The 72,089-nt window shown below is 40.7% G+C and overlaps 1 protein-coding gene across 2 annotated transcripts; it reads right to left on the reverse strand.

The window, feature by feature from the left end:
* Positions 1-24,605: 24,605 nt before the first annotated feature.
* Positions 24,606-57,778, reverse strand: LOC121318628 (U2 snRNP-associated SURP motif-containing protein-like). Of its 2 annotated transcripts, none has more exons than XM_041255512.1 (24): positions 57,676-57,778; positions 56,615-56,699; positions 56,110-56,224; positions 55,883-55,995; positions 53,659-53,726; positions 53,467-53,564; positions 53,144-53,208; positions 52,736-52,901; positions 51,987-52,198; positions 51,535-51,578; positions 50,165-50,269; positions 49,778-49,844; positions 49,266-49,438; positions 45,388-45,550; positions 44,275-44,354; positions 44,072-44,159; positions 43,501-43,629; positions 40,462-40,639; positions 39,075-39,176; positions 38,385-38,451; positions 33,890-34,046; positions 33,456-33,566; positions 26,514-26,776; positions 24,606-25,396 (listed from the first exon to the last, which is right to left on the reverse strand). In XM_041255512.1, exons 2-24 carry the CDS (start codon positions 56,690-56,692, stop codon positions 25,270-25,272), a joined length of 2,769 nt encoding a protein of 922 aa, XP_041111446.1. In that variant the 5' UTR covers positions 56,693-56,699; positions 57,676-57,778; the 3' UTR covers positions 24,606-25,269. The 2 variants fall into 2 exon arrangements, with proteins under 2 accessions (XP_041111446.1, XP_041111447.1); XM_041255513.1 differs by lacking the exon at positions 57,676-57,778 and adding an exon at positions 57,525-57,658.
* Between the last annotated feature and the right edge of the window lie 14,311 nt (positions 57,779-72,089).

The raw sequence follows: 72,089 nt of genomic DNA on the forward strand, positions 1-72,089 counted from the left end.
GCAGTATTAGAATGCCAATATGCACTTTGTAGTCTCAGAGAAGGGAGCAACACACTAACAGAAACTAAACTGTGATCTGACAGGCTTGTGGGGCTGATAAAACAAGATTTAAAAATGTTTAAAATACGTTTAACAGTATAACACCGATCTAATCTAGCCATGGAAACATCAGTGCCATGTGTTTTGACCCACGTATATTACCTATCCTTTGCATTAATGTTTCTCCATACATCAACTAGTTCCATATAGTTTTCAATCCTAACCAGTTCCCTGGCAGACTGTGGCTCAATGTGATTCCGGTCTAATCTACTATCAGCTGTGCAATTAAAATCCCCACCTAAAACTAACGCCTCATCAGTTTTACATTCGACCAAAATACCCTCAAGCCTCTGGAGGAAGCTTACTCTCTCCCTACCATCAGTAGGTGCATAAACATTAACAAAAACAAAGACTCTGCCATCAACAACCGCTTGGACTCTGAGTAGGCGTCCTTGTATGACGTCTCAGACAATGACAGAGCTCGGTTTAAACCCCTCAGAAAACAAAATGGTAACCCCAACACTCACATTAGTTCCATTGCTGAAAAAAAACATCCCCTTTCCAATCCTTTTCCCAATCAACCTGATTTCCCCCATCTATGTGAGTCTCCTGCAAAAACGTAACATGCAGACTTTTCTGCGAGATAAATTCAAACAATGTGGCTCTTTTAAAAGCATTTCTACATCCATTAATATTAAGGCACCCAATATTAAAGCTAGTCATTGCAGAGTTTGAAAAGGAAACACACTGATATTCAGAAAAGAAAAACAAGCAGACAGTAAAGTGAAAGAATATTAGGATCGTACTGGCCATCAGGACTTACTGTGTTTAACATTGCTACCAAGTTTGCTCGACATGTATTTCAGGCACACTTGTTCCTGAGAACTAAACATTTCCTGAGCAGAAATGGTTTGTTTTAAACCTCATACTGAGCTCAGAAACAAATCAATATCAGGAAAAAAATCCTCAACATCAATTCCCCTTTGCCCTTTCGTCTGCTCCAGGAAATCTTTAATGCTCTGAATACTGCACCCTCCCCGGGGTTTATACGCACCCAGCGATTGCAATGCTTGAATCAGTGAGACAGCCTTCATCCCCACTGTCTACAGTGGGATTGTCTGTCACTGTGCTGACAGCCTGTGCGCTGCACGTCTCTGCAGAGCTCTCAGGCTCCATACTAACACTGCTGCCGTCAGAAGAAACATTGCGTTTTTTTGTGACAGCACTGCACTCTGTTTTACTCACCCTTTTTTTCCCTGGCAATCTAAAAACCTCACTATCCTCTGCGAACTTTACCCCTTCTACCTGTATCTGAACATCACCCCACTCACTAGCAACCGTCTTTGTGTCCATTTGCTCACTCTCTCCCTCAGTTCCGTGACTTTCTGCGCTCTCATTGTCTTTTGCTGTATCTTGTACTTTGATTTGGCTTTCCACCCCCAACACAGTGTCACTGCCTGCCTCCTGGGGCTCAGCTGCACCCCCGTCACTAGCCTGCTCGCTGGCACTGATCCTCCGGCAAGCCCAGCATCGGCCGGTCCTGGCTTCTGCTTATCAGCAGTCTCATCTCCCTTACTCCCATCCTGATCCCTAGTCTCTTTCTCGGGACAGTTTTTCACAAGGTGACCTTCAGTCCCACATCTGAAACACTTCATCGAGTCAGAGGTTGCATAAATGACATAATCACTACCATCCGCCTTAAACTTAAGCATAATGTTAAGATCTTCATCAGTGTTTTTTAAAATCATAAACAACTGCCTTCTGAATGACATAACATGTTTCAGATGTGGTGACTTGCAGCCTAAAGGGATTCTCTTCAGCCCAGACATGAGCTGCCCATATCTAGCCAGCTCCCTCTCTATCACTTAATTTTTCAGAAATGGGGGAACATTAGAGAGGGTGATTTTCCTAGCAGGGACAGCTAAAGGAATTACTGGGAGAAAAGTATTATTGATAACAATCCCCTTTTCTACAACCATAGATACTAGCTCCAAAGTACCTAAAAAAACAAAATCGATCCTCTCATGCGAGAAGCCGATTTTATGTTATCACAACAGATTACCTCCCCAATAGCGAGCACACATTCCTCCAAAGGAATAAAACCCTCGGCGGAAACTTTAACTCCATGTCGGCGGGTTAACCTTTCAAAAGAAAAGTTTGGCGGCGGCCTCCCTCCTGCGCCGAACACCCTGCCCGCTGTCACTGACAGAGTGTCAGCTCAGCACATAGAACTGTTCACCAGTACACTTTAAGCAATAAATGCAAAACAATATAAAAAGAGACCGACAAACCTGCCAGCAGCACTCATGCACACATCACCACTCCACCAGGCAAACATAAGTATATATATATATATATATATATATATATATATATATATATATATATATATTGCTGCCATCCTTTGTGCTGCCATCCTGTAGAATTATTTTATTACTGTGGATAAGAATGACTTTCATTGTGTTCCATGGTGTTTATCGCCCCATAGTGGAGCTTTCTGGTACTTAGAATAACTGCGCGAAAACAGGAAGTTAGAGTAGAGTAGTCATTCTGCACACTGCCAAGCAGCTAAATACAACGTTACGCTTCAGCCTCGGAAAATATTTGTTTGTTCAATTTAAGCATATGGCTAGTAATGATAATATTGTTATTGATAGAATTGCTTACTCATCAATGTTAGTTGGTGTAACAGTTCTGGTGATAAATCTTCCTCCCGACCTGTGAGGGCGCTAAAGAACGAGAGGAGAAGTATCTGGAAGGGCTGGCCTGACAGTTAGTTTCCGGGACAGGGAAGTGGGTCAGCCTGGAAAGAAACGAGACTGTTGTAAGACCGTATTGATTTGAAAGGTAAACGAGAGGCAGCTGCAAGTAATAAGGCAGCTGCAACCGTTTACCTAGATATCATGCAGGATTACATATAGGGGCTAGGGTAATGCTGATCTTTTCCTTTGTTTGGGTTAAACGCTTGGAGAGAGAAAGACTGAGAGAGGAGCTCTCAGAGTGGATTGTGTTTTTGTTTTGCATTGTTGTGTCTGTCCGTGTAACTGTCTGTTTTTGTATTCACCATTAGACAGTTAAGTACACCTTTGGAGCTGTCGTCAGGGTCAACACGATCCGGAGCACCACTACACTCCACACAAACCTGTGTCTGCACCTAACACCTGCACGTTTGCACGCACCCAGGACTGGTGACCGCGTCTTGTGTTTTTGTTCAGGGCTGTGCCCAGTTTTTGTTATCCCCGCACTTTACACATTGTTGTGTATAGCCAAGGATTTATTATTTAATGGTCACCAGACCTAGATTAAACAATTAAAGCACCTTGTTCACTGAAATACCATTGTCTGCCTGTCACTCCTGCACCACATCACTGCTACACCTGTTCCCCTTACCAGACACTTTGCCACACGTGGTGTCAGACCGGGATCATGGATTGCAACGCACTGGCGGAGCTGCTGCAGACGCTGGAGAGCAGATGCAACACAGAGGAGAGAAAGAGGGAGGAGCGCTACACGGCGCATATTGAACGGGTAGGGCTGGCCATGGCGGCAGTAACAACACCTACCGTAACATCGCCAATGTCTCCCTCGAAGGCTCGGCGAGGAAAATGACGGCGGAGGATGACCCGGAGGCATTCTTGGTGGCTTTTGAGTGACTGGCCACTGCGGCAGGATGGCCGCAGGAGTTCTGGGCGAGCCAGGTGGGACCCTGCCTGAATGGGAAGGCTCAGGCAACTTACCAAGCCCTGAGCGACCAGTACGCCACCGATTATGACCTGGTCAAGCAGGCTATCCTCCGCCGCCTCAACATTACAGCGGAGACTCATCGGACGCTGTTCTGGGAATTCCGGGAATTCCCAGGGTGGTAGCAGAGAGGTTGTGCGACCACATGGTCCATTGGCTGACCCCTGACAAAAAGGCCGCGCAGCAGATGGGGGAAGCCATTGTGGTAGAACAATTCTGCCATGTGGTTGGCGCCGAAACCCAGGCGTGAATACGGCGCCACAACCCCAACTCCCTGGAGGAGGCAATCGAACTGGCCGAAAACTTTGAGGACTCCCTGACGTCGGCCCGGGTCGGGATCTTTTCAGTCCCTGCCCTTCACAGTCACCAACCTCTCCCTCCCTCTCCTCCAACACCACCACCACCCTAGTTCCCGGCACCCAGACCTCCCAGACCGCCGACCCCGTTGGGCCCCCTTGCCTCCCCCCCATGGAGACCGAGGTTTGCCCCCAGTTGGGGTAGAGGTGTTGCCCCTGCCGCGTTGCCCTACCAGCAGCGGGACAGATATCTAACCTATGCGCCCTCTGTCCTCCCTCTCTGTTTCAGATGCAACCAGCTGGGACACCTGGCCAGGTCCGGCCCCGTTGCCATGGAGTGTGACGTGACAGCGTGCAATTGGGCATCTGAAACGGGTAAGCACGGAGAAAAAGGTCGTGAGGGGTCTGATTGACGTTGTTTTGGGAAATGTGAAAACCCATGCGTTAGTGGACACAGGGTGTGAGCAAACCTTGATTAGAACAGTTCTCTTTGGTGGTGTGTCGTGGTTGCCACAAGGTCAGGTGGCCATCTCCTGTATCCATGGAGACACTGCAACATACCCCACACTAAAGGTATATTTATCGGTAGGACCGATAAAACGTCACCTCGTAGTCGGGGTGGCGGAAAGGCTGCCACACCCAGTTATTCTGGGCCAAGACTTGCCAAACTTCAAACAATTGATGCAAATAATGGCAGTCTCAGCCACACACGTAAACGTGGCAGAAAAAAAAGGAGAATGAATTGGTGATGTGTTCCCTTTTCATCCTGAAATGTTTTCCCCTCTTTTCCATCCTAGAAAAACAAATAAGGAGAGACGGACCGCAAAATGGGGGGGAGCGTCTTTGAGACACGGCTGGGGTCTGGTGGGAAAGTGCTGCAATGGTAACAAACGCCAGTCAAAGGGAGTGGGAACGCAGTGTGACCGAGAGAGCGAGGTTACTGGACAGGCTAGGGCAGAGGCTAGTCCAGCCCCTCTCGATGTACCGGACCTGTGGTACTCAAGCACGGACATAGTGGGTCCTTTGTTACCTTCTGACTCCAGGTATACACATATATTAGTAGTGGTGGATTACGCAACGCGATACCCGGAGGCAGTTCCATTGAGGTCCACAAGTGCCGCTGCAATAGCCACCAAGTTAGCGCAGATTATGGCAAGATTTTGATCGATCACGGAACCAATTTTTTGTTCAATACGTTACAGCAAGTGTACAAAATATTGAAAATACGTTCCATCAGGACATTCGTTTATCATCCACAATCGGACGGTCTGGTGGAACACTTTAATCAGACCTTAAAGTCGATGCTGAGGCGATTCATAACACAAGAACAAAAACATTGGGCGTCACTTCTTCCCTACCTCCTTTTTGCGGTGAGAGAAGTGCCGTAGAGTTCAACGGGGTTCTCCCCCTTTGAGCTCCTGTATGGCCGGCAGCCTCGTGGAATTCTCGACCTGCTGAGAGAGAGGTGGGAGGAGCACAAAGGCTCGTCCAAAAATGTAGTGAAGTATGTGCTCCTACTACGAGATCGCCTGGATTTGGTCGGTCGTTTGGCCCAAGACAACCTCAGATTGGCTCAGCACCAACAGCAGCAGCATTACAACAAAAATGCATGGATTCAAACCTCTTGACCAGGGGACAAGGTAATGCTGCTACTTCCCTCATCAGAATCGAAACTGTGTGCTAAATGGCAGGGGCCGTATGAGGTGATTCGGGCTATAGGGAAAGTAAAATATGAAATTAGACAGCCCGATCGCCAGAATGAACGTGAAATTTACCATGTTAATTTGTTAAAGCTCTGGCTGGCAAGAAAAGGAGGTCTTATTTATTGCCCCAGACAAATGGAGGATGATTTAGGCCCCTGTCCAGAGACCACAAGCACCAGAGCGATTTCAATGGGGGGACAATTGGTTCCGGATCAGCAAAGAGAGCTGCGGAAACTTACTGAGGAGTTCAGCGATGTTTTTTCTGATGTGCCCGGCAGGACAAACTTAGTTGAATATGACATTATCTCTCCACCAGGTGTCACAGTGCGAGAGAAACCATACCGGATCCCAGAAAGTCGACAGAATGGCGTTTGCAAAGAGGTGTGGGATATGCTCGAGCTTGGGATGATTGAGCCTTCCAGGAGCGAGTGGTGCAGTCCAATTGTCATAGTGGCTAAGAAAGATGGCACCAACCGCTTCTGCGTGGATTTCAGAAAGGTGAACGCTATTGCTAAGTTCGATGCATATCCCATGCCTTGGGTCGAAGAACTTTTAGACAGACTGGGAAAAGATAGGTTCATTTCCACTCTGGACCTGACGAAGGGATACTGGCAAATCCCTTTAACCCGCAGCTCCAGAGAGAAAACCGCATTTTCAACACCAGAAGGGCTGTTCCACTTTAAAACCATGCCATTTGGGCTACAAGGTACACCCGCTGCCTTTCAGAGACTGATGGACCAGGTTTTACGCCCACATCATGAATATGCAGCAGCGTATATTGATGACGTGGTGATTTACAGCTCCACCTGGCGAGAGCATTTGGTTAGGGTTGCAGCCGTTCTTCAGTCTTTAAGGTCAGCCCGGCTGACAGCTAACTTGAGGAAATGTTCGTTTGCCAAAACAGAGACTCAATAATTGGGCTTTTTAATGGGGAATGGAAGGGTGAGACCTGTAGTCACCAAAATCTAGGCTTTGGTTGATGCAGCGATCCCCAAAACCAAGACTCAGGTGAGGTCACTACTGGGCTTAGCCGGTTATTACCACCGCTTTATCCCCGCGTACGCCACAGTGTTTAACCCGTTAGTTGACCTCACCAAAAAGAGTGCACCAAATTTAATTAAGTGGTCAGCTGAGTGACAGGGGGCATTTGATACTATTAAGCGTAGACTTTGCCAGTCCCCCACTTATTACGCCAGATTTTACCAAAAGATTTATCCTCCACACCGACGCCTCGGACATAGGTTTGGGTGCAGTCTTGTCCTAAAAAGTAGCTGGAGTAGAGCACCCGATATTGTACCTGTGCAAAGAAATGTTACCTCGGGAACGTAACTACGCCTTAGTCGAAAAAGAGTGTTTGGCTATTAAATGGGCTACTCACTCTTTACGATACTACCTGCTGGGACACTCATTTGATCTGGTCACAGACCAAGCCCCACTCATGTGGTTATGCACAATGAAGGACAGCAATGCCCGGATAACTCGGTGGTATCTGGCATTGCAGCCCTTCATGTAACATATAGTACACCATGCAGGGAAAGTCCACCAAAATGCAGATTATTTTTCCCAGGAGGGGGGAGTAATGGGAAAGGTAGATTTAGCCGAGTGTTCCTTCGGCTCCACTCTGAACGGTGGGATATGTGACAGAAATATGAGTTCTGGTGACAAATCTTCCTCCTGACCTGTGAGGGTGCTAAAGAATGAAGAAGAAGTATCCGGGACAGGGAAGTGGGTCAGCCTGGAAAGAAGCGAGACTCTGTTGTAAGACCGTATTGATTTGAAAGGTAGACAAGAGGCAGTTGCAAGTAATAAGGCAGCTGGAACCGTTTACCTAGATATCATGCGGGATTACATATAGGGGCCAGGGTAACGCTGATCTTTTCCTTCGTTTGGGTTAAACGCTTGGAGAGAGAAGGACTGAGAGAGGAGCTCTCAGAGTTGATTGTGTTCATATTTTGTATTGTTTTGTCTGTCTGTGTAACTGTCTGTTTTTGTATTCAGCATTAGACAGTTACGCACATCTCCGGAGCTATCACCAGGGTCAGCACGATCCAGAGCACCACTACACAACACACAAACCTGTGTCTGCACTGAGCACCTGCACATCTGCACACACCCGGGACTGGTGACCGCGTCTTGTGTTTTTGTTCGGGACTGTGCCCTGTTTTCGTTTGCACATTATTAGAGTAATGAAAGGAGTTGGCTAGTTGCTACTCATATGGTAATTATCTATATGGTTTGGCGTCATGCCAGACACATGGTACTTTGGCGCATGTTCTGTATCTATGCAACTTCAACTTGAAATGTATAATGTACAACCTACAGTTTGTTAATGTGAATTGAATACTAAAGTATATTCTTTTCTGTATTTTGCAGTTTCACAACATAAATGTTTTCAATATATTCGTTCAAGAAAAGTCATGCCTTGGGAGTTTTATTGAAGACTCATTTGTTAGCTATCTGTCTAGTTTTGCATGGGAACACAATGCAAGGGCAGAAAAGATATATCTATGTAGATCTATCTATCTATCTATATCTATATCTATATATATCTGTATATAGATATATATATATATACACACCCACACCCACACCCACACACACACACACCCCAACACATGCCACATATAAAACATATCTATATATATATATATATATATATATATATATATATATATATATATATATATATATATATATATAAACTTTGAATTATTGTCTGTTTGGCACCCCATACTATCTACCGCTTTTTATACAAAAGTATTGCAAAGCACTATAGAGTACATAACAGAAAAAAGAACAAACACAATATATTTGTATAGCATGTCACACATACAACTGCCACAATCAACCCATTTAAATAGCATATTTAATTAACAGTATACACATAATAATATAAAAGCAGCAATTTTAAAGTTACATTAACCCTTTGCGGACCAAGTCCAGTCCGATGTCACCCAGTCTGATGTCACATAGCCACTGCACCACATAAATAAGATGGACACAAACAAAGAAGACAGCTGCTTCTGCATCCAGCACTCAAAGAAAATCACAGACATTTGCAGAGATTTTTTTGGCTGTTATAGTAATAAAATAATTACTTGGATCGAATTATTGAGGAGTTTGCTGATAAAATGAATGATCAGGAGAGGATTTATCAGTATGCATGACTAAAAATACAGCGAACAAGGGGTGGGGCTTGGCTGGAGATGCAGTACTGATGTCCTTTTGCTATGCAGTGCCTTTTAAACATGTTTTACTCTGGAAAAAATATTTTAAACAGTGCATGTAAAATAAATTAATCAATTCTATACCGCAAAAGGAGCGGCAGTATTCTGAACAAGTTATACGCAGGATACTACCGTTTTGGGACACCAGAAAAAAGTTCATTATAATAGACAATTCTAGGTGAAACAAAGGCATGCATTGGTCTCTTGGCATCAGATATGGAAATAATTGCTCTATATTTGGCTATATTTCTCAATTGGTAAAAAGATACTTTAATAATTTCCTTAAAATCTCAAATGATAGATCAGAATCATTGATGACCCCCATACTTAATTTCTAGGTTAAGGTTTGATGAGACTGCAAGGGTCGGGCTCATGTAATCCACATTTGCTTTTAATTGGTTCTGTGAGCCCACTAGCATGACCTCTGTTTTATCTGAATTCAATATTAGAAAATTATGTGACGGCCAATGATTGATGTCTGTAAGGTAAGGAGAGAAATTCCTGGCTTTAGAGAAAAATATAGCTGGGTATCATCAGCATAGCAATGGAAGTTCACTCTGTGTCTGCAGATAATGTCATCTAACGGTAGCATATATAATGAAAATAACAAGGGATCTAGAATGGAGCCCTGTGGAACACCACAAACAGCTTCCAATAATGCTGATTTTACCTCCCCAGTAAAGACGAACTGAAACCGATCAGAAAGCTAAGATTTGAACCAGGAAAGGACAAGGCCAGACATTCCCACTGTGTGTCAAAGGCAACACTTAGATCTAGAAGAATTCAAATTGATGAAAAGAATGAGTCAGAGCATATCAGCACAAAAACCAGACTGAAACTTCTCAAATATACCATTAAGAGTTAAACATTTTTGTAATTGAAATGCAACAACTGTCTAGAACCTTATCTAAGAATGAATCTCGGTTTTACATCTTAACCAAAGGATGGTGCACAAGGAGGTGAAGTGACTTGCTCAGGGTCACACACAGTCAGTCAGTCACAGAGTCAGTGGCTGAGCCAAGATTTGAACTGGGAACCTCCTGTTGTCAAGTCATTTTCTTTAACCACTGGACCACCAAGCCTCCTTTATTGTGGGTCCATCTGCGTAAGGTAAATTAGGGCTGACCATGAAAAAAAACATGGTGTAAAGTGGTTGATTCATGATACAAATATCTGGCTACTCTTTCCGATTGTTTTACTGGATTTACCCGATTTAAAAACATAAGAACATAAGAAAGTTTACAAACGAGAGGAGGCCATTCGGCCCATCTTGCTCGTTTGGTTGTTAGTAGCTTATTGATCCCAAAATCTCATCAAGCAGCTTCTTGAAGGATCCCAGGGTGTCAGCTTCAACAACATTACTGTCAGCTTCAACAACAAGTAAACGCTGTTACTCATGTTTTTTTCCAATGCGAAACGCTGCACCATAAGAGGGGGAAGCAGCCCATGTGTTTGGATGAAAGACTAAAGTAATGCTCAACTCTTTTCTGTTTCAGGCTGGAATTTATTGGGTGAATTGTATTGATCTTTTCTTTGCGGGATGGGCCATTCTCATTGCTGCAGTACTCAAGCGGGTTCAGAAGCATTTAAATTAGAAAGGAAGGGGGGAGAAATCAACAAAAAAACTGAAGGTTGACCACATCAAAACAAGGGCAACAACAGGTAAAATAGCCATTAAATGTATTTATCTAAATGCTAGAAGTATCAGAAATAAAATGTTACAACTTAAAGCTACTGCACTAACACGTAACTATGATGTGATAGGTGTTATATAAACTTGGTTGTCTGAGAGTGATGGAGATGAATATAATATTAGTGTGTATACACTGTATATGAAATACAGAAGAGGCAGAGGGGCAGCTCTTTACATAAGAAACAGTCTAGAAGCCCAGGTGTTAAATCTGGATGAAGAAAACAACGGCGAATCAATGTGGGTCAGAATAATGGACAAAAATTCAAAGGGCATAATAATAGGAGCATGCTATAGACCGCCAGATTCAGACGGTGAGCAAAATAATCTGTTATACAATGACATTAGAAATGTGTGTAGCAAAGGAGAAGCCATATTAATGGGGGATTTCAACTTTCCCCCATATAAAATAGGAAAATCCGGTGGACAGCACGACGGACAAAATTGTAATGGTGGAAATGACAAATGACTGCTTCCTAACACAATTTGTCAAGGCACCGGCATGCCTTGATTTAGTCTTTTCAAATAATGAAGACAGAATGATTAAAACAGAGGTCAGAGAACCACTGGCAAACTCAGACCACAACATGGTCTCATTTTGAAGAGATTTTTAAAACCCCAAAAGTAATAACTTTTTTGAGGGTCTGGAACAAACACCTGGGATCTTTCAAGAAGCTGTTTGATGAGATTCTCGGATCAATAAGCTACTAACAACCAAACGAGCAAGATGGGCTGAATGGCCTCCTCTCAATTGTAAACTTTATGTTCTTATGGAACTCCTAGGAATCAGCAACCTCTATGGTGTCAGTCTCTTACTGTATACTGTAACTTCACAACATACTCAAGCCACTTAGAAAGCGATGTATCACATTTATACCTCTTCTATCCAGTACAAAGTTATTCTCTGATTCTTCTGGTCTGTTTTGATCCTGCAGTTGGTGGGTTTGATTAGTTCAAATGGGTGCCATACAGTTTCATGTCTTTGAAGTCTGGCAGTGAATGAGCTCCAGGTGTCACTGCATTAGCGCTTCCTTCCTGTTGCTCTGTCATATCTGCTCAAGAAACAGGAAAGGCCCGTTTATAGCTTTGCACCAGAGTAAACCACTGTTTTTTTCACTGGTGATTTTTTCAGGTGGAAACCGATTCATTAAAGACATTGAAATGATGATTGGAAAGAAACAGCACCCCTTCTGGTGGTTTTGGAAGGCTTGTTTTCTTGCCAGGTTTGCTTTGGTGAGTGGTGGGGTCAAGTTATTTTATACAGTTGTCTATCTTACTTTTATGAAGCACATCCCACCCTTTAGTCCACTCCCACAAGAGAAGAAAGAAGCACAATGGTGGACATAAAGAGGGGTGGTTGTGTTTTACAGTGGGGGAGGGGGGGGGTTAAAAAAAAAAGGGGAGGAAGGTGGCTTTGGAACGTCTGGGTGTGCTGTGCTCAAGGGGGATAATATGTGGCAGGGCAGAACACTGCCTGTAAATTTGGAACAGCCACAGAGAATAAAAAGAGCGTTTGCAGCTCCATTTGGAGACCACCAGATCTGGGAACAAATGAAAAGGCTGTGTGAATCCTGAGGAAAGGAACTGTGTGAACCTTTTTGAAGTAAATGTGTGTGACCGGTAAACAGTTTAGCTGTCCATTGGTGAACCCTGAACAAGATGGTTCACAAAAGTAAATCCTTTAATACAATTATGCTAATGCTGTTAAGAAGGGATTTTCCTGGCCCTTTATTATTTATATTATGATTTATATGTATATTGACAGTGAAAGCTAGTATTTGTTAATGTTTTATTTTAAAAACCTCATGAGGATGCGTGACTGATCAACTACTGATTGTTAACTAGCTGACAGTCACGCATCCTTATTTAACTCATGCAGAATGTGACTGAGGGATACCAAGATAATTGTTAGCCAGTTAACCCCTCAGTCACCATTATAAGAAGCTGTAGCTTGGGCTACACGGGGAGTAGAGTGTCAGAGTTTGTCAGTGTCACGAGTCTAAAACACCGAAATAACAATTGCTATTGTTAATGTTTTATTGTTTGTTTGTTTGTTTGGTCAACGTGCCCTTTTTGTTTTGTTTCTTTTGTTTGTTTAAAGATTTGGGTTTATAAACGCTGAGTGCCTGAGATGGATATCGAGGAGGCCCTCCCTTCTGTGATCAACCTGAAAAAGCTCCTCAGCAGCACCCAGATGATCAGCATCTCCAACCAGACAACGGGCAGTCTGTCTCAGAGCAAGTCATTCCCACAGCCAGCATTTCTAACCAGCCCCTCCAGCCAGTGAAATTCAGGAACAGCACTCCATGATATTTAACAAAATAAAATAATTTATGCAGCCTTTTGCCCACACACTATCTTCAGTTAGGACCAAACTGTCAGATTTGGATAAAAGGGTGTCTAATATGAAACAGGAGAAACAAAGTTCAGCGCTCTCACTAATTCCTGCAGCAAACACTATATCGGCAGCTACAGTTTCTACCGGTTCCACTCTAACCTCGGTCATTTTATCAGATCCTCCAATCTACATCCTTGCTACTGTATCTGCAACTTCAGCTCGCTGTCACTCATTATCTGTGCAGATCAGAGGTAACATAGTCAAAGGGAAGGATGTCAATCTCGTCTCACTGTTGACAGTGACATTAGAGTTTCTGGATCACAGAGTCATGGATTGTGGAGATTTATCAGTTGCTTTAAAATCCAGAGATCCCAGAGTACAGAAAATGTAACATTGGGGGAATTTGTCCTTGCCTTCTCTATATACAGAGACGTGCTATGCTCTGTATATCCTAATCGAAGAGCTGAACTAGACTCTACAAATATTACATAGTGAAACTGTCTCAGATATGGAGAGACCACATTTTTTGATTATCACAGAGCTTTTTCAGCAAAAGCGACAGCTATTCTGGCATCCGATAACCACATAATTAACTGGGCACAACCTGATTCAGATTTATTCAATAGAATTTTTGGCGGTCTCAGAGCCAATGCATGCAGGGTCTGTGCTTCTACAGCTCACTCAACATCTGCCCAAAGGCAGCAATAGCATCATCCTCCAAATCAGCACCTGGCACCTTAGTACCTCACTACTCAAACAAAGCTTCTTCCCTAATACAACGCATGCTTCAGCCCCTCCACATCCATCCTCAAGACTAGATAAATATGGGCGCAGAATTTGATTTTCCAGAGGGAAGCAAATCTGTAATAAATTTCAATACTGGTTTCTGCTCAAACATGCAATGTAACTTTATTCATATGCGCACTACTTGTGGGGATGCACATGCCAATACTATCCGCGCTCTAGCTCGCAAATGACTCTCTCCAATGCTCACAGTCTCCACTCCCATAAACATTCCAGCTTTATCCAAAAAACTCCATAATCACCTTGACATAATTTTCACCAGCTATTTAAATCGATGGACTAAAAAATGTTTTTTCAACCGGACTCAGTCAAATTCCGCTCTCCTCTTTTCAAAGCAAGATACTTCATTCCGGCATTCAAGAACCAGAGGTAGTTCATTCTCTCATCGAAAAAGAAGTTAAGAAAGGTTTTATAGTCGGTCCCTTTTTAGCTCCCCCCATTCCGTCTACATAATTAATCCCATCGGCATTGCCTCTCTGAAAATGTGTCCCGTCTCCTTTCCATGCTGAATGGCAAGGGGTCTCTGTCAATCATCTCAGTGGTCCATTAGTGACATTATAGTACTGTAGTTTCATTATCATTTCACCCTGTCCTGACAGATCTCTTGATAGAAGCAGCACTACAGTACTTTCATTCGCTTAAATGACTGTCAATTATTAAGACCTGCAGACTGCGCACTTTCATTTGCCAGCTACAGCGCCTGTCATTCAATGCACCTACTTTGAAATGAGCAGGTTAAGGTGTAGGTAAGCTTTTGCTAGAGGTATGCTGTGACAGTTACTAGTTTGATTTGAAAATGGGACTCAATTAGAAAACACTTAAATGAACACGTGCACAACACCCTGACCGATGGCTGAAGCCTCCGCAGCAGGACGAAGTGGTTGTGTCTGCCTTACCTTCCAGTGACTCCGAGTCCAGCTGTGCTGAGCCTGAAGCAGGAGAGAAGGAGATCAGACTGAGTAAGTGGAAGTTAGCTCTATTCAACTATCTGTTTTGTTCTGTGCATGTTATTTTTACTCAAATACATGCTACAAAAGTCTATATAATACACTTGTATACTGCGTAGGTATATCTCTGCTGTTATTTCAATTAGAAATGTTGGTAACCAGGTTTTTTTGCATGTTGATTATGATAAAGGGGTTTTGCTAAATGAAACGTTTCTCATTGGCATAAAAAGTCTGTTTTTCTCTGCTTCAATGGAAAAATAAAGATCAAAGAAAAAAAACTGTAAATTCTTTCTAAAATAAACGCGAATATTAAATCATCGATTTGGCAAAAAAAATTTAAAAATAAAATAAAAAATCGAACAGTAGCAAGCCTAAAAATAGCTAATACAGCATTTGTAAATAACAGAAAATGTTTTTGAAGTTCATACCATATCGGTATCAAAGTTTTTCTGTCTCCGTCTGGTTTGCTGATGGCTTTTTGCCACAGAATGTGCAGGGAGTTTTCTAGACATCAGCCCGTCAATCTTAAGGAAGTAACAGCTGGGAGAGCAACATCAAAAGAGATTTTTTTGTGAACTAGATGTATGTTATCTAATCAGTGTGGTGCAGGGTGCTGATTGTGGTGAACTAAGGAGGAACGTTTATTCAAAAAGGTCAAAAAATTACACGAAGCAACATTGGCTTTTACTGCCAACATCAAGTAATTATTTTTCATAACCAGTAAAAGTGATTATTAGAAGAGTAAGAAATCACTTATCAGAAGAAAAATCTATATATATATATATATATATATATATATATATATATATATATATATATATATATATATATATATATATATATATATTGTTTCACAGCTGCTTTTCTGTAGCATGACCTAATTTGCAGAATTTCCAGAATATTGTATTGCACATCCACCCATTGTCACTGAGCTAATCTGCCAAACTGCATCAATGAAACAGCTTCTCAAGAAGTCATGAGAAGGACCATAATGATAAGATATACAGAACAAACAAAATGTTTTAGTCTTACCATTATACTGCAGTTTCAATGCTTCTAAATTACAACAGGGTTTTATATACTTGTATGATGTTCAGTCTTTCCAGGTAGTTTATTGTGTTTGCCCGACAACTATAGCATTTAGTTGTTTTTATCACTATAAATGGCTGGTAAACATCATTACAAGTCAATACAAATTTTACAATGTAAGTAACATAATTTTAAAGCAGCAAACATTTAGAATCTGCAAATAGTTTTTCAGTTGTCTGTTTTAATGTAATATTGAAATTTATAGGGTTTGGGGGTTTTCTGCTTTGCTTCAATGGATGACATTGTAAATTCACCTTAATATTAATGCCATGCTCTGCAGTTGCAAACCTACCAAGCCTCTGTTAATCACTTCTCTCTAATAGAGCTACCAAACTCTTGATGCAACATGATGCAATTCATTCACACAGCGATATAATGATATAACACTGTGGCAGAGCAGAACTCTGCCCTTTATAAATTGGCAGTTATGGGGGTAAATTCCCCTACCTGCCTGGGTTTATTGTGTTCAGGTGGCTGGGGTTGATTATGGTAATTAATGATCAATCAGCACCCAGCCATCTGACATAAAGGGAGGCCTCAGCTTCCCATTAGGGAGAGGAGGGAGCTGAGGAAGCAAGCTGGTGTTTGTGCTTGCTGGTTTTTTTGGTTTGCTGTTTTGTGTTTTTTTTTTTTTTTTTTTTTTTTTTGTATTTTCTGATCCAGTGAAGGCATCGCCCAGCCTGGAAACCTTTATTTTGTAAGTCTTGTTCTGTGTCTTTCTATTTGTGCTTAAATACCTTTGTTGTGGCCCTTGTACCCTTTTATTTTGTGTTTATTTGTAATAAAAGTATTATTTTTTTGAGCAGCAGTCTGTCTCTGGGCCTCTATCCACTCGCCAGCCTCTCACAAACACATTCACACAATTCATATAATGATGTAACTCGTTCAAACAATTGAGTTAATTATGTAACTCATTCACACAATATGATGTAACTCATTCACACAATGAGATAATGACGTAACTCATTCAGTGATGTAACAATATAACTCAGTTACACAACTGATATGATGTAACTCATTCACACAATTGATAACATTTATAAACTTAAACAGTAAATTAGGACTGTTTTCATAACACAATTGAAATCTAGCATAGTTAAATTGTCCAATAAATCTGTAGAATAAACTGTTGAATCTATTATTATTTTATAGGCCGCCACCACCCCCCTATGCTGGTTCCTAACTGGTCTTTAATGCAGTTGCAAGGTGTGGTATTTTGAACAGTATTACACTGGTGGGAAGTGTTAGTGTGTTTGATTGTGGTACCATAAGTGTTGTTCGTTCATAACCGGGACACTAAGCCAGCTCTGGGAGCAGAACTGGCATCAGGGTAAGACTGGCGCTTGTGTGCAGACATTGAAACTACATTTTTAAGATGCCTTTTTTTGTGCACAACATCTTGTAGGCACAGTTGCCTAAAACGAAAAACTATTTTTGATATAAGGACATATCTGAACTAATCTGTTGGATTCTATTTTGAGCACACCGTATGCAGGGCAGCATGTGCACTGTTGACTGGAGCAGCTGCTGAATCACCCTACACAAAGGAGAGGGGGAAGTGAGCCGAGGGCTGGTGGACTTTAACTGAACCCAATACAAAGGGGTCTCTACAGGGTCATGAGTACTTCGGAGTATCTGATCAGAATTTATGGAGGAAAATGAAAGCTGGAGACAGCAGAAGCGAAGACATAAAGAAGATCATGGGGCCATCCCCTGAAGGGTGAAATCACCCATGACCCAAAAACAATGGAAGACAGTTGTGGGGGCATGTATAGGTCTTTGTGTACAAGTCCTATAAGAGCAGGCAATTTACAGCAAGAACTTTGAATTGGTTTCTAAGTCTAACATGGCTCCCTAAGAGAAGATAGTGCTAAGCTTTATACCTCGACTGCAAGAAGATTCTGTACCTTGTAATAAACGAACATGTTAAATGAAAGTGTTCAGGACTCCTGCTAATAGGAAAAAGAGACGCCTGCGAGTCAGTTTATCTACGCGTCAAAGGGAACCATTCCTGGCTAGGACACAAGCTTCTATTCCTAGTTTGTAATCACAGCATAACAAAACTGTATCGGCCTTTGAGGCGAAGCATTCAAGAAGAAAACATGCAGGACGTGTGAAACACCTACTTGGGTTTTGAAGATAAAGGAGCCCAACTTGGGTTTGAAGATTTGTGGAAATGAAGCAAAGACATAACTGCAATGGAAGACTTGCTCTGCAAACTTTGGTGTCTTCTTTAAGGAACTGTTGAGTATAATTCCCTTACCTTTCCCTTGTGGAACTAGGGTAATTAATGGTAATTGAAAAAATGGTTATCTTACATTGTGCTTTTAATGCGCGTATGAAAAAGCTCAGAGTTTAAACCTTGATAAAAAGTAACTAAGCTGCTTACCTCATATTGTCATATGAAGTGCTTATTTGAAAGTATACTTGTGTAATTGTTAGTAAACAATTGTAGTCCAGCCTTAGCTGTGATATGTTATTAGAAGAATTGAAATTGAAATTTTGCATTTGAATAATAGATGCTTGTGTTTAACTAGTTATGTAGCCTGTGAGCGCGAGACGCAGGGGAACTGTCAGCCGGGTGACGTCATCACCGGCTAGCAGAGCCGTGCAGCCTGTACTGAGCTTGAGACAGAGGAGTGACTGTACTGTGTTAGAATGAAATGCTGCACCTATACTGAATGCTAAGAAAGCAATAGGATTCTACTTGTACTGAAGTTTTAATTGTGTTATTGAGAAACAACATATATATAGAAGCATCTATATCCAATCAATGAGGTGATGCATTGATGTTTGTGAATCGTTATCTCGTGATGATTTTCTAACTTTTTCCTTTCTGTACCATTAGTATTATTATCTAATAAACTGCTACGATATTTTAACCTACCTTGTTGTAGTTGAGGGTGTTTTGTATGTTCATTGTAATTCCTCAATCTTATACACGTCATTAAATAAATTATGATGATGTCTTAATTAACGTGAAAGAATACTCTGATTATTTAACAGATAATTAAGATTGTCTGCGTTTAGTCAGTGATCTAATATGGTAATGGTCATATAGTATTCAAACGATTAACACACATTAATTTGAACTATATTAATTTTTCAAATTAATTAATTGTTTAAAGTAATTATTAAACTAACATGATTAGCTCCACAATCTTCATACTATACAGATCTTTTTGTTTACAGTGGTCACTTTGTAAATGTAATATATATTCGGCTGATCTTGAATGAAAACCTATTTGTGCATATGAAGGTAAAGTTAATCGAAAAAGCAGCAATACGTTTTCTTGGAAATGTAATAATCATGTAAATGCTCACAATGTATTCCAAAACATAGCATGGTATATTCACCAAAGGGGGTTGCTAACGCAGTCCATACAATAACTCACATTGACAGGACTTCCACAGAAACATGACCTATTACCATGTATTATTTTTTCCCCAAGGAAATTAACTTAAAAAAAATAGTAATAATCAGTTTCCTACCAAAAGTCTTTTCCAAAAACCTAAGCCTTAAACTACAGTAGCAACTGATGTAGAAAGCCCTTGATTAAATAATTAACTATTAATATAATAATTTTCTAGACAATGTGGGGAAGCTATAAAAAAGGCTAACAAGAATCTAGGATACATTGTGAAAAGTGTTGAATTTAAATCAAGGGACGTAATGTTAAAACTGTACAATGCACTAGTAAGACCTCATCTTGAATATTGTGTGCAGTTCTGGTCACCTCGCTATAAAAAAGATATTGCTGCTCTAGAAAGAGTGCAAAGAAGAGCGACCAGAATTATTCCGGTCTTAAAAGGCATGTCATATGCAGACAGGCTAAAAGAATTGAATCTGTTCAGTCTTGAACAAAGAAGACTACGTGGCGACCTAATTCAAGCATTCAAAATTCTAAAAGGTATTGACAATGTCGACCCAAGGGACTTTTTCAACCTGAAAAAAGAAACAAGGACCAGGGGTTATAAATGGAGATTAGACAAACGGGCATTCAGAACAGAAAATAGGAGGCACTTTTTTACACAGAGAATCGTGAGGGTCTGGAATCAACTCCCCAGTAATGTTGTTGAAGCTGACACCCTGGGATCCTTCAAGAAGCTGCTTGATGAGATTCTGGGATCAATAAGCTACTAACAACCAAATGAGCAAGATGGGACGAATGGCCTCCTCTCGTTTGTAAACTTTCTTATGTTCTTATGTTCTAACTGTCAATAACCCCCCCCCCCTCCCTCCCATGTGCTTTCTTTCAAAACTGCTGTTCTGTATTTATAGAAGACGTTTTAAACCCACAGAATGTCTGTTCTCACCGATATATACTGAACAAAAATATAAACACAACATGTAAAGTGTTGGTCCCATATTTCATGAGCTGAAATAAAAGATCCCAGAAATTTTCCATACGCACAAAAAGCTTCTCTCTCTCAAATTCTGTGCACAAATTTGTTTACATCCCTGTTAGTGAGCATTTTTCCTTTGCCCAGATAATCCATCCACCTGACAGGTGTGGCACATCAAGAAGCTGATTAAACAGCATGATCATTACACAGGTGCACCTTGTGCTGGGGACAATAAAAGGCCACTCTAAAATGTGCAGTTTTGTCACACAACACAATACCACAGATGTCTCACGTTTTGAGGGAGCATCCAATTGGCATGCTGAACATTCCTGCAGTCAACAGAGCTGTTTCCAGAGAATTGGACGTTCATTTCTCTACCATAAGCCGCCTCCAACGTCGTTTTAAGAGAATTTGGCAGTATGTCCAACCTGCCTCACAACTGCAGACCACATGTAACCACTCCAACCTAGGACCTCCACATCTAGCTTCTTCACCTGCAGGATCAAACTGTCAGAAACCGTCTCAGGGAAGCTCATCTGCGTGCTCATCATCCTCACCAGTCTTTACTGCAGTTCGGCATTGTAACTGACTTCAGTGGGCAAATGCTCACCTTCGAAGGCCACTGGCACGCTGGAGAAGTGTGCTCTTCAATGATGAATCATGGTTTCAGCTGTACCGGGCAGATGGCAGACAGAGCATATGGCGTTGTGTGGGCGAGCAGTTTGCTGATGTCAACGTTGTGAACAAAGTGCCCCATGGTGGCAGCGGGGTTATGGTATGGGCAGGCATAAGCTACGGACAACAAACACAATTGCATTTTATCGAAAGCAGTTTGAATGCACAGAGATACCGCGACGAGATCCTGAGGCCCATTGTCGTGCCATTCATCCGCCGCCATCACCTCATGTTTCAGCATGATAATGCACGGCCCCATGTCGCAAGGATCTGTACACAATTCCTGGAAGCTGAAAATGTCCCAGTTCTTCCATGGCCTCCATACTGACCAGACATGTCACCCACTGTGCATGTTTGGGATGCTCTGGATCGACGTGTACGACAGCGTGTTCCAGTGCCCGCCAATATCCAGCAACTTCGCACAGCCACTGAAGAGGAGTGGGACAACATTCCACAGGCCACAATCAACAGCCTGATCAACTCTAGGCAAAGGAGATGTGTCGTGCTGCATGAGGCAAATGGTGGTCACACCAGATATTGACCGGTTTTCTGATCCACACCCCTACCTTTTGTTTTAAGGTATCTGTGACCAACAGATGCATATCTGTATTCCCAGTCATAAGAAATCCATAGATTGGGGCCTAATGAATTTACTTCAATTGACTGATTTCCTTATAAGAACTGTAACTCAGTAAAATTTTAAATTGTTGCATGTTGGGTTTATATTTTTGTTCAGTGTAACTGGATTTGTTTGAATAGCCCTCTAATTTGATTACTTATATTACATGATTACACTATGTAACACAATTTTTGTTCCTGGGTAGTAAGTGTTATTTCCTAATTGCTTATGCCTCAAAAGTATAGAAAATGGCTATTATTCCCCACAAACTTTGCTTTTGTGACCAGGACAGTGATATTTTGAAATTTACCTATTTCCAATGAGAAAATGGGCAAATTTGTCTTTTTGTTCACATAAAGTCAGAAAAAAACAACATATGAATCCAAATTAACGTGTATTTATGCTAAAGTAATACAAAAATGACTACAAAAGATTTATAAGTGAGTAGTTTTTCGAGATTTACTATTATACTGTATAATCGTAAATCTCGAAAAACTACTCACTTTAAATCTTTTGTAGTCATTTTTGTATTACTTTAGTACAAATACATGTTAATTTGGATTCATATGTTGTTTTTTTCTGACTTTATGTGAACAAAAAGACACACATTTGCCTGTTTTCCCATTGGAAATAGTGATATTTCTAAATATCACTGTCCTGGTCACAAAAGCAAGGTTTGTGGGGAATAATAGCCATTTTCTATACTTTTGAGGCATAAGCAATTAGGAAATAACACTTACTACCCAGGAACAAAAAAAAAATTGTTACACAGTGTTATTAAACTTGCAGTACAACGTAGCAGATTTATCTTAGGTAATACTAACTATTAATGTTATTATATTATTCAAATAACAGTGAACAGGAAAGGTGCCAGGAGGTAACCAGAATGATACCACTATTTTATATACTGTTAGTTTGTTTTTTACTTCCAAATATTAAGACTTGCAGATCTGGTGTAACAGGATTCTACTTAATTAATGCAACTATACATGCATGTGGAAATGGATTGTTGATCAACCATATGGCAAATGTTAAAGTACTGTTTAATTAGGATTGTACAAATTTTTGCAGAATCCTAACTTTGCTAAAGTTCCAAATTTGTTTTGCAATGGACTAAAAATGAACTATTTGGCCCTTTAGGTAGACTGTGAGAATTTAACTTTCAGACCTTCATGACAGCATGTCTTTCCAGGGCTGTTTTTTTTTTTTTTTTTTTTTTTTTTTTTTTTTTTACCCCCAAGGTGGATTAACCTCTAAATCCAATTTCGATCAATTATGCTGTAAAGTGAAACATAAATCTAACCACCCACAAAAAAAAAAAAAAAAAAACAGTACACAAAGCTGCATATTCTGTGACTGATATTCTCTTGTATTACAAATAAATAAATAAGAAATTTTGAAAAAAAGTGCCTAACAAAACTATTATATACATATTATGTATATTTATTTAAATGGAATAAAAAAATTAGGTAAAACATACATCACCTGGACTATCGCAATCTCATGTTGGATCATGCTCCTGGATGTGGTTTTTGGCCTCCTTTTGCACTCAAGGGTCAGATTAAAAGGCATGTCCAGTCACTCATTACACAAACAGTCCATTGCATACATTGCATTGAACAGTTTCTATTAGACCTGTCACGCCGCTTTGATGAGAGCTGTCAGGTTGGAATGTCTGTCAACAGTAACTCACATACTCCCTGTGCTAGTGTGAAGGGTATTCATCTTCTTAGATGATCACAAACGTACATTAGCAACAAGCAGCAGCTAGTTCTAGGGCTCCTGTGCATGCAGGACTTCATGTACCCTGAATTTAAAACACATCTGTTGATATTCTGGGCTTTTCCCCACTGACTATAAAATAATGCATGAAAACAAACAGTTCTGATTCATTCTCAATCCTGCCCGGGCCAGTTAAGGATTTAAATGAACCTTGAGGTCAACGTGGGTGGAGAAGTGGAAAACTCCACCAAGTAACTCATGTACTGTATAAAAACACTACGGACTTGTTTCTTATCTGTCCCCTCCTCCTCCGTCCTGCAATTATGATATTGCATTCACACAGCAGACATGTGCAAAAAGCTTGCTTTCCCAAACAGTCTGAATGTAAGAATGCAACTACAGTACATAAAAACATATAAAAGTAAATTTGTAAAACTAAGGCTTTCCAAACAGAAAAAAATAAAAACCTGCGTGCATTCAAGCCATCCCTGTCCAGAGAAGAGGGGCTGTGTGTGTTTAGTGTCACACCTCCAAATGGCTGCGTTAAAGAATGTAAACAGTTACTGCCGACCACCCCCTCCTCTCCAATACCTATTAACACATTATCCTCAGCTATCAAAAGTCCTGCAAGTAATGCCTCTTTTCCACTGTACAACTGCGCCCTCACTTTGCGGTTAAGGAGAGCCTGGGCTGTTTTTCCACCGCAGAGCCGAGCCGTGCTACTAACGTCACACGCAACGAAAGAGTTGTTATTAATTAACTAATTTTGCCAAAGGATGCACAAACAAATTGCCCACCATGTTTGTTGTTTTTCTTTGAGTGTACTGACTGACACAACGTAATGACAAAAATCCTTAACCCCACCAATGGTTCGGTTCGCAGCCGGAATTCAGATGTCTTGCGAGGCTGGAGTTTCACGGTTTGGTTCTTGTTCAGCTAGACAAATAGCCAGTGAAGAACCACCCATACCCGTACCATAGCAAACCCTCATGGGTCGGATGTGCCATTGGTGAAGGGGCATATGGGTCTAAAACAGAACTTCAAAACACATTTATTTTTAAATGAGGGAATTACCAAGTAACTGCACCGATGACTTCACTTGTTAGTACTTCATAATGAGTGATAAGCTTCAAAATTGATTTCCGCTCCTTCTATTAGGACTAGCAGGATCATCTCTGGTACATATTAACTTGTTTTGAAGCTCAATACAATGCTAAGGAACAAAATGATTCTCATGAAGTGATGAGGTACAAAGCAAAAAAAAAACTTGAGCATAACAATAGAAGCACAAGTTTTAAAAACTTGGTTTGCCCTGCTTTATGATTAAGGTCATTCAGAGTTCATTTTGAGTACAAAAGGGAGACAGACTGATAAGGGAACATGTTTATTTGGACAAGCAAATTGATAAGAAACAAATGGCAAAACAAAGATGAATCCAAGACAACCCATTTTGTTTTCTTTTTTAAAAGAACAAAACAAAATAAAACTTTCAAATTGGGAGTGGGGTGTCAGATATCGTTATATGTTTGTTATTTAATACTTTTTTGATGTCAGGCCAGAATGAAACCCCACATATTGGGTCCTTTCATAAAAAAGAAATCCGCCACTTCTGATTGGGTTTGGAAGTGTGATTCCTCCGAGTTAGTGCAGAGCACTCCTAGGACGATGTGAACGGCATGTGCAATTCAAGCCTACTTCCTGTTATCAGACTTTATGAATACACATTGAAGACACATTTATTCTGAAATGTTACTGAAACATTCTTCTTAAAAACAGCCAGCAAGGTTTTTGACAGAAAAAAAAAAAATCGTTTTTATAACTGATGCATGAAACTGAATTACAAAACGTACCAAAAGCTTGACTTGAATCATTAAGGTATGAAAATCAATCATTTTCTTGGAGAACAACAAGAAATAAATCCTACATGTATAAAATGGCTGGTTTTCCAGTCACTGAAGCAAGTGGAAAAGCAGTTCTGTACATCACTGCTGGCCAGTGCTTACTCTTCTCAGTGCATGTACATCACTGCTGGTCAGTGCTTACTCTTCTTGGATTTTTTGTGGGAGCGGTGAGGTGATCGTGAGCTTGATCTCCACGACCTTCTGCCAGGAGAAGGGGAGCGGGACCGCTTGGACTTCTTAGGTGACCTTGATTTTGTTCTATTAAAAAAAGGAGAGAAAGCACCTATTATTACAACTCAGCTGTTCAAAGTACTACTCACACAACTTGTGGAATTATTATTAAATTAGGAGGGATAGAATTTATATTAACCCTTTGCAGTCCATTTATTCAGTGCTTGTTAAGCGCGTCAGGTCCAATTTATTTTCACATGCGCTGTTTATTTTACATGCGCTGTTTAAAATACAAAACAGGTTTAAAACACATTGTATGGCATGTATGGCACACATTGTTCGCTGTATTTTTCACATACCTCTTTATAGATGTGCATACTGATAAATCCTCTCCTGATCACTTCTTGTATTACCAAACTCCTCAATAATGGGATCCAAGTCATTATTTTATTACCATAACATCTCAAAAAGCTCTGCAAATGTCTGTGATATTCTTTGAGCGCTGGATGCAGAAGCAGCTATCTCCTTTGTTTGTGTCCATCATTATCTCTGTGGTGCAGCTGCTAGCTCTACTGCTCACACGCCCCCCTTTTTTTTCGGTTCCTATCGGTCTCACTCGGCCATTGAATGGTTTTCTCGGCTTTTTCCGGAGAAAAAATGACTAGAGACCTATGTTTTACATCGTTTTGATGATGTCAAACAGAGTCCGACATCGGACTGGAAAGGGAAAATCATAATGTCGGACCTGGTCCAAAATAGGACCGGAAAGGGTTAAACATCTAAGTGTAGATCAGCAGCAACAAGCTGTAATACAATAACAATACTTAAACACACATGAAGCTGAGGTTTCTCTGGTATTTCATATTTAGACACATGAAGCTGGGGCTGTGGTATTTTCATATTTAGACACATGAAGCTGGAGCTCTGGTATTTTCATATTTAGACATATGAAGCTGGGTCTGTGGTATTTTCATATTTAGACATGAAGCTGGGTTCTGTGGTATTTTCATATTTAGACATATGAAGCTGGGTTCTGTGGTATTTCATATTTAGACACATGAAGCTGGGGCTGTGGTATTTTCATATTTAGACATGAAGCTGGGTTCTGTGGTATTTCATATTTAGACACATGAAGCTGGGGCTGTGGTATTTTCATATTTAGACATGAAGCTGGGGTGCTCTGGTATTTTTTGGGGTTTCTTACTTTGCAGGTGACGAGTAGCTGCCTCCTCGTCTGTCTGACCGATCCCTCATCTTCTCATCCTCTTTCTCCCGTTCTTTATCTCGGCTTCTCCCCCTGTTCCTTTCTCGCTCGTGATTAGACTCTTTACTCCTCCTCCTGTCCTTCTCCTTGTTTTTGCCCCTTTCTTCTAGGCGCTCTTTGTCTTTCTTCTCTTCTTTCTTGTTTCTGTCTTTTGACTTCTGGGATGTCTTTTCTCTCCTTTCCTGCTCATCTTTTTCACACTCCTGGAAGAAAATACGAAGTCTTAGAAAGAAAACGACATCCTTAACTTTAAACCAGTGATTCTCAAACTTTATCCATGGATCACTATTTTTTTTTTGATCTCAGCAGACCACACAATAAACAGTATAGCTGACTGAAAAATAATCACATTGAAAAAATCACTATAATACTAAGAATAATCGTAAACTTACCTTTCTTTGTTTTAATGTGATGAGTTGGCCTATTTCTATGAACAAAGTTATTTTAAACTGGAGTTTTAACTCTAGAACCGCCGAGATTTCGGACCACATACAACCGCCGCACCCGCAAAATGTGCGGCTCCATTTTAAAACGGCTTCGATATGAAAATGAAAAACAAACAATCGGATACAACTTTTTATTTATGAACATCATACATAACACTTTCAGAGCAGAAACTCCGTATTTACTTTGAATTTTTTTTTTTTCTTTTTTTTTTTTCAAAAAGAGCACATACATAAATATGAAACTAATAAAATAAACTTTAGGCAACAAACTTGTGTTAGCAGATGTAGAAAGCTGTATGCACTTATAAAATTATAAAACATAAATAACTAGTTATAAAAATAGCATAAAAAAATATAACAACTTATGCAACATGAAAGCGCTTTGAGTGAAACGCAAGTTCAAAGGCTCTAATCTGTTCAGAGTTCTATTACAACCTTCTCAGTACAATCTACACAGAAAACGCTTTTCAACTGTACCAGTGCATTTGCCACAGACTGCCTTTTCACAGCGGGCGCAGACCTCAATAGTTCTGTTGCATTTAGCAACCTGGCATTGTCTTGTATTCCGTGTGCCAGTGGGCGCAGCGTTGGCTGAAGGTTGAGGGGCATTTGCCAGCCGGCTTTCTTGTCTTTTATCAAAATATTTCTGCCGTAGCTCCAGGGTTAGCTGCAAAATGAAGTCCCTCTGAGTAATTGTACTGCTGGTGAACTCCTTGTACAAAACCAAAGCGTTGATGGCTGCCAGGTCCAAAACATTATTTAAAAAAGCCACAGGCCATCTGTGAGTACAACCTTTGACAGAATACAGCCTTGCCATTTGATCCAGTATATCCACACCATACTTCTTTGCCTTGCAAAATGCAACAGTCTCTAGCTTTCGGTTAGCATCAGTCCCGATGGTCACTGATTTGTGCACAGAGCTTAGAATAAGCACTTTTTTTTTTTTTTTTTTTTAAACCTGTACACACTCAGGTTGGCAGTCATTCTTCCTGAGAAGAGTAGTGAAATGCAAGGGGCTCGCACGGCTTGAGCTGTTGGCAGTAACTATTCAGAGGACAGGCAGATTAGAAAAAAGTAGTTTAGCTATATCACACTGTATTGTGATTCAATGTGCATATTTTGTGACAACTGCTAATAAAATGAATAATAATAGTGTAGAATGGCTTTCATTAGTGTTTCAGTACTCGACGGGAGTATATAATATGTTCTTTCACAATGACTTTGATTTTATTACAAAGCCAGACTAAATTGTCAGCTATATTGTCTTGATTTCAATATGCTGCATAAACTGTGGGTCTGGTGGTTGAAGAAGCAAGTGCTTGTAACTTTTTCATTTGTACGATTCTGCACCTGAAACACCGTATGGGTATTTAAATCAAATATTTAGTAACACTTTAAGAACAGACGTGCACGAGATATTCAAATATGCAGAGATATTTAAATTTGAATTGAAAAAGCCATTCAAAAAGAGGCTATGGCGGTGCTAGTGTTAAAGAACAGTTCTAGTTTACTTTTCATTAAAACAAATTTACCAAGAGGGGGAAAAAATAAAAATAAAAAAACCTGACTTATTTTTAAATTGATAATTACAGCAGAAATTGATTTATGTGAATTAATAATCTGTGAAGTACCAGCATAGTTGGAGCTACGAAACTCCAGCTAATCTTTATTTATAACACAGACTGTTTGGATGCTGCACACCAACTGGCTGCTGAGGATGTTTTACCCTGCAGTTAAATAGTACAGCACCATACACTAAGCTCAGTTAAATTAATAAAATTATCAATAAATAGATAAATTGCTGTGAGAAGTCTTAAAAATGAGTGACATTGGTTTCGTCACAGTCAATCTTTTCGGAGGCATGACAGTAGATAAGTGTCAAGAATTACAAGAAACAAACCACCGTTAAAAAAAAAAAAAAAAAAAAAAAAAAAGAAAAACTAATTCTTGAGCAGCTGGTGTTTTTATTGATTTGATAAAACAATAAAACATAAAACTTAAACAGTTTGTCTTGAAAATGTAAACTGTCCGTTACGATAATTCTGTGCTTCAATGTGTAATTCGGCTGGTCAAGAGTACTTCACTTTGTTATATCAGCCTCCGTACTTCTTGTCTCAATCGCTCTATAAACAGTGCTGATATAAACTGCAATGATTAAATGATTATGAGCCTGTTAATGACCAAGCATTTAAAAATGCCAATAATGTATTTTTGTATTGGCTTTAGGGATGGGTTGGTATACCGGTTTTTCAGTTTACCGCGGTTTAGGTAAATTACGGTATTAATACCGTTCCTTTTATTCTACACCGCATTATCGTAATTCCATTATACAACAGTTAAAACATTTTTCAATTGCAAATATTTTTCTAAATCAACCAATGGTACTTGCAGCCTTAGCAAAGTGTCTGAGGAAGACCTTTTCGTGAACTGATACTGTATTTTGATACGTGAACTGATACTGTATTTAAACATTTCAATGGCTGCGTTCTGTTACCCGGAGCTTGTTGCGCTGGCTGCTCTTGGCTGCTGTCTTTCTGACATCGCACGCAGCTTTTACAGAAACGCCTTCTACAAACTTTGTAGCACAGCACACATTTTCAACTTGCTATATTTACATTTTTCTGGATACCAACCTATACAGAGTCAGTTTGATGCAATTGAGTGACATTATACATCACTTATAAAGGATTTAGTACATTGTTTAAATAATTGATTTATTTATATAATACAGCATCGGCAAGGCTGTTCACGGCTTTCTTGTATAATAAGATGTCGTTCGCCTCCGCTAACAAGGTGGAACCAGTAATTATAGTAGTTAGTTGCATTACGATTAGCAGGCCACTTCTGATCTCTTTGGTTCACAGCCGCAGCCAGCCTCCCGCAGTAACATTTCAAAGCTGCGCAGGGCTGTGCAGAATCTGCACAGATTTCTGTGGGTGGAGGCGAGTGCTGTCTACAGCGCATCTCTGTGATTCTGTGCAGAACTGTGGAAATCTGCGCTATAAGAACACGACCAATGTTTCAATTAAAATTAGCACAGACCCACGACTGCAGCAGGACAACCTACTTATTATCAACATAGTTTTGTTTAAACAAGTTATTTGTTTCAGTATTATACGTTATAAAGTTAAAAGAATCCATTCACTTCTTATAGAAAAAAATTTTTTATAGAATGTTTAAGGTGTACACATTACGTAGTAACCTGCGAATGAACACGTTACAGTACACAGTACATTCGATATGTAGGTTATTGTGCAAAATCATATTTGTTATGTAAAAAATTACCACAACGATAGTAATGAATAACATACCTTGAAAAAATAAACAACTTCTCTGCTCTTAAATAATAACCTGTGGTATATGTTTGTGTTTTATGCAATTAGACCAACTATTTCTCAATTCTATTTACCATCAGCTATACAAAGTACTTAATTATTTTTTTATTTCAAATTTTATACATTAAAATGTTTTAACTGCAGCACCATGTCATTTTGAGCAAATAGATCTTAATGTTGTTGTAGGATAACAGAGTGTACAAGTTTATTTTTTAAATTCCGATTGTCATTTTATATATTATATATATATATCTATATATATATATATATATATATATATATATATATATATATATACACCACACACACACACACACACACACAGTACCTTGCAAAAGTATTCAGACCCCTGACCAATTCTCTCTTATTACCGAATTAAAAATGGTACATTGAAATTTTGTCCTGTTTGATATTTTATTTACACTTAAACTCATTATCAATTATTGTAAGGTGACACTGGTTTTATGTTGGGAAATATTTTTAAGAAAAATTAAAAACTGAAATATCTTGCTTGCATAAGTATTTAATCCCCACAAATTAATATTTGGTAGAGCCACCTTTCGCTGCAATAACAGCTTTAAGTCTTTTGGGGTAAGTATGTACCAGCTTTCACAGTGTCGGAGTGATTTTGGCCCATTCTTCTTGGCAGATTTGCTCCAGATAGTAAGGCTGGTCGGATGACGCTTGTAGTGCCACAGATTCTCAATGGGATTGAGATCAGGACTTTGACTGGGCCACTGTAGGACATCCACCTTTTTGTTCTTGAGCCACTCCAATGTTGCTTTGGCCTTGTGCTTGGGATCATTGTCCTACTGAAAGGTGAATTTCCTCCCAGACTTCAGTTTTTTAGCGGACTGAAGCAGATTCTCTTGCAGTATTTTCCTGTATTTTGCTCCATCCATTCTTCCTTCAATTGTAACAAGATGCCCAGTCCCTGCTGATGAGAAGCATCCCCACAGTATGATGCTGCCACCACCATACTTCACTGTAGGGACTGTGTGTCTTGAGGCATGGGCAGTGTTAGGTTTGCGCCACACATAGCACTTTGAGTTTTGGCCAAAAAGCTCTATCTTGGTCTCATCTGACTACAAAACCTTTTCCCACATCGCAGCTGGGTCACTCTCATGCTTTCTGGCAAACTCCAGACCTGCTTTCAGGTGGTACTTTTTGAGTAACGGCTTCCTTCTTGCCACCCTCCCATACAGGCTAGTGTTATGCAGAGCTCTTGATATGGTTGACTGGTGCACCATTACTCCACTCCCAGCCACTGAACACTGTAGCTCCTTCAAAGTGATTGTTGGCCTCTCTGTGGCTTCTCTCACAAGTCTCCTTCTTGTTTGAGCGCCGAGTTTTGAGGGACAGCCTTTTCTTGGCAGTGCCTGGGTGGTGTGATGCAGCTTCCATTTCCTGATTATTGATCCAACTGTGCTCACTGGGATATCCAAACACTTGGATATTATTTTGTACCCTTTCCCTAATCTATGCATTTGTATTACTTTATCTCTAACTTCTGTAGAATGCTCTTTGGTCTTCATTTTCCTTCAGATTCACAGCCTTACCAATGATCCTTCAACAGTGGGGTTTTTATCCAGAAAATGTGACAGCAACTTTAATGGTTCACAGGTGGAAGCCAATGGTAATGTAATTGTGTCCTCGTTAGGGCAATTTCTTTCATCTGTTCAAACTGGGAGCTTCCACAGCACAGGGGTTGAATACTTATGCAAGCAAGATATTTCAGTTTTTTTATTTTTCTTAAAAATATTTCCCAACATAAAACCAATGTCACCTTACAATAATTGAGTTTGAGTTTCAGTGTTTAAAAATAAAATATCAAACAGAACGAAATTTCAATGTACCATTTGTAATTCGGTAATATGAGAGAATTGGTCAGGGATCCGAATACTTTTGCAAGGCACTGTATACATAAACACAACACCAAGCTATTTGGCATAGTAAAATACTAAATACCAAATGCTTAAATCACTCTGTGAAAAGAAGTGTGATTTGTTGGTTTTATTTTTATTGAATTGGTCATTTAAGTGATTTATGTTAGTCTTTCTTCATTTTTTAAGATTTTACTTTATAACTTGCATGATTTACTGTATACCGTGATATTAAGGTTAACACTTTTTTTTTTTTTTTAACAGTTACCAAACCGTGAAAATTTTATACCGTCCCATCCCTAATTGGCTTCTCCAGGTCAGCGGTAGTAATGCATCTGAGACGACAGAGTAGCACGGAGGCTTCACTCATTTTAATTAATTGCAATAAACGGAAACGTTGAAAACCTCGAGTTTAATGTTTACAACAAATAGAACCTTGTTTTCTTCAAAGCGGAATGATATATAATAAAATTGTTTTTTGAAAATAAAACCCTTTTTTATTGTATTTGTTTTATAAAATCGGCATAACACTCCAGGGCTTGTGCATTGTGTCACATTAAGATACGGCTTTGCTGGCTGAAGACACAGCTTCATTTCGTGCCTCAAACCCAACTACAGCTGTATGTTTATGCAACACAATGCATGTTGTGTTATCCGTTACTTTACAAGCTGCTGTATTGAGCGAACACGTGCGCAATACATGAAAACTTCCTAGTAAAAAACACATTTTAGACACTCAAACTACATTGGACGGAGATCTTTTTCTTTAACTTATAGGAAGAAAATGTATACATGGAGAATACCTCCATCTGTAGCAGAGTTTATAAGGTCTCAAATTTTTGCAATGCTTCTTTAAACTATGCTGCTGCTTCATTTCCGTAATTATGTAACCTTTCCACGGACCAGTTTGAGAACCACTGCTTTAAACAATGTGGAGCAAACAAGTAGATAAACGTTCCTCGATGAAGGCATTAGCTATAACATTTCACTACTTGATTTAGTTTATGTTGCTTAAACCAAGAAATTAAGATGGCATACGTTTGTAAATAAGTTATCAATTAAAAACACACCACCACCCTTACTGTAAATATCACTAATCGAGAAAAAAAATCCCAGAAATAGTGCATCTGTAAGGAAAATTAACTATTTATATTTGACAAATGTACACATATTTGCTGCAGCCATGAATGGAGCTCGGCACAGTAAGAAACGGCACACCTTCTGTAAGAGTTTATTCCTGTAGTGCTCCACCTGCTGCTGAACCGTCAGTCCTGATTTCCTGGGTCTTTTTCCTGACTCAAGTTCATCTTGAAATTTCACAACTTTTAACTGTAGAAAAAGAACACTCCATTAGTATTAAGCCAATGTTTTTTTTTTTCTAGTAGTCAGCACTGTTACATCCCTCATTTAGGGTTTGAATAGATACCTTTTCTATTTTTCTTTAAATACACGGAACAGTATTGACCAATAACAACCATTTATTTCCCTTTTGTTGCAACTGACATTATTTTGCTTTGTATGCAGCTGTCTTCTCATTAGTGGCTACAAGCTACTTAAAATGAAAATCTATCTAGAAAACATCATGTTATTCATAAACAAGGAGGGGTAAGTTGCTTTAATGGAGATGTCGGATGAGCAGTAGAAGCGCTTGCCTCGAGTTCTCGTAGTTTGGCCCGCTTCCCCTCAGACAAGTCAAAGAGGCTCTGCGGGGGCTTGGTGTCAGGCAGCTCATCCTTCTGTGGAGTGGATGGCTCAGAGTCACTGCTGTCCTCCTCAGACTCCTCCTCCACCTCCTCTTTCACCTCCTCCCTGCACAGCACCGGGACAGACACACAGATAACATGCCTGTGCTGCGTCTTTGCATTTTAAACAAATTAAGAGGTTTTTTACACCACCATCAAGCAATGCACAGAACTTGCTAACTCAAGGCTAAGAAAAATGTGTTTAGAAATGTCCAGTGGTTTTCAATTGAGCACCACTTAAGTCTACTAGCAATTAATGTGATTTCTAAAAGACCTTTAGGGGAAACCATAGTGTAGGTTGATTACGTGATTACGTCTTGTCGTTGGATAGTCCCAAAGTGGCCCAGAGTCAACAGCAATATGCGCTAAGAGTTAATAATCAGCAGGCAGAGTTCCCTCTAAGCTTTCGAGATACTAAGAAACTTGACATTTTGACTGAGAAAGGGTACATTATCAGAGAAACCTTCGGCCGTGCATTAACCCTTTTAACACTACAACCATCACGGTAGTCATTTTGACGGTTTTCACTTTTAAAATTTAAATTACTCTGCGTGTGTTAAAGACCCGTGGTTGTCTGTTCTTGACTTTTCCTAAATACATATATTACATATCCTGACTGCGTTTGAAAGTCAGAATCGCAAAAATAAAAAAAATATAAGTACTTCTACCTGGAACCACCAAAAGTAGTCATTTGACATCTAGTTACAATGCATGCTTTTATTGTCACTATAACCTACAAACATGTTGTTTTATATGTGTACAAGCTGCCTCAGCTGAGTTTACAGCAGTATGTATTTGAATAAAATATTACTCTTGAAGTCTAGATATGTGTTATCTAAATCTCTATTGTAATCTTATCAATTCCTTGGAGAACTGTTGTCTGGCTGTCTACGTGAGCATATAGTCTGCTGTCTTATAATATTATTATTACAAGAATTTTTCGAGAAATCCTGAGACTTTTGCGTTTTTATTTGAGAGCAACTACAGATTTGCATTGTCAGCAGGAATTTGGAAAAACTTCACAGAAAACAGCACTGCCTGCTTCAAGCTAAACAAAGCATTACATGGACAAGCAGCTGTTTCCGACAAAAGCACGATGTCGCTGGACACAATGCAAGTCAAAAACTTGGCGAATCTGGGATCAAGTTTTAGCCGGCAGCGGACCTTACCCCTATCTGTACTACTCGCCCAGCTGGTCAGACACTAGGTGGCAATGTGGTACTTAGGCTGATGTAACCTTACTCAGGAAAACGGATGAATGTTACCGATGGCAATTTTTTTTTTATTTCACTGTAATTAGCAAAACAGTTAAAGAAAAACAGCCTGGTTGGAACAGTAAAAGCGAGAACAGAGTTTCCACCATCTGCGCAAAACATAGTTCTCCGTGAAAGCAATCACCGGAGTCCAGTTGTTGTATTTGACAATGTACCGGACATGGCAGCTGTCAATTCCTTCGTTTTGTACAGTGAATGCAGATGGGAAAATATCATATCATCATGATGCTAGCCACAGAGCTTTGGCAGAAACATTTCAATCAGAAAGCTGCAAAGCGGCAGAGAAATGCAGCTCAACCTGGAACCGAAACGCAACAGAAGACAATGCTAGGTAACTACATACAATAAAAATAAAACGTCCGATATCTGTGCCCAGTGTGAAAGAGCAGTATGTGGTAAATACACACGACAAGTTGACAAGCGTTACATTTGTGCGGATTGTGCTAATATGGGGGCTACTTTGAAATATGTTTCCCTGAAGCACATTCTTGTTACACAATGTGAATGGAGTTATTTTCTTTATAAGTAATGATTTTGATTTTACAAGTGGTTACAGCTGGTTACACAATATTTTCCTTTGAAATGTTTATTTTATTATAGTTTTCATTTTTTGAAGTCATGCAGTAGGCTAATGTGAAAAAAAAGGCTTTTGTTATTTTTTGTAAATAATTACTTCGTTTTTACAATTTTACAAATACATATAGCAGTTTACACCTGTTTACACAGTATCTTTGGAAATGTTTAATTTAATTTCATGCATATGCGCTAATTTCGCAAATAAAGCCTTTTATGTTTATTTTTTCATTTAAATACAGTACAGTATGGTGCTTCTGCTATGCAAATGTTAGATATGATGTTCATAAATAAATATTTTGAGTTGTATCTGGATAGTTTGCGTTTCATTTTCACATATCGAAGCTGTTTAAAATGTACTCGTCAAAATGACTACCGCTGGCTGTTCTAAGCAGTAGCATAAACCTGGCTGTTCTAGTGTTAATATATTTTTGTTGCATTACACAATTTTGAAACAATATTGCAACACAAGTATCTCAACAATTTTACAATTTACTTTCAATTTAAACAAGACATTTACTGTGGCTCTGCCTCTGATTTTTAATCGTCCTCTGATCCTACACAGCCCTATCGGTTGTTATAGATATAGACTGCATGCTTAACTGGTGGCCTGCATAAAATTGCTTTATACTACTGCATAAAACACTGGCATCTGCACTGCCTTCAACTGTAACCATCTTTAAGGCTACCAAATGTACCTACCTACTTTTCGGAATACCAAATACTGTTTTTTCAAAAATGGCCAATTCCATTTGTTCCCACTCTATCAACTAAACATGGCATTTGAACATAAATATAATGTTGCTAGTTAAATAAGTACATTTAATAAATATTACAATTCATTTTTGTTTTCAAATCAGACTCTTGTTGCTGTAATAATAAGTAAAGCACCTGAAGACACTTCAAACCTGTCATAATGTTTATAGACATCACTTGATTCATTGCTGGCATTAAAATAAGCAGGAAAGCATAAGAATTATTTTACAACAGTTCAAGAAACCGAATGTCCAGCACAGTTGTGAGAATCATATTTACAGTTTTCTACAAACACACCAGTTTAGCTTATTGCTGGCATTACAACAAAAAATATGAAACAGTTTAACAGTCCAGCAATGTCATGTGAGAGTAATCCTATGTATAGTACTCCACCCATTAAGTTTACCATTTTACTGGCATTATAATAACCAGGATAAAATATGAAACACTGATAAAGGCGTGTTGACTGACTTGTTGCTCTAACACAGGTTCACTGCTATGTATTACCTGACTGTAATTTAAATAGCGCCCCTTTTAATGTCAACGCATAATTAATCCTCTCAATTGTTTCTTTCCTAATTCTGCAGTGTTATTTGCAAAATTGAAAAAGACTGAAGATTGAAACCAAACCTACACTGTGTACTGTCCACATTATTTACACAGTGATCAGTTTCCTTTAAAGATTGTACAGCTAGAAAAAGTGTTGAGCTCATTTCTTCGTCGTCAGAAAATATAAATTCAATTAAGAAACGGCCATGGTTTAAAATTGCTAATTATAGCTTCATTAAAGGCAGGTAGCATGGAAAGAACTAAACAACAATGAAATACGCAATTGATTTAGCTTACTTACTTCAGGAAAGCTCCGCCTTGAGCGCAGTATCATAGGTCGTAGATTTTCAGCAGAGAATGCAGCGCTTTGCCATCTTATTTGCTTTTTTATTCTCTACGTGTTTACAACTGGCATTATGATATTTAATAGTACTGACTCACACATGATCACGCGAATTACACCAAAACTTTAATACTATCGCACCATCTTCACATAGATAATCAGATTTCTTTTAGCACGTGTCTTACTGAAACATTGCTTTTTTTTCTTCGTTGGTGCAGCCGCCATGTTGCGTTTCAACAAATACATGGCATGAAGTCACATGGTAAATAAACTCGCAAAAAAAAATGGACATGGTATGTCTTCTTCATTTACTATAAACAAATGTTTATTTCCGACTAATGTGCTGATTAAAATTTTACCAGTTTTTAACGCTTGAGATGATTTCTGAAATGGTCGTTTTAAAAGGGAAATAAAACAAACTGTCAAAGTGTGAGTATTGTGATTTATATTTATGTTTACCCATGTATTTATACTTCTAAATAATGCAGGAAGATAGTGCTTCACAGATTTTAGTATTCAATTATACAACGAGTTCAAATCTGTAAAGCTCATGACCACCACTCTCCACAGAGGCAGAATCACCAGGCGCCTGCTTCGCCCACCCCAGACTCACTGGTGCCCGAACGAGCTCTGCACTATGTGACCTGCATTTTTACAGAGGGAAAATCAGAGAATCTCAAAATAATAGGTTTACCTCAAGAGGCTGGAGTCTCGATTGAGGTTGATATTTATGATAATAACTTGTGAAAGTTAGGAAACCGAGTGCAAAGGTTGTTAGCCTTAGAGGGAACGCTGTCAGCAGGGTCCCGTCCCCTCTATCTAGCTATCTAACTATAGACAGGGTCAATGGCAATGTGCTCTCAATAACTAGACATGAAAGCTTAAAAACAAAACAAAAAAAAAGGCTTACATGAGATTTTTCGAATCTTCTTCTGAATCTTGATTATCAAGCAGGTCCCATTTTGATTCTGTACTTGCTGTTTAATAAATATAAAAACACAGACCATCAAATACACAGGAAGCGGTATCATGATTGTACCCTCTACATACACCATGCCACTGTATATTGCCACACTGCTCTAATCTGCATCACCAACTGGAAATGCATGCAGTTTGATTAGCTCAAAATTGAATACTTAGACAAACACTTAATATTTTAAGATACAAATGTAGTTCAAACAAACAAAAACAAATAAAAAAAATCAATTCAGTGACCTTTGCTGAGAAGACAGTTCTGTACCGTAAGAGCTGCATTCATGTTAAACTGTGATCCCTGTAATTCAGATCAGGTTGCCGAGTATATTTTTTAAATCACAGAACAACAGCATTAAGCTGAAGTTGCCCACTCTACCCTTAATTATTACTATTGTAGGACACACTGTATTCTTTAATTACATTTTCTAGAAAGCAGAATATAAACAGATTATTGGCAAGTGAATAGTTTAGTTGGCTAAAGACACTACCTGATGAAGGGCTGCAACAAGAAACATGAGCATGTTTTAAAAAACAGACATGCAGATTTCTTTGCAGTTGTAATGTCCTTGTGTAACCCGCCCCTCAGAACCCAGCATTCAGAGCAAAGAAACAGTTTCCACATTACCATGTGCCATGACCTCGGAGTCGTCAATCACCTCCCACTTCGACAGAGCTACCTTGGCAAGTGGAAGACAGCTTTTCTCTTTAGTGCAAACTGCATCATTTACTGAAATGCACAAAGAAACAATTGGGGGTTTACTGCAGGGCACATTGAATATATTTCACGAATCATAACTCCTCTGTGAGTATCAAATGAATACAGATGTTTTTGAAGGTATTAGACATGAAGAGAAATCTATACACCCAGAGCCTATATGCCACAGCTTTTCACATATGCCACACCAATACCATCAATCCAAACTCAAATATGAGTTCCATATTGGTTTTTGTTTTTAAATTTTTTCTCATTTTCTCCCCAATTTGGAAAGATCGATTATTATTTATTTATTTATTTATTTATTTTTACTTCAACCCAGCTCACCGCTGCCACCCCCGTGCTGACTGACTCGGGAGAGACAAAGACGGACACACGCGTCCAGCTCTGTGCAGCTTACAGGCAAGTCCACTGGCGCCTGACCACTCTACAGTGGTCGCTGGTGCATGGCGAGCTGAGGACACCCACTCTGACCTAAGCACTCCCCACCCGCCCGGCGCTCAGCCAATTATAACAAGTGCTCTGGCTTTTCTGTTCTGTACCACATCATGGATCATTATTGCTATGTCACCTGTTTCACAATGTGGGCAGTAATCCTTACACTATAAGTGCACCAGAGTGGAAAAGAGCTTTGAAACAGACTTTAAAGTAATACATGTAAAAAGTTGTCAGGATGTTAAGAATGAAAAGAAATTACAGGTATTTTATTTAATTCAAACAGTTGTAGCAACACTGGGGATGTGTAACACTGTATTTTTCAGAACCCCTCTACTTACTCTAAGCTTTACTCCAATGCAAAGGTTACTCATTTTGTTTCACATTTAGACCTAAACTTCTCAGTTCAGAAATAAGGTTATTATTTGACTGGAAGCACATTTTAAACTGGATCAAAAGTGAAATTCCTCTGGCTCACAACATGCTGTGCAGAGCTATGTTGTTCCTATATGACTGTTACACAAATTCAGGGGCTGTATAAGGCTACTGCAGTATCTGACCCAAAATTAACATTAAGTTACTTTTGCTTTTTAATAGAAGCACAGTGTGTAATATTTATCAGGCCATATTTTCAAAGAGTCTACTCCAGTCTTTTAAATCAGTTAAATCCAGTTTAAGTTTTTGCTAATTTTACACAATAAACCAAACAATTACGTTATATCTTTAAAGTTCTTTTCAGCACTTTTCAGGTGTTTTGTATCTCATTTTGTAACATTAGGTTAATTAAAGAATGGAGGAAACAATTTGAAAATAAGGCCCCTTCTATTTCATGTTCAGGCAGTATTTAAAAGGTTTAACACACAAGGCATCCCATCGATGTCGTCTATAGCGGAGGTGAGTGGAACTCCGTCAATGTCATCGACTGGGGCTCCATCCAGGGAGGTTGCGTCCCAGGGCATTCCCCGCAGCGGAGAGCCGTCTACGTTCTCCAGAGGAACCCCATCCACGTCTTCCAGAGGAGCACCATCCAAATCAGGAGTCTGAAACCAGCAGCACAGTCAGCACGCAACCTGCTCCCCACTGAGGAATCAGCAGCAATCAGCCTCTAGCCTCCTCCCTACTGAGGAATCGGCAGCAATCAGCCTACAGCTTCCTGCCCACTGAGGACATTCCACAGAGAGAGGACATTAGTAAGAATCTCACAGCATAACTCATCTATTCCATCTTAAAGGAGTGCTATATATTTTAATAGCATTCCATTAAGCTGATAGTACATGGTGGACAGCTATGCAGTGAGATTCTTACTTTTCTTTCTACATAGCTGAAGAAGGGCTTTGTCTGAAACATCAAGAAATAAATCATTACATTAAAATGTTGGTACACTGCAGTTATGCCTTCTTTCAAACGTGTGTGTATAAATACACACACACACACAAGTATTCAGACCCTCTCAGTTTTCACATTTTGTTGCTTTAAAGCTTGCAGTCATGACACCTTGAAGTAGGAATTAATGTGTTATATTCACAACCTACTCCACACATTCAAAGCAAAATTAATAGTGGATTTAAGTATTCATTTCAGAATAAAGTTGAATGTCCTCTGTCTGTCTCAATATTAGTGGTGATTTCAGGTTCTCTTGGTCGTTGGTCAGGTAGTGAATTTCAAGCAAAGACTCAACCCTGAAGAACAAGAAGCTTTCAAAGCAAGTCAGGGATAAAGTAATTGAAAAGCACAGATCAGAAGGGTACAAACTGTCTAACTAACTTGCTTGATTTGTTTGAGGATGCAACATCGATAATGGATAATTGCAAAGCATATGACATGGTTTATTTAGATTTCCAGAAAGCTTTTGACAAAGTCCCGCACAAAAGATTAATTCTCAAAGTTAAGGCAGTAGGGATTCAAGGAAATGCATGCACATGGATTAGGGAGTGGTTAACATGTAGAAAACAGAAAGTACTGATTAGAGGAGAAACCTCAAAATGGAGCGGGATAACCAGTGGAGTACCACAGGGATCAGTTTTGGGTCCTCTGCTATTCCTAATCTACATTAATGATTCTGGTATAGTAAGCAAACTTGTTAAATTTGCAAATGATAGAAAAATAGAAGTGGCAACTGTTGCTGCAGCAAAGGTCATTCAAATGATCTAGACAAGATTCAGAACTGGGCAGACTCATGGCATTTAAGAGAGAAAAATGTAAGGTACTGCACAAAGGCAATAAAAATGTGCATTATAAATACCATATGGGAGATAATGAAATTGAAGAAGGAATCTATGAAAGAGACCTAGGAGTTTACGTTGACGTTTATAAAAAAAAGGCCAACAAGATGCTTGGACATATAGTGAAAAATGGTGAATTTAAATCATGGGAAGTAATGTTAAAACTTTAAAATGCATTAGTAAAACCTCATCTAGAATACTGTGTTCAGTTCTGGTCACCTCGCTACAAAAGGATATTGCAACTCTAGAAAGAGTACAAAGAGCCACCAAAATTATTCCGTGTTTAAAAGGCATGTCACATGCAGACAGGCTAAAAGAATTGAATCTATTCACTCTTGAACAACGAAGACTATGCAGCAATCTGATACAAGCATTTAAAATTCTAAGAGGTACTGACAATGTCGACCCAAGGGACTTTTTCGACGTGAAAAAAGAAACAAGGACCAGGGGTCACAAATGGAGAGTAGATAAAAGGGCATTCAGAGCAGAATATAGGAGGCACTTTCATTACACAGGGAATTGTGAGGGTCTGGAACCAACTCCCCAAAGTTCAAAGATGGGCCAAATGGCCTCCTCTCGTCTGTAAACTTTCTTATGTTCTTATATCCTCCATAACTGTATATAATATTGTTTATTGAAATAAAACAAAGCTACAATGTTAACGGGGCTGCAGTCGGCAGCTATCCACTTTTCAACGGCGCTGGTTATTGTGCCGTACTTAGCTTGATTCATGGGCTTGTAGCAATCCTGAACTATGTCGAAACTGATGGGTTTCATTTGTTATTGTCCGTAGCAGAAGAACTACTAGAAAGTGTACTTTGAGAAATGAAAGCATGTTTAGTATGTAGGTGGTACAGCAGAGTAAATGCACTTCTGTAATACTGGAGCTTACTTTGACAGTAGATACAAGTAACTCTCTTTCTATCCAGTGGAACTTTTTTTTTTTAATTTTAAATAAACTTCCCATTCACAAGTCCTTCAGTTTGAGTGCTTTTCTAAGTAATGCGGTCCAGTGACTAATTTTATATTCAAACGATGACGACACTTAATCCTGGCATGCACTTGAGTGTATAAAAATGGTACAGCAGGAAATGAATAACGGTATGCCAAGAGGGACAAGAGATTAAAAAATATTCTGATAAAAATGTACACATTAATCGCAGAAGTTAACTGTGATTAATAGACAACCCTAATTTTTAAATATTACAGTTTGAGAAAGCTCAACTCCAGTAAAGATAGTTTTCAGTGTTTTGGGGACAAACTAGCTCCCAGTACATCAATCTTGGGTGGGCAAGTCACTGGCAACATGGCAAAATAAAAATATACAGGCTGTTCTTTACAGAACTTACATGGAATTAATATTTAATAAACATAGGGGTGGTTGTTAGAGAAATGACAATAACTAGTGTTACACATTAGATTAACACAAAAGTGGTATCAGTGCATTGAACAAGCTCTGTGTTTCTGGACTTCGAGCTGAGATTGCTCAAAAATATGTTCCGTTGAGCTAGAAGTCTAAGAAGGTTTATAACATTCCTTGAGTGTCAGTTTTTTTTTTTTTTTTTTTTTAACAAATAGATCTGATCTGTATGTTATGGTTTTGGCTGTGTCAAAAAACACCAGTCTGAGAAATATGATGACTCATCACAATAGGTTGCATGTGTGTAAGATGGACATACCATACATCTTTCTACTATCTCCTCTTCAGTCTTCACTAGCCCCAGAAAAATATTCTGTAACTGAATAAGATAAGGCTCCGGATAGATAGCCCAGTCCTCCCACGCTCTGAAGCAAGCCATCACCTTTTGCTTTAAAAAAAAAAAAAAAAAAAAAAAAAAAACCTTTTGTTAAGAATATCAACTTAAGCTTTACACTCCATTATTAGCACAAGCAACAATATCCTCTTTTCTTCTGATAACTTCATGATGTTCAACCTCCAATCAGACCATGTGACCTACAGTAAAGAAACCAGGATGGAGCAGCTTATCTAGAAGTGTTGTATTTTAAGTATTAACATACCATGAAAAAACATAAATGAAGCAACAAAATTCTCAGCAAATTAAAATGGAGACCACTAATACAGAGATAGGGAAATATCTGTCACACCGGTATCAGAATGTAATACACCTGACGTGAAAAAAGCTTCTGTTAGTACTGTACTGCTAAAAGACAGTTCTTCCTATCTGTGTATATCCAAGTTAAAGAGCTGAGAATAGTCTTGCTACAGGAGGCAATATTCTTTAAGTTTACCTTGAACTGCTCTGCTTGAAGTCTTGCCTGTATATTTTTGTATGCTTCACCAATATCATCAAACATTTGAGGGAGTTTTACCTCAAAGCTGAAAAGAAACAGAAAAATGTTTTCTCTCCATTCCACAGTTAACACAAATGTATAAAATCTAAGCTTTGCAAATCATGCATACATGGAACTATGAAGGAAAAAAAAATACTTACTATTTTCTATAGTAGGATGCATTTGTAACTTTGGCACAAGAGTTGTACAAAATGTCTGAAACCAAATACAGTCTTGCAATCTGCATAAAGACAAGAGGGGGTTAATTATAGTGAGAGAAAATACTGGGAGGTTTCTGTACTTGTGTGTGCAGTTGTAAGGAATCATGTTTACTCCTAAAATACAGTTAATCAGTTAATCCAGTTTTAAAAATTAATATTTCTTTATTAAAAAAATACAGAATTACACTTTATAAATACCACAATGTCACATATTTTTCCTGTACTATGTTAATGTATAGGTACTTTAATAAAGCAAGAGTACAGTATACATTGATAGAAGACAGCAGAAATATACAGCAGTACATTCTTGTTGGAAGAGAACACACTACGGGATATGAAGCTAGAGATTCCAGTCCAGTAAGATGCTGGTACTGATCCCAATGCGTGTCTTAACCAGTACTAACTAACTGCAACTGCAATCTCAAACGAAGCTCAGCTCATCTTGACCAGCACTAACTGCAATCTCAAACGAAGCTCAGCTCATCCTGACCAGCACTAACTGCAATCTCAAACAAAGCTCAGCTCATCTTGACCAGCACTAACTGCAATCTCAAACGAAGCTCAGCTCATCTTGACCAGCACTAACTGCAATCTCAAACGAAGCTCAGCTCATCCTGACCAGCACTAACTGCAGTCTCAAACGAAGCTCAGCTCATCTTGACCAGCACTAACTGCAATCTCAAACGAAGCTCAGCTCATCTTGACCAGCACTAACTGCAATCTCAAACAAAGCTCAGCTCATCTTGACCAGCACTAACTGCAATCTCAAACGAAGCTCAGCTCATCTTGACCAGCACTAACTGCAGTCTCAAACGAAGCTCAGCTCATCTTGACCAGCACTAACTGCAGTCTCAAACAAAGCTCAGCTCATCTTGACCAGCACTAACTGCAATCTCAAACGAAGCTCAGCTCATCTTGACCAGCACTAACTGCAATCTCAAACGAAGCTCAGTTCATCTTGACCAGCACTAACTGCAATCTCAAACGAAGCTCAGCTCATCCTGACCAGCACTAACTGCAATCTCAAACGAAGCTCAGCTCATATTTAGTTACCTTTTTCTGCAGCGGGGTCTGCAAGATGGACAGTGATTCTGCAATGCACCCCACCACCTCCTCCGCTGCCTCAGCTTTCTCCAAACAGAACACCATGGCATCTCCTACGTCCTCCTTACGAGGGCTCAGCCCTCGCAATAGGTTTTCAAGCTTATCTCTATGTCTGAAACAAAACCACAGCTCAACTTAAATCGGTTAGCATGTGATGTGTCATTCCACTTAAAAAAAAAAAAAAAAAAAAAAAAAATGAGGATTCAATTCTATGAAACTGTTTTCAGCTGAGGTACACACACTTCGCCAATAAAATCTGCTTGCCAATATGTTGAACAAGATCTTTTCCACTATTCAACTGAGCTGTGCTGGGTCCGTACCGAACCCTCACGGTGCGGTTAAGGAGAACTTGGGTTGTTTTTCCACTGCAGGGCCAAGCCATGCTACTGACGCCACATGCAACGAAAGACAGTTCTTATTAATTATTGTAAATAATTAATTCAGTTTACCAAAAGAAGCGCAAAAAACATCTTTACACAGTAATCCACAAATTTTACTGATTACACTGACTTACTACTGTTCAAACAATTCTGTTAGAGGAAAAAAGAAAGTTAAAAAAATATGATTTGCCAAAGATATCCCCATTTAAGGACAGTTTTTTTTTTTTTTAAGAATTGTTTTTTGTTTGGGTACTTAAAAGAAAAAAAAGAAGCTGTGCGAGCACGAGAGTTGCAGTTTTATGTACGGAACGGTTGTATAGTACACTGAACAAAAATATAAACGCAACATGTAAAGTGTTGGTCCCATGTTTCATGAGCTGAAATAAAAGAACCCAAAAATTTCCATACGCACAAAAAGCTTATTTCTCTCAAATGTTGTACACAAATTTGTTTACATCCCTGTTAGTGAGCATTTCTCCTTTGCCAAGATAATCCATCCACCTGACAGGTGTGGCATATCAGGAAGTTGATTAAACAGCATGATCATTACACAGGTGCACCTTGTGCTGGGGACAATAAAAGGCCACTCTAAAATGTGCAGTTTTGTCACACAACACAATGCCACAGATGCCTCAAGTTTTGAGGGAACATGACATTGGCATGCTGACTGCAGGAATGTCCACCAGAGCTGTTGCCAGCGAATTGAATGTACATGCCTCCAACATCATTTTAGACAATTTGACAGTATGTCCAGTCGGCCTCACAACCGCAGACCACGTGTAACCAAGCCAGCCCAGGACCTCCACATCCGGCTTCTTCACCTGTGGGATCGTCTGAGACCAGCCACTCGGACAGCTGATGAAATTATGGGTTTGCACAACCGAAGAATTTCTGCACAAACTGTCAGAAACCGTTTCTGGGAATCTCATCTGCATGCTCGTCGTACTCACCAGGGTCTTGACCTGACTGCAGTTTGGCGAAGTAACCGACATCAGTGGGCAAATGTTCACCTTCGATGGCCACTGCCATGCTGGAGAAATGTGCTCTTCACGGATGAATCCCGGTTTCAACTGTACTGGGTAGATGGCAGACAGAGTGTATGGTGTCGTGTGAGCGATTGGTTTGCTGATGTCAACGTTGTGAACAGAGTTCCCCATGGTGGCGGTGGGATTATGGTATGGGCAGGCATAAGCTACGGACAACGAACACAATTGCATTTTATCAATGACAATTTGAATGCACAGAGATACCATGATGAGATTCTGCCATCACCTCATGTTTCAGCATGATAATACACAGCTCCATGTCGCAAGGATCTGTACACAATTCCTGGAAGCTGAAAATGTCCCAGTTCTTCCATGGCCTGCATACTCACCAGACATGTCACCCATTGAGCATGTTTGGGATGCTCTGGATCGACGTGTACGACAGCGTGTTCCAGTTCCCACCAATATCCAGCAACTTCGCACAGCCACTGAAGAGGAGTGGGACAACATTCCACAGGCCACAATCAACAGCCTGATCAACTCTAGGCAAAGGAGATGTGTCGTGCTGCATGAGGCAAATGGTGGTCACACCAGATATTGACTGGTTTTCTGATCCATGATCATTACACAGGTGCACCTTGTGTTGAGGACAATAAAAGGCCACTCTAAAATGTGCAGTTTTGTCACACAACACAATACCACAGATGTCTCACGTTTTGAGGGAGCGTCCAATTGGCATGCTGACTGCAGGAATGTTCAACAGAGCTGTTGCCAGAGAATTGGACGTTCATTTCTCTACCAAAAGCCGCCTCCAACGTCGTTTTAAGAGAATTTGGCAGTACGTCCAACCGGCCTCACAACCGCAGACCACATGTAACCACTCCAGCCTAGGACCTCCACATCTAGCTTCTTCACCTGCAGGATCAAACTGTCAGAAACCGTCTCAGGGAAGCTCATCTGCGTGCTCGTCATCCTCACCAGAGTCTTTACTGCAGTTCGGCATTATAACTGACTTCAGTGGGCAAATGCTCACCTTCAAAGGCCACTGGCACGCTGGAGAAGTGTGCTCTTCAATGATGAATCATGGTTTCAGCTGTACCAGGCAAATGGCAGACAGAGTGTATGGCGTTGTGTGGGCGTGCAGTTTGCTGATGTCAACGTTGTGAACAAAGTGCCCCATTGTGGCAGCTGGGTTATGGTATGGGCAGGCATAAGCTACGGACAACAAACACAATTGCATTTTATCGAAAGCAGTTTGAATGCACAGAGATACCGTGACGAGATCCTGAGGACCCTTGTCGTGCCATTCATCCGCCGCCATCACCTCATGTTTCAGCATGATAATGCACGGCCCCATGTCGCAAGGATCTGTACACAATTCCTGGAAGCTGAAAATGTCCCAGTTCTTCCATGGCCTCCATACTGACCAGACATGTCACCCACTGTGCATGTTTGGGATGCTCTGGATCGACGTGTACGACAGCGTGTTCCAGTGCCCGCCAATATCCAGCAACTTCGCACAGCCACTGAAGAGGAGTGGGACAACATTCCACAGGCCACAATCAACAGCCTGATCAACTCTATGCAAAGGAGATGTGTCGCACAGAATGAGGCAAATGGTGGTCACACCAGATACTGACTTTCTGATCCACGCCCCTACCTTTTTTTTTTTTTTTTTTTTTTTTAAGGTTTCTGTGACCAACAGATGCATATCTGTATTCCCAGTCATGTGAAATCCATAGATTAGGGCCCAATGAATTTAATTCAATTGGCTGAGTTCCTTATATGAACTGTAACTCAGTAAAATCTTTGAAATTGTTGCACGTTGTGTTTATATTTTTGTTCACTGTATTTTCTTTTACTATTTTTGTAAGTTTAGAGTTGTTCGATTTTCCGCATTTTTTTTTTTAAATATTAATATAACAAAAGGTAAAGGATGAGAAATTTTGTATAATTGTGTGTTTGAGTGTGTTGTTAAGTGTACCGTACCTGTGGTTTATGTCCATTTGCTACAAATCGTCAGAAATTCGTGCATTAACTTTCTCATTTCTGACTCTCGACTCCAGATCTCCCTAAACACTTCTATCTGCCCACAGAGAAACTAAGCCTGCATTTCCTCAGCGTCCCAAGGTTGTGCTTTTCTCTCATCACACTCGCTAACCGGCATATTTGTTGTTTTTCTTTCTGAGTGTACCGACTGATATAACGGAATGATGAAAATCCTTAACCCCACCCCTGGCTCGGCTCGCAGCCAGATTCAGATGTCTTGCGAGGCTGGAATTTCACGGTTTGGTTCTCGGACGGTAAATAGTCAACGGAGAACCAACCGTACCCGTACCATACCAAGCCCTCACGGGTCAGATATGCCAATGGAGAAGGGGTATTAGATTACTCTTATGGACCCTAAATAAAACCCAAAATACTAAGATTGCAGTGTCCTTGTAGATCAGCTGGTACTTACTCTGCCTTTAGTTGGCCCTTTTTCAGCTCTTCCTCCTGCAGCGAAGGAGATGTGAGCTCGTCTTTCACCTCCTCCTCTCCATGAAGATAAGGATTTAAAAGCGGAGGCCGCCATATAGAGCCTCCACGAAACATTCGGAAGTCTGCCGTTCTCCATTCATTCGGTGGGTCACCCTGATACAATAAATAAATAAATTAAATTAAATAAATAAATAAATAAAACCTGAAACCTACTGTTATAATGCTGACAGTAAAAGAAACAGGGAAACTAATACAGGGATTTACTGCAATACTTTTTATTTAATGCAATTTTGCATTATTTATTTTTTTTAAACTTATGTATAGATAATGGAACATTTTACAATTGTAAGAAGCTGCCGATTCCAACTAGCAAAGTCACTCAATGTGATTTTTAGACAGCTTTCTTCATACCATCAACAAAATTTGTAACAGGCACTGTCAAGTTTTTTGGGGTTTTTTTTTGTCTTTATACATCTGTACTGCGGTTCTCACCTGAAGAATTGAGAAAAGCTTCCACCGGTAATACACATGCTCCTGGCTCTTGTTTTCAAAAAGGAATCTAAAAATATAAAATATTGGTTGTTTTTCATGTCCAAGGCTGTTTTATCGCACTGAACAGTCCAACATATATAGTGACTGAGCCATCCTGTGAGCAGTGTAACATGTAGACTGACTCATCCTGTGAGCAATGTAACATATAGACTGACCGAGTCATCTTGTGAGCAGTGTAACATATAGCCATTTAGTAAAACTTTTCTGCTAGTTTTCAACCTCCTTGAAGAGATCAGAGGAATGGGGATGTATACCCTCTCCCCAGAACAATTGTTACAGTTCATATTCCAACACATTGCAAGATAAGCAACATTACTCAATGATTACCTGAAGTCTGGATTGCTCTTTTCCTTGTTCATGATTATAGCTTCAAACATGGGCCCTTCACGCACCACAAATTCAATCATTCTGTGGATAAGCCCTAATAAGTTCCTATAAAAAATTAAAAAAAATACAAAACACATTCACATCTTTTCATTGCAGGAGCCTTCTGGCCTTGAACACTTCTAATTCGTGAAACTGAATGGCTGCAAAAGCTACACAGACTGCCAACATACTCCAGCTAACACTAGGGAAATGCTTTTCAGAGGCTTCCTTAGTTTGGTGCAGTTCCTGAGCTGCAGGGTGTCATGCAGTGTTTCCAAAACCAAAAACTGTACCTAATCCCACAGAAAAACAACAAACTTGAAAGACAGGTGAACTATTTTCATGAAAAGAACATTGCTTACTACTATTAGCTACTACAGGCTTTGTTCTGCTCTAACATGTGATAACATGTAATACAATACTTAAATGTATTAATACAATTAACAAAGTTTCTATATACATAATATATATAGATAATGTCCGGGGACCATATAGCCCCTGCTATATACCATATATATATATATATATATATATATATATATATATATATATATATATATATATATATATATATATATATATATATACACACACACACACATATATATATACATACATATATATATGTGTTACCAATGCTGAAAAGCCACCAGTACATCCTAGAATTATTACTGTATATAGCTGAAACATTTGTATTTCAAGCCAGAACTAAATGTAGCACATGGAAGCATAAGCCAAAACGTACTGCATCATTTTACACATTTCTTCTACAAGAATGTGTCATAGCTCATGAGTTGTTCTTTTGTTACATTTGATGAATGTAGTTCTTAAAAGAATAATCAGGGCAAGCATTACCATGCAGTACATTATAAATACTGCTTATTTACTTAATATATTCATGAGGAACTAGGCAGGCTGGTTGTCATTCTGCATGTTTTTTCAGGAGTTCCTTGAAGCATTGCAGCTATCACAGAACTCTACTCCAGGACCAGCCACACCCATGACTATGAATAGCAGGAGTCCCCAATTCTCTGAGCAAGACACTGGAAGTCTCTGAAGTGACTAGCCGTGCACTTTAAGAACAGAGCAGCTAACTATTTTAAAATATAGTAACACTACATCTGTTACATGTGGAATTCAAGGGCCTTTTGGCCAATATATATGTGTATTTAGCAATCAATCTCAGCTTTTGAGATTGCTCATAGGACTGGGGAGCGTCCTGGTTTAGACCCGTAACCTGGAATACAGAACCTTTTCCTTCTAAACTTTGTGTTGTAAGAATGCTGGTCAGTCGTAGTAGCAGTAGTAGTAAGAATGGATTGAAAGTGTACCTTTCTGTTGGGATAACCACTTTGACTACGGCTTCGGACAGAGTCTGTACGTGAAGTCAAATCAAATAGTAAAAATATAAAGAAAGTGAGTATATACAGGTGAAACACTACAGGATATATATCTATATCTATCTATATCTATCAAGAAAAAAAAAAACATTCACAAACTGCAATCATAATCCTATAATAAAATAGTCGATGTTTTCTGTAGCTAATATGAATTCCATTACATACATGTTATAATGAAAGAGTTCCTATTTATTCCAGCAAAATTAATGTATTTCTTCTCACTTGCATACAGAAATTCTAATTAGAAAAAAACACTAAAAAGTGCTAAACTGCACCCTACTAAAATGCAGTAGATCAACCTACCAAAAGTCCTGTTGCGTTCTAGTCTGCTCTAGATAAATGGCATGCAGAGACCTCTTTCCCCCATAACATGGAAACATTACCTTGTCAAATTCTTCCTTGGATCTAGTTATCGGTGGTTTTGGCGCATCTTGATTTCTGAACCTCTCTCGAGGCTGTGCATTAAAGGGTAACCCAGATGGAGGGGGGGGTGTAGTTAGTTTCAGCACACCGGGAGGAACGTACAAAGGGTGTGGGGGGATGCGGACTGCCTTTCCCCAGCCCAACTTCATTTCAAAGCCCATTACCACCTTGCCTGTGAATATAAAACCCACATATGAAAACCAGGTTTCTTTGAGTCAGAAGATGGTGCTGATCAAATGCAGAATGTGTGAAGGATGCAAGCCTGCTGGTTGGTTATTATCCCTCATAGCATTTCATTAAAAACTTGTTTTTACTCATGTATTGCATTTATATAGTGCTTTTTATGCGTATTGTGAAGTACTGTACAGTACATAGCAGAAAAAAAGAACAAACCACAACATATTTGTATAGCATGTCACACATACAACTGCCACAATCAGACCACTTAACATATTTAAATAACAGTATACACAATACAAAATCAGCAATTTTAAAATTACAATAAAACCCACTAAGATAAGAAAAACATTTTATAAAAGTGCGTTTTTAGTCTTGACTTGAAAACTGGAACGGTCCCAGCTTCCCTGACAAATGAAGGCTTTCCATAATTTAGGAGCTCTACAACAAAAAGCCCTATCTGACCATAGGAATAACCAGCAGCCCCGCATCCTGTGATCTCAGAGTGCAGTTTACACAGATAATCACTTACCATCCAGTGCCTGTAGTGCTCTTTCTGCGTCTTTTCGGGTCATAAAAGCTACAAATCCACGATTTTTAACCCTTGTTCTCTCCTCGTCAGTACGTGGCCACATAATCTTCACGCTTGCCAATGGCCCAAACTTGCCAAACTCCTTACAAAGCATTTCTTCATTCATCTAGAACAAGATTTGTGTAAGTCTTGTGGCACAGTAAACACAGTTAAACAAACATTAGCTTTGTTAAAACATTTCCCCAAGATATAGCCCTCATTAGCCAGAACTCAAAAATAAGCCCCCTTGACATGGATTCTAAAACCAGGTACTGTTGCTAAGTAATGCCCATACCAAGAGGCAAGTTAGATGAACACACAGCACAACACTATATCATTCATTCATTCATATATAATTGTAAACATTACCTTTGGATTGATGCTTCCGATATACAAATTTGTTGTGTGCGGGTCTCCTAAATCATCATCAAACACTAGGAGATGAAAGAAAGTGGTTCAGTGGTAGATCTTTTTTCTGTAAAAAATATACCTGGGAGCAGTGATAATGTACCAAGCAAACAAAGGTCAAGACAACTGTTAAATAAAAATCATACAATACAGACAATCTGGACCATACCATGCATTATGGTAGATATCAAATCTTCACACATCTACATGATAAACTGAATATCTTGATGCTTCTACTATTGCAACCTGTCAAGGTTTGGAGAGATTAGGAAATTCTATCTTACATGACCGTCGAGGCGGCTGCATTTCCATGTCTCCATAGCTGCCAGGTTCGGATGTACATTTTTTTCTTTTGTATCGCTCCTCACGTTCCTCCTGTATCCTAAAATGTTAATTTTTTTCAAGGTTGATTTTATAGTGTGGAAATAGCATTGCTCTAATCAACAAAGACTGCAAATTATCGCACAAATACTTACTGTTTGAGTTCCTCTTTAAACAGTTCCAGGTTACTTTTCTTTTTCTCTTCTGTTTTCTTCTTTATAAACTGACAGACAGAAAAACAAAATATTAAAATTCCACTACTTCATTACTAATCAAGGCTGTACTAATCAAGGCTGTATATGTGTTATATTATATATATATATAATATATATATATATATATATATATATATATATATATATATATATATATATATATACACACACACACACACACACACAGACACACACAGACAGTACCAGTCAAAAGTTTGAGTACACCTGCATGAAACCAGGTTTTTCATGATTATCTATGCTTTTAACTGTATAAACTTGTCTATAAACACTTAATATTTCATAATATGATAAATGTACTTATATAAGCTGATAAACATACGTGAATTGCATTCAAAAATGTAATTTTTAAATGAAAATGTAAATCTTGTCAATTTCAATGAAATGGTCACCCAAAGCAAGGGGATTTCAGTTACATGAGTCAGTTAAAAGTCTGAAATGTGTATAACACGGTGTTAGAACACTGGCCTAAGTATAAAAGTGTCTTTGTTAGATGTTCTGAGTTAACTACCATGTTACCTAATTAACCTTTTGTCCCCAATTATTGTTAACAGGTGAGGGGCCATGATTACTAGAAATATAGGTAGCATAGGCACAAGTTTGTCATTCCTGAATGGAAGGGAGCAGAAAATGGCAAAATACGCTCAGTTAAGCACAGAAAGAAGACAATCTGTAATTACTTTAAGAAATGAAGGTCAATCTTTAAGACAAATCGCAAGAACTTTACAAGTATCTGTAACTGCTGTTGCCAAGAACTTCAAACGATTTGAAGAAATTAGCACTCATGAGGACCGAACAAGGTCAGGAAGGCCAAGTGTGACCTCAGAATCAGAGAACAAGTTAATTCGAGTCACAAGTCTGCGAAAACGGCAATTAACTGCCCCTGAAATACAAGCTCAGCTAAATGCTACTAGAAGTACAGATGTTTCACCATCAACTGTTCAGAGGAGATTGCGCAAAGTTGGTCTAACTGGAAGAACTGCAGCAAAGAAACCATAGTTATGAGTGCAGAATAAGAGGAAGAGACTTGCCTGGGCCAAAAAACACAGAAACTGGACGTCTGAGGAGTGGAAGTCGGTCTTATGGACCGCTCAGTCAATCTGAAATATATGGGTCCAACCGCCGAGTATTTTTAAGACGCAGAGAGGGTGTGCGCATGAGTTCTGCATGTGTGGTTCCCACTGTCAAGCATAGATGAGACAGGGTCACGGCCTGGAGTTGCTTTGCTGGTGAAAGAGTTGGTGATCTTTACCAAGTCCACGGCAAGCTCAACCAGCAAGGCTATCATAGCATATGTCAGAGGCATGCCATTCCATTAGGATTACAGCTAGTTGGGCAGTCCTTCATTCTTCTGCAAGATAATGACCCGAAACACCATCTAAAACTTGTGCAAGAACTACCTGGTGAAGAAGGAAAGTGAAGGACAACTCAATCTAATGTGTGACCTGGCCTGCCCAGTCTCCAGACCTCAATCCCATAGAACTTGTATGGGACGAACTGGACAGAAGAGTCAAAGCAAAGCTACCCACAAGTGCCCTACATCTCTGGGAATTGCTGCAGAAGAGCTGGGAAGACATGTCAGGCGATTTCCTGCTGAAACTTGTTAACCGAATGCCTCGTGTTTGTGAGGCTGTTATTAAGGCAAAGGGTGGCTATTTTGAGGAATCCAAGATTGACAATTTTCAATTTGCTTGAACATTGCTTTGATACTCCTTATGTTTTGTTTTGTATATTGTAACATGTGTTTTCATTTTCAAATATTTACAGAAACGTATACAACATAAAACATTGTCAATTATGAAAAAAACCTAGTTTCCAGCCAGTGTATTCAAATTGTATTTATATATATATATATATATATATATATATATATATATATATATATATATATATATATATATATACACACACACATTTTATATATACACACACACACACACACACACACACTCACGTGGGTCAGAATATATTACCACACAATAATATGTCTCAACTTGGTTTTGAGCTGTAGCCACGAGTGCATTGCTAGCTCAAAATTAACAATAATTTTGTAACACTAAAAACAGGATGGTTCTCAGAGAAACGGTCAGCCTGGTTTGGATACATCAGTAGATTTTGAAAAACGTGCCAAACCAATGGTACATACAGGTTTCTTTGAGTCACAAGATGGTGTGGATAAAACATTATTCTGCTGCACTGGAGTCAATTTTGTCGCTGGTCTGTACAGTTTGTTCTTCTTAATTTCTGCAGCTTCCTCCTCTGTAATGTAAAATAAATAAAAAGGAGAGCTGTTGTGGATTAACACATTTTATAAGCTATATCAAACAAACCATGTGTTAAGAAGTGGAGGATTTCATCATTCATATTCTGTACCTTTTGTTGCATTTACAATGCCCCCTCGTACAAAGGTCTTCACAGTGCTGTCATCACTACCATCAAAGGATGCCAAAAATTCTTCAAATACTTCTGCAGCTTTCTCTTCTTCCTCCTAAACACAGACAAATTTGATCAAACACGCTCAACATAAGTGAACAAAGCATTGTTAGTGAGCCTTATTTAATGTGCCTGCATGTATAGCGCTACCTGCAGAATAACATTTCAAACACCAGCTTAAAAAGACCTACATCCCCCGGCATGGCTGTAAATACAAAGTCTGTAAGTCTTAAGAAAAGTGGAAATCTGTAAGACCGAGATGCATGTAAAAATGTGCTTTACATGTAAAACTGTAGGACAGTCAGACAGACATCTGTACAGATTCTGATCCTCTCAAAGAATGTCATGTAACATATGGCCTCCTCTACTATATTAGTGGTGATAAAAACTGCACCTTTACAACATATTAAACAGCATGGAAAACACAACATATCATATCACTTACCTTTTTCTTAAGTTCATCTTGTTCCTTTTTACTTAACGTCCTTTTAGTACCAAAGGCTTTTAGCTTGCGATCTGCCATTTTTACACTGGTGAAAAAAAATAAAAATATATATGTGTATCTCTCTCTCTCTCTCATATATATATATAGACAAAAAAAATGTTTTGCACATACATGACGCAAAGGATGAAGTATTTTGGTTCAAGTGTCTTGGACCAGTCAATACTATAAATTGTGTGGCTTGGAAAAAAAAAAAAAAAAAAAAAAAAGACGTAGATAAATAAGGGTAGGCAGCAGCCCTATGGCCTCTGTAATAAAGATCCCCTGTACAACAGACTTACACTCTTAAAAGTGCCACTGCATATGACAAAACGGCAAGGCTAGGGTTGTATCTTGAGGATTACTTTGTGTATTTTGTACTGATATACTTTATGAATTAGTTTAAATATGCGTTTTTATTATCTTATGTATGCTTTACATGTAGTCAACATTACTTCAGAATGAACTAACACTTAATTACGACGTACATGCACCGGAAGCACTTGAAGACAATACTAAACATTTAACCACATGCCAATAACAGTTGGTATTCGTGCAGGCTCTTACGTGTTGATAGCGATTGGAATTCATGTTACAATGACAAATACCTGTCGTAATGGAGTACCACCGGTAACGTTACGTGGCTTTTTTTATTGTATATTTCTCCCCTTCAGTCATTGACTTCAGTCAGTACAAAACAGAATGCATCAAACATTAATCACGTTACGTATGCACTACAACGTATTTACTAGAGTATTGCACTATATAAACGTGCAATTGAGCCGTATTAAACACAGTAGTCTTGTTTGAGCAGTAAAAAAAAAACACACACACACACACACACACACGCTACTGTTGTTACTACTAATCGTACATTTTCGTTTGTTGCGCCCCCACCCCCTCTCTTCTCCAGGCGCTGTAGCACTGTGGCTGGATCCCCTTTTCATTTCTCAGTTATGACACAGCATACGCTTCTACAGTAACTACAAACACAGAACTGCACAAACATTAAGAAAAAAACTTACATATTTGTAACTCAAATGTTGTCCAAACGTAATAACAACTGCTATTGATCCGCCATGTTAACTGGCTAAACTGTAGGTGCTCCCGACGTAACACAGCGTGACTACCTCAACCAATGAACGCCGACGGGCGGCCTACATTTACTTCTCAGAATGTATCGCGGGCATACGGTGCGTGCCAGAAAGCAAACAGTGTTGACATGTGAGAGGTTTTTGCGCCGATCTAGAAGTTGTGGGTTTCTGCTTAGGACAATCTCTAGTTAGGAAAACGGTGGTTTTAAATGTAGATTTTTTTTTTAATTTAATTTTACAGGAAGTTATAGACATACCCATAATGTCATTTATTTGACGTCATGCCTGAGGCCTCTAATCTCTATTGCTCCATACTTCAGATTTGCTTTGACTGTCTCAGCATTATGGGTCAATTGCAACGAACTGATAGCAACGTACTAACTGGGGATGATCTCGTGGTTAGTACGCAAGTTAAATACCAATTGCAAAGAACTTGGCGGCTGAACTTAGTTCCCAGCTACGTACTAAAAAATATCTCAATTGCAACGAACCCAAAAGTAACTGCTCCTGCCCTCTAGAGGATACTAAGTACGGGACTAACTTAGTCTAACTTGCTATCGACTAAGAATTTAAGTGTCGTACTAAGTGGAATAGTGGGCAAAATGTGAGTCCCAGGATGTACTAGCAGTTTATTTTTGCTGAAGTAATGTGTGCATATAATATACACATATATATGTCGTCACTATATTTGAAGCATCTGCTGCCTGTACGGATATTGTAAAAGTAAAATAAAATTACATTACGACTACAATTCTGTTAAGTACTAATAATGAAGGAAGGTGTCGGCAGCATTACAGTCGTGCATGCAGAGCCTTTAGATGCGATAGTAGGTTTCACATTTGAGAGACGTATTTGAAAAATAAAATAAATAGTGCTCTTCTCAGGGTGTTTTTAGATGGGATCATCTTCTTCGGAATACCACCCCTTCCCTGTTTTGTACGTCTTGTGATCCAATGGGAACGGTGTCGAAACAGCCCGTGTGTGTTGAGTGTCTTGATTATGACCATAACCCCGGTTCCCCGAAAGAGAATGACAACCATTACCGAATGCGAAGAGCCTCTCTGACCGCCAATCACTGAGCATATATAAAAAAGCTGCCCTATCAGGGTCCTGCTGTCAGCTCCTGCTGAAGAGGGACGTCCTCACAGTAACATATCGTCATTTTCTTTCGAAATCAGAGGTCAGCTGGGGACACGACCTCTAAGGGTAATTGTTGTCATTCTCTTTCGGGGAACCAGGGTTCCCTTTTAATTTGAATGAGAACCTTTACCAAATGGGAAAGCTGTACCAAAGCTGTCATGGCTCCAGATTACCGACAGTACAGCCCCACGGCGACAGCCTCAGAGCCCACATGACAAAACTTTCCATTTATATGAGTATTGGGCTCTAGTGCTCGGCGCCCTGGCAGACCTCGTCTAAACAGACGGCTCAGTTCAACGGCCAGACCCAGAGTTGGAGCTGGGCTGGGTTTGGGTGCCATAACAGCCCCTCCGCTTGGCTCAGCAGGTCCTTGTGCAGCGGGAGCTGCCACGGCTGATCCAACAACCAGGGGTGTCTTGGCCTTCTGGGTGCAAACAGCAAAACCTGTGCTACCGCCACCCTGATCCTCTCTAGTGTCAGTGGTAATAATGGTAGCGGAGGGAACGCATACAATAGCCCCTGTAGCCAGGGGTGAGCTAGTGCGTCTACTCCCAGGGGGGCCCAGTCTCCGGTCAAAACCTCTCCCAAATCTGTTTTACCACTTGAGGATGCAGCCTCCACTTCAAGCTGTCTGGAGCTCTTCTGGACAGGAGGTCTGCTGCCTTGTTGTCCACACCGGGGAGGTGAACAGCCCTGATGGAACACAAGTTTCTGTGTGTCCAGGACAGGAGTCTGTGAGCTGCGTGTTGAAGGCCTGGCGAGTGCAGGCCGCCTTGGTGGTTTATGTAGGCTACCACTGTAGTATTGTCCGTCCGGACCAGCACATGTTTATGCACTAACTGCTGGCGAAAATGAGATAACGCCAGGTTCACTGCTTGCAGAGCTTGAGCATTTATGTGCTCTTGCAGCCAATCTCCCTTCCACTGACCTCTTATTCTTCTCCCGTTCCAGACCGCTCCCTAGCCCAGACTGGAGGCGTCTGTAGTGATCACTTCCCTTCTGTGAGGGGATCCGAGAGGAGATCCAAGTGCAGATTGCTGGGACGGAGCCACCACTCCAGTGTCTACCTGCATTGTCTAGACACTCGCACCAGCCGGTACCGATCTCGGACCGGGTGCACCTTGAGTGTGTACACTCAGGCTTGAAGCGTGTGCATTCTCAGCAGACCTAGTGGAAGGATTCTCGAGGCGGCTGCCATCAGCCCCAACAACCTTTGATATATTCTGACCTGTAGGAGAGCGTCCTCTCTGAATAGGGAGAGTGTGGCTCCCCAACGACTGAATCCTGTCTTTCGACAATGAGGCAAGCATGCTGACAGAGTTTAGTTTGATCCCCAGGAACACTGTGGACTGAGACGGTATGAAGTTGCTCTTCTGTTGATGTATCAAGAGTCTTAGCTTCGTCATGTGATCTATGACCTGTTTTGTGTGCACAAACTAGATAGTCATCCAGATAGTTCAGGATCCGAATACCCCGCAGCCTGAGTGGAGCCAGTGCTGCATCTATGCACTTTGAAAATATGCGGAGCACCAGCAAGAGGCCAAATAGCAACACACAGAATTCATATGCGTTGCCTTGAAAGACGAAGCACAGATATTTTCTGTGCCTGGGACAGATTGGGACATAGAAGTAGGCGTCTTGCAGGTCGATCGATGTGAACCAGTCACCCCGTTGGACAGACTAAAGGATACACTGTGCTGTTAACATGTTGAACGTCCTCTGTTTGAGGAACAAGTTGAGGACCCCTAGGTCCATAATTGGCCTGAAACCACCATCCCTCTTGGGCACCAAGAAGTACCTGGAGTAAAAGCCGCTGAGGGCATCGCTTTGATTTACCAAGCACACAGCGTTCTTCTGTTGAAGATTGGTGATCTCCTGTTGAAGGAGTATCACGCTTGCTCGTTTGACGGTGGTGAGGAGCACACCCTTGAAGGGTGGCAGACCTAAGCGGAATTGTAGAGTGTATCCATGTCTCATTGCCGTTAGCACCCAAGAGTCCTGAGTGCATCCTTGCCATGGGTCGTTGCCTTGGGTCAGTCTGGTTGTGAGGTTGGTGGCAGCTGGGGCTCCTCATGGGTGGTCTCCCTTGGGCTTGGGAGAGGGCGGGTCTTTCTTAAGCCCCAGCCTCGGTCTCCAGCCAGAGAACTGGTTACCTCTGGCCGGCGGAAGTCCCTTGCCGCCAGCTCTTCCTCTGCCTGCTTGTCTGTTCTGGAGTGGGGGGCGGCGTTCAGGCCCTGTTGGCTGTGAATGCCAACTTGGGCTCTGACATTAAGCCAGAAGGCAAGAGAATTTGGAGGTGACCTCCATGGCCTTTTGAGACCTCTCAAGGCTCACATCAATGGTTGCCCCAAATGTCTGCCCCGGCGTAATGGGGTCATCCAGTACCACCACCCTCTCGGTCTCCATGACCTTGGCTTGCATCAGCCACAAATGCCGGCGAGCAGCCACCATCGCCGCCAGTGACCTCCTTGATGCCTGACCTAACTCCCCCATGAGGTCAATCATTGCTCTTGCTACCGCCTGGAGCTCCCCTATTTCTGCCTCCATGGATCTTTCCTGTAGCCTCTCTGCTAAAGTCTGGTAGAGCACCAGTATAGCCATGGCATATGCTGCTCTGACTGACAGTGCTGTTGATGCGTACGCCTTGTTGAGCATTGCATCCATTGTTCTACAAAGCTTGGACAGGCGGGTTAGGTCCTTATTGCCCTTGGTGAAGGTGACACCTTGCACCAATACGGTGACCGTGCCCCCAATAGTGAGGAATGTGCCTAGGCCCGCTTCTTGAGCTCCTGCAGTGTGCAGCAGAGACTCTGCTGTTCTGGAGGCTGAGGGTGCAGACGTTGGGTTGCTCCAGGATGAGCGCACCAATTCCAAGAAATCCTGGCACAAAGGGAGGGCTTGCCGTGTGTGCTCTTTTTGCTGAAGAAATCAGTTCCCCCTTCCCTCCTGTTCTGCCAGCCAGGGAACGTCAGTGGCTGAGGCTGCACGCTGCATTAGTGCCCAGATCTCTTTCCCTCTGCGACACATGCGGCAGGGGCAGTAAAGCTCCCCCCACTGTGGCTTGCCCGATGGAAGTGGCTGGGTCCGAGACGTCATGAAGGACAGCTCGCCTGGGCTAGGAGGTCTAGGTGCAGGGCATGGTGAACGAGACTGTGGAAGTTGGGGCTGCCCGGTGATAGGGGGCCCTGTGACTTAAGTAGGGTCTCCAGCATAGTTTGCTGAGCCCTCAGTCTTTGCCAGCTATTGGAAGCGCCGCTCAGCCGAGCTTGCACGCCTCTGAGGCAACTGTGATGGGGATCGTCTGTGCCTGAGCGGGGAAGGAGAGCGGTACCTGCGCGGTGACCGCCTGTCCCCTGGTGAACACCCCCTCGAGCGGTACCGCCTTGGCGGTGACCATCTCTCCTCCCCTGAAAGGTGCATACGCCACTGCACCGGTGGTGGGAAAGGTGAGGGTGACCCAGGGGTATTGGGGAGCTCCCTTGTCACACTGGCGAACTGGGTTCTAGGGGACCTTTAAGAAGGGCCTTGGACCACCGATTTCATTCTCCCTGTCCCAAGGAGAGAGACTCCACTGGGGACAGGGTTGGCTCCTGCGCTTTGTTCGTTTAGAGAACTTTTGGCAGAAAGAGCAATCCATCTCACCCGCTTGCCAATCTCAATAGAGGGGTCAAAACCAACAACTACGCGAGACTCAGGCAATGAGCAATCTCAAAATACTTGAAGGTGTAGCTTATCATTTGTATGAATTTTGTAGGTTGAAACCATACAAAATCAGCACAAGGCAATCTTTGACCAGTCTCAGTGGAGTGAGAGAGAATATAGCGATATGCTACTGTGAAGACAACCATCAGCAGGAGGTGGGAGGGACTTCCTCCTCATGCCCTGATAGGGCAGCTTTTTTTATATACAGTGGCTTGTGAAAGTATTGACCCCCCTTGGCATTTTTCCTATTTTGTTGCCTTACAACCTGGAATTAAAATTGATTTTTTGGGGGTTTTGTATTATTTGATTTACACAACATGCCTACCACTTTGAAGATGCAAAATATTTTTTATTGTGAAACAAACAAGAAATAAGACAAAAAAACAGAAAACTTGAGCGTGCATAAGTATTCACCCCCCCAAACCTTTTGCAGCAATTACAGCTGCAAGTCTCTTGGGGCATGTATCTATAAGCTTGGCACATATAGCCACTGGGATTTATGCCCATTCTTCAAGGCAAAACTGCTCCAGCTCCTTCAAGTTGGATGGGTTCCGCTGGTGTACAGCAATTTTTAATACCACAGATTCTCAATTGGATTGAGGTCTGGGCTTTGCCTAGGCCATTCCAGGACATTTAAATGTTTCCCCTTAAACCACTTGAGTGTGTTGCTTTAGCAGTATGCTTAGGGTCATTGTCCTGCTGGAAGGTGAACCTCCGTCCCAGTCTCAAATTTCTGGAAGACTGAAACAGGTTTCCCTCAAGAATTTCCCTGTATTTAGCGCCATCCATCATTCCTTCAATTCTGACCAGTTTCCCAGTCCCTGCCCAAAAGGAAATACCGGTTGCCAGGACAGTTAAAATCTCCCTTACACCACGCGTCTCAGTGTGTTGTGCTTTTTTATAACCGTCCCATCTGGGTTAAAAGCCTGTAGTTAGGGCGTCTTATCCAGTTTGGTCCAGTTACAATGCCGTGAACGATCACTCCCCACAAAAAGAAATTATATAGCCAGCCCGACCATCACTGTGGGAGAGGGTGTTCTCGGAAAACATAGCGTTTTCCTTGATGGCCAAAAAGCTCAATTTTAGTGTCATCTGACCAGAGTACCTTCTTCCATATATTTGGGGAGTCTCCCACATGCCTTTTGGCGAACACCAAACGTGTTTGCTTATTTTTTTCTTTAAACAATGGCTTTTTTCTGGCCACTCTTCCGTAAAGCCCAGCTCTGTGGAGTGTACGGCTCAAAGTGGTCCTATGGACAGATACTCCAATCTCCGCTGTGGAGCTTTGCAGCTCCTTCAGGGTTATCTTTGGTCTCTTTGTTGCCTCTCTGATTAATGCCCTCCTTGCCTGGTCCGTGAGTTTTGGTGGGCGGCCCTCTCTTGCCAGGTTTGTTGTGGTGTCATATTCTTTCCATTTTTTAATAATGGTTTTAATGGTGCTCCGTGGGATGTTCAAAGTTTCGGATATTTTTTTATAACCCAACCCTGATCTGTACTTCTCCACAACTTTGTCCCTGACCTGTTTGGAGAGCTCCTTGGTCTTCATGGTGCCGCTTGCTTGGTGGTGCCCCTTGCTTAGTGGTGTTGCAGACTCTGGGGCCTTTCAGAACAGGTGTATATATACTGAGATCACGTGACAGATCATGTGACACTTAGATTGCACACAGGTGGACTTTATTTAACTAATTATGCGACTTCTGAAGGTAATTGGTTGCACCAGATCTTATTCAGAGGCTTAATAGCAAAGGGGGTGAATACATATGCACGCACAACTTTTCCGTTATTTATTTTTTAGAATTTTTTGAAACAAATTATTATTTTCATTTCACTTCACCAATTTGGACTATTTTGTGTATGTCCATTACATGAAATCTAAATAAAAATCAATTTTAATTCCAACAAAATAGGAAAAATGTCAAGGGGGGTCAATACTTTCGCAAGCCACTGTATGCTCAGTGATTGACAGTCAGAGAGGGCTCTTCCCATTTGGTAATGGTTGACATTACACTTGAAAGGGAACAGGTGGTTCATCCCAGTTGATAGCAAGGTTATGGAGGACTGCACAGGCCACAATAATGCTGCTGGCTCTTACTGCACTGGTACACAGACCAAATGAGAGACAAGAAAAACATTGTTTTAAGATTCCAAAGGCTCTTTCAATGTGGGTTCTTGCTTTTTTATGACTCCTGTTATATCGCAGCTCTGCTGGTGTCGAGGGATTGTGAACAGGCGTCAGAAGATACCTTCGTAAAGGATAACTGTGATCACCCAAGAGGACTCCACAATACAAGGCTTCCTCCAAACTTGATTTCAAACAACTGTTGATAAAAATTCTAGAATCATGTGTGCTGCCAACCCATCTTGTTACCACATTGTGGAATCGTAGGTCATGGTCACACACCTTCTGACAGTTAAATGGAACTATACCTATATCTATTGATGTACACTGGATCCTTTCTTTGCCCATGTAAGCGAATGGAGATGTGTGTACAGTCAATGGCACCAACAGCTCCCGGGATTCCTGCTTTGCTAAAAAAAAAAGGCTGTGCAGATGTCCCGCTACTCCTCTTCATTTGGCATAGTTATACATGAAGTGTGTAGGGATGCAATGATTGCAGTGACTTAATGCACAGATTCAGGAATACTACATTTATAGTGGAATATTAACTTTAGCTCTTTCTTAACCCTACTTTAACCCTGTATTAAATACTGACCCTGGTAAATGTTATACTGAAGTAGCTCAGTGTGTTGTGCATGTGTGATTTTTACACATAATAGTTTTGAAATACTCACTATTTATATAAAGTGTTTATTTATGTTTTATTATTTAATGTAGGATGTGTGTTGATATAAATTGGTTTTGATTTGTTGTGGATTTAATATAAGTAATGTTGTATGTTTATAATGTATTAGATGTGACTTGTTTTACAAAAACTGATGTGTTTATATGAGCACTAATGGTAATGCAAATAGTGTAATGTGTAATGTGTAAATAGGGTTATAAAGTATGATTAAGTTCTGGTCTCAGTAATTGAAGACTACAGAGACTAATAGTTAAGAGCTTTATTTATAGTAGTTAGATGTCGATTTTATTGTAGATGTGATTTTTAATAACTAAAATTAAAACTTTGAACTTTTTATGGTCCTGTCCCTCTCTTTTTCTCTGAAGTGTTGAGTAGCTCACTGTTTCAGCCATAATCTTATGTATTGCACCTTATCTTTTTACTTGTGGTATCCAGGGGTTCTGGATGGTGACAGCGGTATGGTATTGGTTAGTGATCTGGTGCATGTCCTCCCAGGAGTGTGGTAAATTTAGAATGCAGTGTTGGTCAACAAAGATTGCTTTTGAAAATCTCACCACAAGAGGCCGCTTATGACCATGAGAACTCGTAATTCCTGATAAAAATGATATTGCCTTAACGTGCAACATATACTTCATAATACTACATCCAACAGTAAATCACATAATGGTAACAAAAAACAAAAAAAAATGGGTTTCCCACAGGATGTGGTTAATTTAAATACCTGTTTCATAACTTCAATAACATTATCATTTAAAATTTTAATATGTAACTAAATGTACTTGTTGAAAACATATGTTTTGTTGGGGCTTGTGTAGAGTGCAGGATGTGCCCTATAGTCTGGACGTCGCCGTTTCGAGTCCTTCGCCTGTGCAGGATGGGAGCTCCCAGGGGGCGGCGCACAATTGGCCAAGGATCGCCCAAGGGGAGGGAGGGTTAGGTCAGCCAGTGTGTCCTCGGTTCACCGTGCACCAGTGACCCCTGTGGTTTGGCCGGGCGCCTGGGGGCTTGCTGGCTGCGCTGCATTGTCCTCCTACGCTGTAGCTCTGGGTGGCTGCACTGTGAGTCTGCAGTGCGGGCGGCTAACTGCACACTCTTCAGAGGACAGCCTTTGTTCGTCTTCGTCCCTCCTGAGTCAGCGCAAGGGTGGTAGCGGTGAGCTAAGCTAAAAAGAATAATTGGATACTACAAAATTGGGGAGAAAATAACAAAAAAATAACTAGCAACTACTAAATTAAAATAAATAAATTCATGTTTTGTCAAAAGCATTAACATTCCTTTGATATTGCAAATTAGCTTGTTCTTGCTATTCTTCAGAAGAACACTATAGGGAAAATATCCAACCTTTTTAAAAGGGTAGGTTGTGGAGCAGAAGGCAGATACTATGTTAGAATAAGCTAAGCAAAATGAAATGACAGAGCTTTTTATTAAATAGCACATATTATAGATCACAATTTAATATGGTTCTGTGCTGTCAAATGATCCAACGTATTGGCAAATGAAAGTTTATCTACGTGCCAAAGGCAAATATGGAAGGCCATCTGGCTAAAAAACGTGTTATTTATTTAGAACACATTTCAAATATTTAGTGCACGTATTGATTTGGACCAATCAGAATACATAATATAGTACATGCTCTAAATACATGTAAATCACCTACGTATTTTCTACGTTAGGGGCTGGTAATTTTACAGTGGTACCAAGTCATGCCATCGTAATTTTACAGTAGTACCGAGTCATGCTGACATAGTCGTTTGTAATGACTTTGTATTTACAGCGTAATTACAGGAGTAGACAATCACCTTCAGGATAACATCTATTCAGACATGAAACACACAAAAATCAAGAATAAGGAAAATTGCAAATATGGTGGAGAGACATTTTCTTGTGAAAATCTGTATTTGCTGCTGATTTAGGTTTACCAGGTGTCCCAGGGTTTATTTTTGCCCTTGCTATTGTACTCACATTTTTTTTAAGGGTCTGTGACAGAAATACGATTCTTGGTTGTAAATCTCCCGACCCGTGAGGGCGCTAAGCAGCGAGAAAAGAGTTCTCTGGATGGGCTGACCTTACAGTTCTTTCCCAGGGTTCAAGGGAAGTCAGCCAGCTAGAAGGGGGGAGGGACTCCATTGCATTAACGCATTGACCCAGAAGGGAAACGACGTGGCAGCCGCAGATTGGAGAGGTGGTTACACTCGTTTACCAAGGGGTCATGTGTGACAGCATGAAAGGGGATGGAGAATTGTAATCTGTTCCTTCGCATTGGTTTGTATTTGTTAGAACCTAGATTAACTGTGAGAGACCCTAAAGAAACTGTTTTAACCCTAAAGTGTTGTGTTTTGTTTGTTTCTAATTGACTTGTCTTGTAAATTACCAGACAGCTAACACAGTTCTGGAGCTGTCGCCAAGGGCCAGCACTAAGCCGGAACAGTACCATACCAATTATCACTAACTAGACTGTATCACCCACCACGAGCACTTCTGCACACACCTAGAACTAGTGACCATGTTTGTATTATTGTGGGGCGGATATTATTGTTTATTAGTTGAGATTGCAACCCTGTTGTTATTTACCCCGTGCAGTACACGTTGTGTATTGCCGGGTGACTATTGTTTTGGTCGCCAGAATAAAATAAAAACAATTCCAAAACGGATTACAATTATCTCTGTCTGCTTCTTTAAAGCACTGCATCATTCCTGCACCTGTTTCCACCTAGCCACACGTGGTGTCAGACATGAGATATGGATTGCAACACACTGGTGGAGCTGCTGGAGGCGCTAGACAGCAGACGGAAGACAGTAAAGAAGGAGGGAGGAGCGTTACACTGTGCTCATTGAACGGGTAGGGCTGGCACTTTCCACAGCACCAGCCTCTACAGGAACACCAGCGATGTCAGCATACCCGGACACATTTGAGCGGATGGCCACCACTGCGTCATGGCCATGGGAGTTCTGGACGAGCCAGCTGGGACCCTGCCTGATCGAGGAGGCACAGGCAGCTTAACAGGCTATGAGCAACCTCAACGACGCCAGTTCCAACCTGGTCAAGCTGGCCATCCTCTGTTGCCTCAACATTACGGCAGTGACTCACCAGGTACAGTTCAGAGAGTACGGAAGATCCCCGGAGACACACTCCAGGGTGGCTGCAGAACGGTTGTGTGACCACATGGTACACTGGCTGACCCCTAAGACGAAAACCAATCTGCAAATGGGAGAGGCGGTGGTCGGGGCCGATAACCAAGCTTGGACACGGCTCCACAACTCCAACACCCTGGAGTATGCCATGAATCTGGCCGAGGATTTTGAGGATTCCCAAGTCTCTGTCCGAACAGGGATACTGTTGGTTCCCGCCCTTCGGAGCAGCCGAGCCCCTCTTCTCTCTCCTCCACCATCATCAGCCCCTGGACCCAGACCTCCAAGACCGCCGACCCCAATGGGCCCCCTTGTCTCCCCTTCATGAAGACCAAGGTTGGCCCACAGCTGCGGTAGAGGCGCTGTAATACCAGTAATGGGACAGATATTTAACTAATGCCTCTTGTGTCCTCCCCAACTTGTTTTAGGTGCAACCAACAGGGACATCTGGCCAAGTGCCATGGAGTGTGACAAGGTTGCATGTAATTGGGTATCTGAGATAGGTAAGGACAGGGAAAATGGCCAGGAGAGGCCTTGTATGATTGGTGTGATTTTAGCGAATGTGAAAACCCACGCATTAGTGGACACTGGGTGTGAGCAAACCTTGATTAGGATAGCTCTCTTTGGTGGTGTGTTGTGACAGCCACGAGGTCAGGTGGCCATCTCCTGTACCATGGAGACATGGTGGCATAAACTAAAAGTATATCTTTCGGTAAGACCAATAAAATGTCACCTGGTAGTAGGGGTTGCGGAAAAGTTGCCACACCCAGTTATTCTGGGCCAAGACCGGCCAAAATGTAAAAAGATTATGCAAATAATGATGTGTTTCCTTTTCAAGCTGAAATGTTTGCTCCTATTATCCATCTAGAAAAAGGGAGAAGGACTCCAAAATGGGAGGGAATATCATTGAGACAAGGCTGAGGTCTGATGGGAGAGTGCTCGGATGGTAATAAACACCAGTCAGAGTTGGAATGCAGTGTGACCGAGATATCGAGGTTACTGGGCCATCTAGGGCAGATGCTACTACCACCTCTCTCAATATACCAGACATGTGGTACTCAAGCGCAGACATAGTATGGTGCCAACATAATGACCCGTCACTAGTGCACGCTTGGGGGCAGGTCTGGTCTATTGAAGGTAAGGATGTTGATGGCGCTGGGGAGCTAGTATTTTCACACTTCAGTATCAAGGGGAAATTACTGTATAGGGTAAACCTAGGCGCAGGCACAGGACAGCCTGTAACACAATTATCGGTTCCCCCGTCTTGTCGGACCGAGGTCAAGAGGCTGGCGATTGATATCCCTTTTGCGGGGGACCTCGGAGTTGACAAGACAAGGGACTGGATATTGGCTCAATTCTATTGTCTCGGTCTTCATACTGATGTGTCAAGATATGTAGCCACATGCCCAGACTGCCAGCAAGTAGCACCGGGTTAAGTGCGCCCCGCCCCTTTGGTCCCACTGCCCATTATTTCCACTCCTTTTGAGCTCATTGCAATAGACATAGTGGGCCCTTTGCTACTTTCTGACTCTGGGTACATGCATATATTAGTAGTGGTGGATTACGCAACGCGATACCGGGAGGCAGTTCCATTGAGGTCCACTAGTGCAGCTGCAATAGCCAGTTAGTGCAGATTATGGCGAGAGTAGGGATCCCCAAAGAGATTTTGACTGATTATGGAACAAACTTTTTGTAGACACATTACAGCAGGCATATAAAATATAAAAAATGCATCCCAGCAGGACATCTTTTTATCATCCACAGATGGATGTTTTTTTGGAAAGATTTAATCAGACCTTGAAGCAGATGCTGAGATGTTTTCTAATACAAGAGCAAAAACATTGAGTATGGCTCCTTCCCTACCTTCTTTTTTCAGTGAGAGAGGTGCTGCAGAGTTCAACAGGGTTCTCCCCCTTCGAGCTCTTGTATGGCCGACAGCCTTGCGGCATCCTCAGTGTGTTAAGAGAGGGGTGGGAGTAGCACAAAGTCTTGTCCAAAAATGTAATGAAGCATGTGCTCCTACTTCGAGATCACCTGAATTTCCGGTCGGTCCTTTAGCCCAGGACAACCTCAAATCGGCTCAGCACTGGCAACAGCAGCATTACATTAAAAATCCAAGAATTCAAACCTTTCAACCTGCAGACAAGATAATGCTACTGCTTCTTTTCTCAGAATTGAAATGATGTGCCCCATGGCAGAGGCCACATGAAGTGATTCGGGCTAAAGGAAAGGTGAATTACAAAATTAGACAGCCCAATTGCCGGAATATTAAAGCCCTGGCAGGTAAAGGAGATCTTATTTATAGCCCGGCAATGTAGATGATGATTTAAGCCCATCCAGAGACTACTAGCACTAAAATAATTTCAATGGGGGAAAAATTGGTTCCAGATCAACAACGAGAACCTCGTAAGCTTATTGAGGAGTTCAGCCATGTTTTTTCTTACTTGCCCGGCAGGACTAACTTAGTTGAATATGACATTCTCTCTCCCTTAGGTGTTACAGTCGAGAGAGACCTTACCAGATCCCAGAAAGTCGACTATTGGCGTTCGCAAAGAGGTATGGGACATTGTCACAAAGACGGCCGAAGTGGGCGGCGTCAGAACCAGGAAAAAGGAATGAACACAAAGACAGATGATGTGAAATGATGATGACGCTTGTTTGCGCCGGTTTATTGTAAAATGAAAGGGTTTAAAACAAACAGAAAACAACAGGACACGGCACTCTACGCCAAAACAAAAAGACAAACAAAATGGACTATACAGACAAACATGGTGCACGGACAGACACACTAACAAACACGGTGGGCAGATAAATAAACAAGTATCGTGCTGGTCCCACCAGCACGCAATAGCAATTGATATTTACTTCTAATTTTCCTCCTCTCTCTCCCGTTCTCCACTCACCGAACACTCAACCCCAAGTGGGTGAAAACATGCTGTTTTTATGCAGCTGTACCAAGACTTGATTGCTAATCAATCATTCAATTGGAGTCTCGGTACAACTGCATGTGAATTAATAAAGTGCAATTCCCCATGCTCACATATTCTTACTTTTTACTTGCACGTGAAGTGCTGTGCAATCCTCGTGCCTAAATACAAATAAACATTTTAAACACTTGTGTTACACAGACCCGTTTATATCCCATGTACCAATGACTATACATCAACATTTAACACACAACATGCAACATATAACAGATAATATACACAGGAGCGGGCACTTCTCTGACATGCTCAAACTTGGGGTGACTGAGCCTTCCGGAGCAAGTGGTGCAGTACAATAGTCATAGTGGCCAAAGAAGACAGCACCAGCAGCTTCTGTGTGAATTTCAAGAAGATAACCGCTACTGAAAAATTTGATGCGTACCCTATTCCTCGGGTCAATGACCTTCTAGATAGACTGGGAAAGGCAAAGATTATCTCTACTCTGGACCTGACAAAGGGATACTGGTAGATCCCCTTAACCCGCAGTTCTAGAGAAAAAGCCGCATTTTCAACAATAGGACTGTTCCACTTTAAACCACACGGTTTGGGCTACATGGTGCGCCTGCTGCCATTCAGACTGATGGGC

Source organism: Polyodon spathula, chromosome 7 (assembly GCF_017654505.1).
Source record: "Polyodon spathula isolate WHYD16114869_AA chromosome 7, ASM1765450v1, whole genome shotgun sequence".
NCBI lineage: Eukaryota > Metazoa > Chordata > Actinopteri > Acipenseriformes > Polyodontidae > Polyodon > Polyodon spathula.

Excerpts from the sequence above, each read along its gene's own strand:
- LOC121318628 (XM_041255512.1), bottom strand. The coding sequence starts at position 56,692 with ATGGCAGATCGCAAGCTAAAAGCCTTTGGTACTAAAAGGACGTTAAGT. Across the intron at positions 52,199-52,735 it reads AGCACTACAGGCACTGGATG|GCAAGGTGGTAATGGGCTTT; the intron begins GTAAGTGATTAT and ends TTATATTCACAG. Across the intron at positions 44,355-45,387 it reads AGACCCCGCTGCAGAAAAAG|ATTGCAAGACTGTATTTGGT; the intron begins GTAACTAAATAT and ends GTCTTTATGCAG.